Source organism: Bufo gargarizans, chromosome 11 (assembly GCF_014858855.1).
Source record: "Bufo gargarizans isolate SCDJY-AF-19 chromosome 11, ASM1485885v1, whole genome shotgun sequence".
Classification (NCBI taxonomy): Eukaryota; Metazoa; Chordata; class Amphibia; order Anura; family Bufonidae; genus Bufo; species Bufo gargarizans.
The window spans coordinates 17,459,181-17,531,269 of NC_058090.1; the positions used below are offsets into that span (position 1 = coordinate 17,459,181).

General features: G+C 47.2%; 2 protein-coding genes across 3 annotated transcripts in view; both read right to left on the minus strand.

Annotated features, from left to right (window-relative positions):
* Nucleotides 1–4,006: 4,006 nt before the first annotated feature.
* On the minus strand, nt 4,007–22,455 carry VSX2 (visual system homeobox 2). The gene is made up of 5 exons (XM_044271235.1): nt 22,164–22,455; nt 9,780–9,861; nt 9,531–9,654; nt 4,252–4,441; nt 4,007–4,068 (listed from the first exon to the last, which is right to left on the minus strand). The coding sequence occupies exons 1-5, from the start codon at nt 22,453–22,455 to the stop codon at nt 4,007–4,009; spliced, it is 750 nt and encodes a 249-aa protein (XP_044127170.1).
* Nucleotides 22,456–55,693: 33,238 nt separating this feature from the next.
* The window catches only part of LIN52 (lin-52 DREAM MuvB core complex component), a 67,966-nt gene continuing 51,570 nt past the window's right edge, over nt 55,694–72,089 (minus strand). For both annotated transcript variants that reach the window (XM_044271669.1, XM_044271670.1), the window contains exons 4-6: nt 67,182–67,248; nt 67,019–67,102; nt 55,694–56,826 (exon numbers count right to left, since the gene is read on the minus strand). In XM_044271669.1, the coding sequence (XP_044127604.1) occupies nt 56,771–56,826; nt 67,019–67,102; nt 67,182–67,248 (207 nt within the window). In that variant the 3' untranslated portion in view covers nt 55,694–56,770. The remainder of the gene's footprint in view (nt 56,827–67,018; nt 67,103–67,181; nt 67,249–72,089) is intronic.

A 72,089-nucleotide genomic window follows, 5' to 3' on the forward strand; every position in this document is an offset into this window, starting at 1 on the left:
ATCCGCAGTTCCAGATCCGGGCAGCACGAGCTGCCCCATAGAAATGAATGGGTCCGCAGAATGCAGAACGAAATTGCAGACGTGTGAATGGACCCTTAGAGGATGAAAGGCGGAATCTGGTTGCTATGGGCGACTAGGCCGCTTCTACTTTACACCCGTTTGCTAAACCTCACTACTCATTTTTAACATTTACTACATCTAATTCGATTGTGAGCAGGAGTCTAAAAGTGCTTAAAGTTTAAACAGTGATTTTAAAAAGTATTCACACCCCTTGAACTTTTCCACAGTTTTTCTTTTACACCCACCAAGAAACATATTTTATGTGATGAACCAGCACAAAGTCCACGTCTGTGTGAGGTCAAGATGGTCCGTGGTTAATAGCTGGTGGTCTTCTGGAGGGTGTCTCTACCAGATTTGCACATCTAGAGGATGACCTCTCTGCCTATTCATCTTTGCAGAAGAGCTTGCGCTCAGTCAGGTTGGATGGAGAGAGTCGGTGGGCAGCAACCCTAACCCCAGATTCTCCATGGCCCCTTCTAACATACAAATAATCGTTGTAGCTTTGGCTGGATGTTGATGGTTGTTGTCCTGCTGGACGGTGAACCTCCACCCCAGTCTTCTGCAGGCTCTCCCAGGTTTTCCTCCAGGATTGCCCTGTATATAGCTCCATCCATCTTATCATCAGCTCTGAGGAGCTTTCCTGTCCCTGCTGAAGAAGAGCCTCCCCCAGGCCCCAGCATGATGGTGTGGATGGTGCTCGGGTCCATAGCGCTTTCCACCTTCATCTCCTCTGACCCGAGCCCCTTCTTCCTACATGGCTTGTGGTAAACGGCAGACAGGACTTCTTATGGCTGCTTTCAGACATGGCTTTCTTCTTGCCTCTCTTCCATAAAGACCAGATTTGTGGACTCCTCGACTAATAGTTGTCCTGAGGACAGATTCTCCCACCTGAGCTGTGGATCTCTGCAGCTCCTCCATAGTGACCATGGACCTCTTGGCCACTTCTCTAATTGCTGCTCTCCTTGCCTGGGCTGTCAGTTTAGGCTACTTTCACACTGGCGTTTTGAATTCAGTTTGTGAGATCCGTTTCAGGGATCGGGAACGGTTAAAAACCGATACGTTCAGCCCCAATGCATTCTGAATGGATAAGGATCTGTTCAGAATGCATCAGTTTGCCTCCGTTTCGCCTTCATTACGCTCTGGATGCAGACACTAAAACGCAAGCAGCATTTTGGTGTCCGCCTGGCGATGCGGAGCCAAACTGATCCGTCCTGACTTATAATGTCAGTCAATGGGGAGGATCCGTTTTAACTGACACAATATGGTGCAGTTGAAAACGGATCCATCCCCTATTGACTTTCAATGTAAGTCAGGACGGATCCGTTTTGACTAAGACTTAAAAAAAATAATGCAAACGGATCCGTTCTGAACTGATACAAGCATTTGCATTATAGGTGCGGATCCGTCTGTGCAGATACCAGACGGATCCACACCTAACGCAGGTGTGAAAGTAGCCTTAGGTGGACGGCCATGTCTTTGGTAGTTTGCAGTTTCCATACTCCTTCCATTATCAGAGGAAGAACAGTGCTCCGTGAGCTGTCCACGTCTTGGGATATTTTTTTTAACCTAACACTGCTTTACACTTCTCCACAACTTTCTCCCTGACCTGTCTGGTGTGTTCCTTGTTCATGATGCTGTTTGTTCACTAATCTTCTCTAACAAAGGCAAAATTTAAAAAAGTGTCGCTTCTCCTCCCGCAAAAAATTAAAAAGTGATCACAAAGTTGTACATACCCCTGAATGTTATCAATGAAAAGTACAGATCGTCCTGCAGAAAATGAGCCCTGACACGGCTCCGCACACATCATTTCCAAAAAGTTAGAGGCGTCAGAAAATGATAGCAAAAAAAAATTACAATTTCAAGTTAATTTTGTTTTCCAGTATCAAAACGCAAGACAAACTATACATATGTGGTATTGACGGATCTGTACTGACCTGGAGAATGAAGATCACAAGTCAGTTTTACCTTAAAATGGTGGAAAATTGTGTGTTTTGGCTTTTTTCCCCCCAATTCCACCACCTTTGGAATTTTTTTCCCACTACCTTCTATGCATTATTAAATGGTGGCGTTGGAAAGTACAACTTATCCCGCAAAAAACAAGCCCTCACCTATATGTGAACAGAAAAATAAAAAAGTTATGGCTCTGGGAAGGCAGAGAAACGCAAATGCAAAAAACCCTCCAAGGTAGAAGGGTTTAAAAGTCGTGAAAACCACGGCTTGTCTTCTCTTCACCGCAGAGACGTGGACCTTGTGTCGGTCGATGACATAAAATACATTAAAGTTGGTGGGTCAATGGGAAAAAATTTGGAAAAGTTCAAGGGTTGTGAATACTTTTTCAAGAGGGAAAGCAAAGAACCTGAGAACGTAGACACTGCAGCGGGATGGAGGCCGGGGCCTGATATGGCGGAGGACCCTTTTACTTTAGGGCAGGGGTGCAATGGCTGGAAATAAAACTTAAAGGGGTAGCACCAACTAAAATACTGTATTGATGGCGTACTGGATATACCCCACATGTCTGATATCCAGGTGGACAAGGAGTGCGCCAAAGCATTGGGGGTCAGTGGCGTCTGTGCTGGGCGCACATTCCTTAATACATTCACGGCACCATCTCCGTTATCGCCTCCCCTGCTGGGGGGAAGCTGACGTTCTTAAAGCCGATGTGCACCGTTGGAGGTAATTTTTGTTTATGATTGCACATATTTTCATTTGGCCTTCATTAAAAATATTAAGCGGTTGTGTCACAAAGGGTTAACTATGTGCCCCGCTGTGTGACTGGCACTATCTCTTTGTGCCGCCATCTAATCTCTAAACTATAAGAAATAGAGTTGAGCGAAGGGAGGTTCAGATGCTTCATCCGAAGTCGCTTCGCTCAAAACTTAAAAATAATACCGTATGGCGATCCGTCTGCGTACAGTATTAGAATGTGTGGGCTGCGATGAGCCGAAGTTATTCACAAAGTCACATGAGACTTCTATAATAACTTCGGTAGTTCAAGGAATAATAGAGCACAGCATAGCTTCTCTCCAGAATGGGTATTGTCTAGGGGGGCGCACGCTCCTCTGTAAAGCGTGTTCTTGAAGGTTCAGCTCATTGCTTTGGGCCATGTTTTGCTATGGGGTGAGCGTCCTGTAAGTGTGGGCATGTGTAACCGTTCTTGGCGGTGTCTGGTGGTTGCATCTTATGCTTCGTCTGCCGCCCCCCCGCTCTATACGTCACGCTGCAGTCCTCAGGGCCACCTGACGGCCATTCACAAGCTTCCACACAATGATTACTTGTGATGACATGTTGGGGGCCGTGAGGACTGGAGCGGAGGAACACTGGCCCAGTAAGCTATTCTGTTGGGAGTTGTGCTCTTCTTACACTCAGGCTGGGGTCATACGGCAAAATCTGCAACTGAAAATGGATCACTCTCGCTTATAATTTGGTGGTAGTTTTAGTGGAGTTTTTCACCAAGGTTTTTCTGCTTCTCCATTGACATCGGTGGAAATCCACCATCGAATCTGCTTTGAAGTGTTTTTCAGATCCACTACTGAAGAAAACTCTACCATTTGTGCAAGGTGAGCACCTGGTGAAGGTTCTACACTGAAGTCAACGGGAAGCTGCTGCATGTGGACCAGGCATAAGGCGCTTTTTCACTTCTGAATCAGTGACAGATTTTTGCCCATGTGAACGTGCCCTCCGCTGCCACTTCTACCACTTAATCAGAACCTCTTGACTTGTGATCGTTTTCACTTCCAACTTCTGGAAAGTCTAGTTTTCTGGAGCCAACACATCATTCATCCTCATGGTGGAGAACCAAGTGAGACCAGCATCTCCTGTGCCACGTGGAGCACTTAGAGGCTCCTAGAGGCAGTGAAGTACCAGGGGCCACGTCTGTATGACCGCTGTGGGCACAGAACTGAGACAGGCCCAGTGGAGGAGAAAGATGGAAGGGCTCGGGTTTGGTTCAGAGGAGCCATGATGCTGATGGCTTTGGGGAGGTCAGTCTATGGTCCAGGCTCACAAAACCTATTAGGAAAACACAGATCCCACACAATCTGGGGGGGAGGACATGGGTCCCTTTTCTAGTCCATTGCTGTGGCCAGTGAGGAGCAGGACTAGGGACCAGAAGATTGGGTCCTTGGTGTTGGTCTGGTGCCAGCCCCAGCCAGAGACACCTGCACCTCCTAGCTACGGCCTGAGGCCCTCGACCTTCCTTACCTAGCAGCCAGGGGGCACAGGATTCCATTATGCCATCCTTGGCTGATTTCAGGATAGATTCTGGAAGGGGAATGGAATGTCGAACCATGGCGCCATACAGCCCGTACTCGGCCATCACGCTGCTCCTCCCCCAGCACTTCTCACGTTTTCTCCACTTTGCGCGTCTGTTCTGGAACCAGACCTGTCAGATGAATGGTAAGGGTTAGAGATCAGGACGCCCCTGGTCTGAACAGCAGCCGATCTCTGTGGCTCCCTGCTCTGAAGCCTCAGGATTTCTGTCCTTGCTGAGAAGTTATTGAAAAATCACTTAATTTTTAGTTGAATCAATGCCCTGGAATTATCCGGGGAAATTAAATCGGCTCGGCGGCCCGGCATTGACCCTTGCTAATTAATACCGCACTTATTCCTCAATCTCCAGCAATTCCCCAACAAAATACTTCCTCCCATTTAACTAATTACTCTGGGAGGGGGCGATGTCTCGGAGGACCCCGGATCATGATGAGGTCATTAGCACATTAACGAGATGCGCAGATATTTCATTCAGTGACAACAAGAGATTTCAATCAGCCCCTTGAAATGAAAGCAATTGCGGGAAGTGTGTGATGATGTGGAGTCCCAGGGCGGCCGCCTCAATCAATGCATTCAGCTCCTGGCTGCCCCCTGTTCCATACACCCATTCATCCCCCCACCATGATGCCTGGAGATAGTGACGGGCTCACCAGTCCCTACCATCAGCCATGCTGCATTATCTCAGGGGCGTGCACAGGTGTATATTCAGGTTATGTCTGCGCATGCATCGCCCACGTATGGCTGTGTCCTATCACACTATCAGACCCATCATCCACACAGGCCTGTTGAAATGAAAATACTTATTTTTTTATCCATTCATTTCACCTAATTCCCATGAATAGAGTCCTAAGCAGCTGCTTACTGCTCCTATCCTACACACCTCCCATACGCCCTGCTAATGTCAGCCATAACACTGAAACCTAATGTGGATGCCCTTATCGTGTTACTGAGACATGGACTCCACAAGACCTCTAAAGGTGGCCACTGCTTTCAAGGCCTTCATGGCATTAGGTGCGGCCTCCATGGTTTAGATGTTTATCAATGACCTCAGCAGCCATCACCAAGTCAGATTCCTTAGGGGACTCTGGTAGGCGCTGATTTCCTTCATACCAGGGACACCCCACAAGACCAGCCATATTGCAGACACTTGGGGTCATTTATCAAACTGGTGTAAAGTAGAACTGGCTTAGTCGCCCATAGCAACCAATCAGATTCCAACTTTCATTTTCCAAAGGAGCTGTCCAACATGAAAGGAGGAATCTGATTGGTTGCTATGGGCAAATAGGCCAGTTCAACTTTACATCAGTTTGATAAATGACCCCCACTGTGACCAGTCCTCTTGGTCAGTGATTTTAATGTTATGGCTGAATGGTCTGTGTATCTGAGGTAATGTTATGGCTGAACAGCGTGTGTTTCTGAGGTAATGTAACTGCTGAACTGCGTGTGTATCTGAGGTAATGTAACTGCTGAACTGCGAGGGTATCTGAGGTAATGTTATGGCTGAACAGCGTGTGTTTCTGAGGTAATGTTATGGCTGAACAGCGTGTGTTTCTGAGGTAATGTTACTGCTGAACTGTGAGGGTATCTGAGGTAATGTTATGGCTGAACAGCATGTGTTTCTGAGGTAATGTTACTGCTGAACTGCGAGGGTATCTGAGGTAATGTTATGGCTGAACAGCGTGTGTTTCTGAGGTAATGTTACTGCTGAACTGCGAGGGTATCTGAGGTAATGTTATGGCTGAACAGCATGTGTTTCTGAGGTAATGTTACTGCTGAACTGCGAGGGTATCTGAGGTAATGTTATGGCTGAACAGCGTGTGTTTCTGAGGTAATGTTACTGCTGAACTGCGAGGGTATCTGAGGTAATGTTACTGCTGAACTGCGAGGGTATCTGAGGTAATGTTACGGCTGAACGGTGTGTGTATCTGAGGTAATGTTACTGCTGAACTGCGAGGGTATCTGAGGTAATGTTACGGCTGAACGGTGTGTGTATCTGAGGTAATGTTACGGCTGAACAGCATGTGTTTCTGAGGTAATGTTACTGCTGAACTGCGAGGGTATCTGAGGTAATGTTACTGCTGAACTGCGAGGGTATCTGAGGTAATGTTACTGCTGAACTGCGAGGGTATCTGAGGTAATGTTACTGCTGAACTGCGAGGGTATCTGAGGTAATGTTACTGCTGAACTGCGAGGGTATCTGAGGTAATGTTATGGCTGAACAGCATGTGTTTCTGAGATAATGTTACTGCTGAACTGCGAGGGTATCTGAGGTAATGTTACGGCTGAACGGTGTGTGTATCTGAGGTAATGTTACTGCTGAACTGCGAGGGTATCTGAGGTAATGTTACTGCTGAACTGCGAGGGTATCTGAGGTAATGTTATGGCTGAACAGCATGTGTTTCTGAGGTAATGTAACTGCTGAACTGCGAGGGTATCTGAGGTAATGTTATGGCTGAACAGCATGTGTTTCTGAGGTAATGTTACTGCTGAACTGCGAGGGTATCTGAGGTAATGTTATGGCTGAACAGCGTGTGTTTCTGAGGTAATGTTACTGCTGAACTGCGAGGGTATCTGAGGTAATGTTACTGCTGAACTGCGAGGGTATCTGAGGTAATGTTACTGCTGAACTGCGAGGGTATCTGAGGTAATGTTACTGCTGAACTGCGAGGGTATCTGAGGTAATGTTATGGCTGAACAGCATGTGTTTCTGAGGTAATGTTACTGCTGAACTGCGAGGGTATCTGAGGTAATGTTACGGCTGAACGGTGTGTGTATCTGAGGTAATGTTACTGCTGAACTGCGAGGGTATCTGAGGTAATGTAACTGCTGAACTGCGAGGGTATCTGAGGTAATGTAACTGCTGAACTGCGAGGGTATCTGAGGTAATGTTATGGCTGAACAGCGTGTGTTTCTGAGGTAATGTTACTGCTGAACTGCGAGGGTATCTGAGGTAATGTTACTGCTGAACTGCGAGGGTATCTGAGGTAATGTTACTGCTGAACTGCGAGGGTATCTGAGGTAATGTAACTGCTGAACTGCGAGGGTATCTGAGGTAATGTTATGGCTGAACAGCGTGTGTTTCTGAGGTAATGTTACTGCTGAACTGCGAGGGTATCTGAGGTAATGTTACTGCTGAACTGCGAGGGTATCTGAGGTAATGTTACTGCTGAACTGCGAGGGTATCTGAGGTAATGTTACTGCTGAACTGCGAGGGTATCTGAGGTAATGTTATGGCTGAACAGCGTGTGTTTCTGAGGTAATGTTACTGCTGAACTGCGAGGGTATCTGAGGTAATGTTACTGCTGAACTGCGAGGGTATCTGAGGTAATGTTACTGCTGAACTGCGAGGGTATCTGAGGTAATGTTACGGCTGATCAGGCTGTGATTCATTTATCATATTGTGCAGGATGTTTTTTTTTAATCTGTTTCTGTGATTTTTGATTAGTCTGTAGCATTTTTGTGCACTGTTGCCCCTCCTATCAAACATGCGGCCTTGATTAGGTGGTACATATAGCTGTGCAGGCGCCCATGATTAGGTGGTACATATAGCTGTGCGGGCGCCCATGATTAGGTGGTACATATAGCTGTGTGGGCGCCCATGATTAGGTGATAAATATAGCTGTGCAGGCGCCCATGATTAGGTGGTACATATAGCTGTGCGGGCCCCCATGATTAGGTGGTACATATAGCTGTGCAGGCGCCCATGATTAGGTGGTACATATCGCTGTGCGGCGCCCATGATTAGGTTGTACATATAGCTGTGCGGGCGCCCATGATTGGGTGGTACATATAGCTGTGCGGGCGCCCATGATTAGGTGGTACATATAGCTGTGCAGGCGCCCATTATTAGGTGGTACATATAGCTGTGCAGGCGCCCATGATTAGGTGGTACATATAGCTGTGCGGGCCCCCATGATTAGGTGGTACATATAGCTGTGCGGGCCCCCATGATTAGGTGGTACATATAGCTGTGCGGGCCCCCATGATTAGGTGGTACATATAGCTGTGCAGGCGCCCATGATTAGGTGGTACATATCGCTGTGCGGCGCCCATGATTAGGTGGTACATATAGCTGTGCGGGCGCCCATGATTGGGTGGTACATATAGCTGTGCGGGCGCCCATGATTAGGTGGTACATATAGCTGTGCAGGCGCCCATGATTAGGTGGTACATATAGCTGTGCAGGCGCCCATGATTAGGTGGTACATATAGCTGTGCGGGCCCCCATGATTAGGTGGTACATATAGCTGTGCGGGCCCCCATGATTAGGTGGTACATATAGCTGTGCGGGCGCCCATGATTGGGTGGTACATATAGCTGTGCGGGCGCCCATGATTGGGTGGTACATATAGCTGTGTGGGCGCCCATGATTGGGTGGTACATATAGCTGTGTGGGCGCCCATGATTAGGTGGTACATATAGCTGTGCGGGCCCCCATGATTAGGTGGTACATATAGCTGTGCGGGCCCCCATGATTAGGTGGTACATATAGCTGTGCGGGCGCCCATGATTAGGTGGTACATATAGCTGTGCGGGCCCCCATGATTAGGTGGTACATATAGCTGTGCGGGCGCCCATGATTGGGTGGTACATATAGCTGTGCGGGCGCCCATGATTGGGTGGTACATATAGCTGTGCAGGGTCCCATGATTAGGTGGTACATATAGCTGTGCGGACCCCCATGATTAGGTGATAAATATAGCTGTGCGGGCACCCATGATTAGGTGGTACATATAGCTGTGCGGACCCCCATGATTAGGTGATAAATATAGCTGTGCGGGCGCCCATGATTAGGTGGTACATATAGCTGTGCGGCCCCCATGATTAGGTGGTACATATAGCTGTGCGGGCGCCCATGATTAGGTGGTACATATAGCTGTGCGGGCCCCCATGATTAGGTGGTACATATCGCTGTGCGGCTCCTCCTCTCATCTGTTGCTGGACGCACACAGAGGTAACTATATGTGCAGGGTCTGCTCTCCTCAATGTAGATAGGTAGATGTAGCGTAGGACCTACCTGACTGAGACCACCTTGGCGCGGGTAGGTGGGCACAGATGTGTTTTGATCAGAGAATATTGGCTGAGTCCATACACGATGTCTGCTTTGTTATTATCTGTGATTTTCGCTCATCCGAATATTCATGATCACATTGTGCAGGAGGTTTTGTGTGATTTCTGATCAGGGTGTGGACCCCTGTTACCTGGATCCTGTCTTCTGGCAGCTCTGTCTTCATGGCCAGCATCTCACGAGCATAGACATCAGGGTAATGTGCCTCATTGAAGGCTTTCTCCAGCTCCTCCAGCTGGTAAGAGGTGAAGATGGTCCTGGAAAAGAGGTGAGAATGTCGTCAGAACTGATATATTATCTACCGCACGGTATGTTGGCGACAGTCTGGACAGTCAGTACCCCAAATATACCCGCCCCCTCTGGCGGCCCCCGCACTCATTACCTGTGCCGCCTCTTTTTGCGTTTCTTGTTCTGACTCAGGGATTTGGAAAGTTTCCGATCAGTTGACGAAATTTCTTCTGAGTCTGTAAAAAATTCAGAAAAAATGAGTAAAATGTTAAAGAAGACGACAGGTACGGGTAAGTTCACACTACAGAATGCAACAAATACAAACCAGTTAGGTAACTAAGGCTAGTGGCGCCGGATCCGGCAAAACGTATGCCAACTGATGGCATTTGTAAGACTGATCAGTCAGAAAAATGCATTGAAATGCCGGATCCGTCTTTCCGGTGTCATCCTGAAAAACGGATCTGGCATTTTATTTTTTTCACCTTTTTTTCGGTTTGTGCATGCGCAGACCAGAAGGACGGATCCGGCATTCCGGTATTTTTAATGCCAGATCCGGCACTAATACATTCCTATGGAAAAAAAATGCCGGATCTGGCATTCAGGCAAGTCTTCATTTTTTTGGGGCGGAGATAAAACCGTAGCGCGCTGCGATATTATGTCCACCCTGAACAGTCAAAAAGACTGAACTGAAGACGTCCTGATGCATCCTGAGCGGATCGCTCTCCATTCAGAATGCACGGGGCTATGCCTGATCAGTTCTTCTCCGGTATTGAGCCCCTAGGACGGACCTCAGTGCCGGAAAAGAAAACCGCTAGTGTGAAAGTAGCCTAAGATAATATCTCTCTATAGATAAAAACAAGTTTCTGTCTGTTCTTTATGGACAGATCTTCACCAAATTTGGCACACGGGTAGATCAGGTGTCCGGGAAGGTTCAGCCCGGGTCTCAGCGCTCTAGGACTTACTGTTCCTGAGATATTCCCAAAATATGACCTGCATTAGCCAATACAAGCCCCCACCTGCCATGCACACGGTCACATGTCCCTTATCAGCCCATAGAAGCTCGCAGGCCCTTAGTCTCCACATACACACAGTTTTACTCCAGGTTTCCATAACAACCCAGCCATACATCTTCACTGCTGTAGGTCAGCTTTAGGCTAGGGCTTCAGGACGGCAATAAGTTGCACGACACATTGGGCACAACTACGCTGCGACATGGATCCATCTTGGATGGATTTTTTTAGACTGTTGTGTCGCAGTGGCAGCATGTCACATGTCACAGTGCGACTCCATAGCCTGTCATTATAAAAATTGTTGCGCGACATTAGTACGACAAAATGTCGCATGACACGTCGTCATGTAGCCCTAGCCTTAAACGGGAGGTCACTGTTAAGAGGGCAGGGGCTGCTGCTGTGGAGGTCACTGTTGAGGGGGCAGGGGCCACTGTTAAAGAGGCAGCTGCTGTGGAGGTCACTGTTAGGCCCCTTTCACACGGGTGAGTATTCCGCGCGGGTGCGATGCGTGAGTTGAACGCATTGCACCTGCATTGAATCCGGACCCATTCATTTCTATGGGGCTGTGCACGAGCTGTGAATTTCACGCATCACTTGTGCGTTGCGTGAAAATCGCAGCATGCTCTATATTCTGCGTTTTTCACGCAACACAGGCCCCATAGAAGTGAATGGGGCCGCGTGAAAATCACAAGCAAGTGCAGATGCGGTGCGATTTTCACGCACGGTTGCTAGGTGATGATCGGGCTGGGGACCCAATCTGTATTATTGTCCCTTCTAACATGGTTATAAGGGACAATGATAGCATTCTGAATACAGACTGCATAGTACAATAGTGATGGAGGGGTTAAATATATAAAAAAAAAATGTTACTTGCTGAGTCCACTTGATCGCGTAGTTGCGGATCTCTGTCTTCTTCTGTAATGTTGAGCTGCCGGCTAAGGACCTGTGGTGACGTCACATCACATGATCCAATCACATGGTCCCTCACCATGGTGATGAACCATGTGATTGGACCATGTGATGAGCACAGTGATGTCATCAAAGGTCCTATTCCTGTGCACAGCAAAGAAAATGACAGAAGAGATGCCGGCTGCGCGATCAAGTAGACTAAGGTGAGTTAAATTATTATTATTTTTTTAACCCCTCCAGCGCTATTGTACTATATAGTCTGTATTCAGAATGCTATTATTTTCCAGTGTAACCATGTTATAAGGGAAAATAATACAATCTACAGAACACCGATCCCAAGCCCGAACTTCTGTGAAGAAGTTCGGGTTTCGGTACAAAACGTGCCGATTTCTCTCACGCACATGCAAAACGCATTACAATGTTTTGCACTCGCACGGAAAAATCTCGCATTTTCCCGCAACGCACCTGCATCTTATCCGGGCAAAAAACATGACGCCCGTGTGAAAGAGGCCTTAAGGGGGCAGGGGCAGCTGCTGTGGCGGTCACTGTTAAAGGGGCGGGCACTGTGGATGTTATTGTTAAGGGGGCAGGGGCCACTGTTAAAGAGGCAGCTGCTGTGGAGGTCACCGTTAAAGGGGCGGGCACTGTGGATGTTGCTGCTAAGGGGGCAGGGGCCACTGTTAAAGAGGCAGCTGCTGTGGAGGTCACCGTTAAAGGGGCGGGCACTGTGGATGTTGCTGCTAAGGGGGCAAGGGCCACTGTTAAAGAGGCAGCTGCTGTGGAGGTCACCGTTAAAGGGGCGGGCACTGTGGATGTTGCTGCTAAGGGGGCAGGGGCCACTGTTAAAGAGGCAGCTGCTGTGGAGGTCACCGTTAAAGGGGCGGGCACTGTGGATGTTGCTGCTAAGGGGGCAAGGGCCACTGTTAAAGAGGCAGCTGCTGTGGAGGTCACCGTTAAAGGGGCGGGCACTGTGGATGTTGCTGCTAAGGGGGCAGGGGCCACTGTTAAAGAGGCAGCTGCTGTGGAGGTCACCGTTAAAGGGGCGGGCACTGTGGATGTTGCTGCTAAGGGGGCAGGGGCCACTGTTAAAGAGGCAGCTGCTGTGGAGGTCACCGTTAAAGGGGCGGGCACTGTGGATGTTGCTGCTAAGGGGGCAGGTCACTGTTAAAGAAGCAGCTGCTGTGGAGGTCACCGTTAAAGGGGCGGGCACTGTGGATGTTGCTGCTAAGGGGGCAGGTCACTGTTAAAGAAGCGGGCACTGTGGAGGTCACTGTTAAGGGGGCAGGGGCTGCTATTAAAGGGGGTTTAGTCACCATGGTACTGTGAGGTCACTGTTAAGGAGCAGAGAACTGGAGGGCACCGTTAAGGGAACTGGGTACTGTGACAGTCACTGTTAAAGGGACGGGTGCTGTAAAGGTCTCTTTAAGGGGGGCAGGGAATAGTGGAGGTCACAGATAAGGGGACGGTCACCCATGGAGGTCAGTGTTAAGGGGTGGGATGATGTATAGGGCACTGTTAAGGGGCCGGGCCCCTGAGGAGGTCACTGTCATTGGAGTGGGGGGCTGTGAAACTCACTGATAAATTAGCGGGCTGCTGTAAAGGTCAAATTTAAAGGTGATGTGCTGCTGTGGAGGTCATATTGTAAGGAGGGGGGGTCAGTGTTAAGGGGGCGGGCTTCTGTAGAGGTCACAGTTATGGGGGATACTGTGGATATCTTTTAACAACACACAGAAACATTCAATGAAATAGATGAAATATACCCGTGCGAAGCCGCGTCCTTCTGCTAGTACATAATATAACGACCACTGTCTGATATATAATATAACGACCACTGTCTGATATATAATATAACGACCACTGTCTGATATATAATATAATGACCACTGTCTGATATATAACGACCACTGTCTGATATATAATATAATGACCACTGTCTGATATATAATATAACGACCACTGTCTGATATATAATATAATGACCACTGTCTGATATATAATATAATGACCACTGTCTGATATATAATATAACGACCACTGTCTGATATATAATATAACGACCACTGTCTGATATATAATATAACGACCACTGTCTGATATATAACGACCACTGTCTGATATATAATATAACGACCACTGTCTGATATATAATATAACGACCACTGTCTGATATATAACGACCACTGTCTGATATATAATATAACGACCACTGTCTGATATATAATATAACGACCACTGTCTGATATATAATATAACGACCACTGTCTGATATATAATATAACGACCACTGTCTGATATATAACGACCACTGTCTGATATATAATATAACGACCACTGTCTGATATATAATATAACGACCACTGTCTGATATATAATATAACGACCACTGTCTGATATATAATATAACGACCACTGTCTGATATATAATATAACGACCACTGTCTGATATATAATATAACGACCACTGTCTGATATATAACGACCACTGTCTGATATATAATATAATGACCACTGTCTGATATATAACGACCACTGTCTGATATATAACGACCACTGTCTGATATATAATATAATGACCACTGTCTGATATATAACGACCACTGTCTGATATATATATAACGACCACTGTCTGATATATAATATAACGACCACTGTCTGATATATAATATAACGACCACTGTCTGATATATAACGACCACTGTCTGATATATAATATAATGACTACTGTCTGATATATAACGACCACTGTCTGATATATAATATAACGACCACTGTCTGATATATAATATAACGACCACTGTCTGATATATAATATAACGACCACTGTCTGATATATAACGACCACTGTCTGATATATAATATAACGACCACTGTCTGATATATAATATAACGACCACTGTCTGATATATAACGACCACTGTCTGATATATAATATAATGACTACTGTCTGATATATAACGACCACTGTCTGATATATAATATAACGACCACTGTCTGATATATAATATAACGACCACTGTCTGATATATAATATAACGACCACTGTCTGATATATAACGACCACTGTCTGATATATAATATAACGACCACTGTCTGATATATAATATAAAGACCACTGTCTGATATATAATATAAAGACCACTGTCTGATATATAATATAATGACCACTGTCTGATATATAACGACCACTGTCTGATATATAATATAAAGACCACTGTCTGATATATAATATAATGGCCGCTGTCTGATATATAATATAATGACCACTGTCTGATATATAACGACCACTGTCTGATATATAATATAAAGACCACTGTCTGATATATAATATAATGGCCGCTGTCTTATATATAATATAATGACCACTGTCTGATATATAATATAATGACCACTGTCTGATATATAACGACCACTGTCTGATATATAATATAAAGACCACTGTCTGATATATAATATAATGACCACTGTCTGATATATAATATAATGACCACTGTCTGATATATAACGACCACTGTCTGATATATAATATAATGGCCGCTGTCTGATATATAATATAATGACCACTGTCTGATATATAATATAATGACCACTGTCTGATATATAACGACCACTGTCTGATATATAATATAAAGACCACTGTCTGATATATAATATAATGACCACTGTCTGATATATAATATAATGACCACTGTCTGATATATAACGACCACTGTCTGATATATAATATAAAGACCACTGTCTGATATATAATATAATGGCCGCTGTCTTATATATAATATAATGGCCGCTGTCTGATATAGTATATAATTCAAATACTCATGATATATAATACTGATTATTCATATATAATACTGCTAATTCATATACACATCATATATAATGCTGATAATTCATATACACATCATATATAATGCTGATAATTCAAATACTCATGATATATAATACTGATTATTCATATACTCATATATAATACTGATAATTTATATACTCATCATTTATAATACTGATAATTCATATACTCCTTACATTTAATACTGATAATTCATATACACATCATATATAATACTGATAATTCATATACTCCTCACATAATACTGATAATTCATATACTCCTCACATATAATACTGATAATTTATATACTCATATATAATACTGATAATTTATATACTCATCATTTATAATACTGATAATTCATATACTCCTCACATAATACTGATAATTCATATACTCCTCACATATAATACTGATAATTTATATACTCATATATAATACTGATAATTTATATACTCATCATTTATAATACTGATAATTCATATACTCCTTACATTTAATACTGATAATTCATATACACATCATATATAATACTGAAAATTCATATATTCATCACATATAATACTGATAATTCATATACACATCATATATAATACTGATAATTCATATACTCCTCACATATAATACTGATAATTCATATACTCCTCACATATAATACTGATAATTTATATACTCCATATATAATACTGATAATTTATATATTCCTATATAATACTGATAATTCATATACTCATATATAATACTGATAATTCATATACTCATTTATAATACTGATAATTCATATACCCATGATATATAATACTGATAATTCATATACTCCTCACATATAATACTGATAATTCATATACACATCACATATAATACTGATAATTCATATACACATCACATATAATACTGATAATTCATATACACATCATATAAAATACTGATAATTCATATACTCATCATATATAATAGTTATAATTCATATACTCATCATATATAATAGTTATAATTCATATACACATCACATATAATACTGATAATTCATATACTCATCACATAATACTGATAATTCACATAGTCCTATATAATACTGATAATTCATATACCCCTCACATATAATACTGATAATTCATATATTCCTAAATAATACTGATAATTCATATACTCATCATATATAATACTGATAATTAATATACCCATGATATATAATACTGATAATTCATATATTCATCATATATAATACTGAAAATTCATATACTCATCGCATATAATACTGATAATTTATATATTCCTATATAATACTGATAATTCATATACTTATATATAATACTGATAATTCATATACCCATGATATATAATACTGATAATTCATATAGTCATCATATATAATACTGATTATTCATATACTCCTCACATATAATACTGATTATTCATATACTCCTCACATATAATACTGATTATTCATATACTCCTCACATATAATACTGTTTTTTCATATACACCTCACATATAATACTGATAATTCATATACACATCATATATAATACTGATAGTTCATATATTCCTATATAATACTGATAATTAATATACTCATCATATATAATACTAATTCATATACACATCACATATAATACTGATAATTCACATTACTATATAATACTGACAATTAATATACTCATCACATATAATACTGAAAATTCTTATACTCATCATATATAATACTGATAATTCAAAAAATCATATATAATACTGATAATTCATATACTCCTCACATATAATACTGATAATTCATATATTCCTATATAATACTGATAATTCTTATACTCACATATAATACTGATAATTTATATATTCCTATATAATACTGATAATTCCTATATAATACTGATAATTCCTATACTCATCATATATAATACTGATATTTCATATACACATCATATATAATACTGATAATTCATATACACATCATATATAATACTGATAATTCATATACTCCTCACATATAATACTGATAATTCATATATTCCTATATATAACTGATAATTCTTATACTCATATATAATACTGATAATTCATATACACATCATATATAATACTGATAATTCATATACTCCTCACATATAATACTGATAATTCATATATTCCTATATAATACTGATAATTCTTATACTCACATATAATACTGATAATTTATATATTCCTATATAATACTGATAATTCCTATATAATACTGATAATTCCTATACACATCATATATAATACTGATAATTCATATACACATCATATATAATACTGATAATTCATATACTCCTCACATATAATACTGATAATTCATATATTCCTATATAATACTGATAATTCTTATACTCACATATAATACTGATAATTTATATATTCCTATATAATACTGATAATTCTTATACTCGCATATAATACTGGTAATTCATACACTCCTCACATATAATACTGATAATTCATATATTCTTATATAATACTGATAATTCTTATACTCATATATAATACTGATAATTTATATATTCCTTTATAATACTGATAATTCCTATACTCATCATATATAATACTGATAATTCCTATACTCATCATATATAATACTGATAATTCATATACACATCATATATAATACTGATAATTCATATACTCCTCACATATAATACTGATAATTCATAAATTCTTATATAATACTAATAATTCTTATACTCATATATAATACTGATAATTTATATATTCCTATATAATACTGATAATTCCTATACTCATCACATATAATACTGATAATTCCTATACTCATCACATATAATACTGATAATTCATATACACATCATATATAATACTGATAATTCATATATTCCTATATAATACTGATAATTCATATACTCCTCACATATAATACTGATAATTCATATACTCCTCACATATAATACTGATAATTCATATATTCCTATATAATACTGATAATTCTTATACTCACATATAATACTGATAATTCATATATTCCTATATAATACTGATAATTAATATACTCCTCACATATAATACTGATAATTCATATACTCCTCACATATAATACTGATAATTCATATATTCTTATATAATACTGAAAATTAATATACTCATCATATATAATACTAATAATTCATATACTCTGGATCTTTCTTAGCAGGGACCTGTAAATACAGAGATGATATCACTATATAAAGATAATATCAACATGGGGGTGTAATACAGAGATGATTTCACCATCAGGGGTGTAGTATAGAGATAATATCATTATGAGGGGGGTGTATTATATATAGATGGATATTATACCTTTGCTATTAACCCCCCCCCCCCCCCAAGTATTATCTGTGCATTATATGTAGATGAATAATTATACATCTGCTATTATCCCAGTATTATCTGTGTATTATAGGTAGATGGATATTACATATCTGCTATTACCCCCCCCCCCCCAGTATTATCTGTGTATTATAGGTAGATGGATATTATACCTCTGCTATTACCCCCAGTATTATCTGTGTATTATAGGTAGATAGATAATTATACCTCTGCTATTACCCCCAGTATTATCTGTGTATTATAGATGGATTGATATTACATATCTGCTATTACCCCCCAGTATTATCTGGGTATTATAGGTAGATGGATATTATACCTCTGCTATTACCCCCAGTATTATCTGTGTATTATAGGTAGATGGATATTATACCTCTGCTATTACCCCCAGTATTATCTGTGTATTATAGGTAGATGGATATTACATATCTGCTATTACCCCCAGTATTATCTGTGTATTATAGGTAGATGGATAATTATACCTCTGCTATTACCCCCAGTATTATCTGTGTATTATAGGTAGATGGATAATTATACCTCTGCCATTACCCCCCAGTATTATATGTGTATTATATGTATATTACATATCTGCTATTACCCCCCCCCCCTTTTATCTGTGTATTATAGGTAGATGGATTATTATACCTCTGCTATTACCCCCCAGTATTATCTGTGTATTATAGGTAGATGGATATTACATATCTGCTATTACCCCCCATTATTATCTGTGTATTATAGGTAGATGGATATTATACCTCTGCTATTACCCCCCAGTATTATCTGTGTATTATAGGTAGATTGATATTATACCTCTGCTATTACCCCCAGTATTATCTGTGTATTATAGGTAGATGGATATTATACCTCTGCTATTACCCCCCCCCCTTTTATCTGTGTATTATAGGTAGATGGCTTATTATACCTCTGCTATTACCCCCCAGTATTATCTGTGTATTATAGGTAGATGGATATTACATATCTGCTATTACCCCCCAGTAGTATCTGTGTATTACAGGTAGATGGATTATTATACCTCTGCTATTACCCCCCAGTATTATCTGTGTATTATAGGTAGATGGATATTACATATCTGCTATTACACCCCAGTATTATCTGTGTATTATAGGTAGATGGATATTATACCTCTGCTATTACCCCCCAGTATTATCTGTGTATTATAGGTAGATGGATATTACATATCTGCTATTACCCCCCAGTATTATCTGTGTATTACAGGTAGATGGATATTATACCTCTGCTATTACCCCCCAGTATTATCTGTGTATTATAGGTAGATGGATATTATACCTCTGCTATTACCCCCCAGTATTATCTGTGTATTATAGGTAGATGGATATTATACCTCTGCTATTACCCCCCAGTATTATCTGTGTATTATAGGTAGATGGATATTATACCTCTGCTATTACCCCCCCCCCCCCCCCAGTATTATCTGTGTATTATAGGTAGATGGATATTACATATCTGCTATTACCCCCCAGTATTATCTGTGTATTATAGGTAGATGGATATTATACCTCTGCTATTACCCCCAGTATTATCTGTGTATTATAGGTAGATGGATATTATACCTCTGCTATTACCCCCCAGTATTATCTGTGTATTGTAGGTAGATGGATATTATACCTCTGCTATTACCCCCCCCCCAGTATTATCTGTGTATTATAGGTAGATGGATATTATACCTCTGCTATTACCCCCCCCCCCCCCAGTATTATCTGTGTATTATAGGTAGATGGATATTATACCTCTGCTATTACCCCCAGTATTATCTGTGTATTATAGGTAGATGGCTATTATACCTCTGCTATTACCCCCCCCCCCAGTATTATCTGTGTATTATAGGTAGATGGATATTACATATCTGCTATTACCCCCCCAGTATTATCTGTGTATTATAGGTAGATGGATATTACATATCTGCTATTACCCCCCCAGTATTATCTGTGTATTATAGGTAGATGGATATTATACCTCTGCTATTACCCCCAGTATTATCTGTGTATTGTAGGTAGATGGATATTACATATCTGCTATTACCCCCCCAGTATTATCTGTGTATTATAGGTAGATGGATATTACATATCTGCTATTACCCCCAGTATTATCTGTGTATTATAGGTAGATGGATATTATACCTCTGCTATTACCCCCAGTATTATCTGTGTATTATAGGTAGATGGATATTATACCTCTGCTATTACCCCCAGTATTATCTGTGTATTATAGGTAGATGGATATTATACCTCTGCTATTACCCCCAGTATTATCTGTGTATTGTAGGTAGATGGATATTACATATCTGCTATTACCCCCCCCCAGTATTATCTGTGTATTATAGGTAGATGGATATTACATATCTGCTATTACCCCCCCAGTATTATCTGTGTATTATAGGTAGATGGATATTATACCTCTGCTATTACCCCCAGTATTATCTGTGTATTATAGGTAGATGGATATTATACCTCTGCTATTACCCCCAGTATTATCTGTGTATTATAGGTAGATGGATATTATACCTCAGCTATTACCCCCCCCCCCAGTATTATCTGTGTATTATAGGTAGATGGATATTATACCTCTGCTATTACCCCCCAGTATTATCTGTGTATTATAGGTAGATGGATATTACATATCTGCTATTACCCCCAGTATTATCTGTGTATTGTAGGTAGATGGATATTACATATCTGCTATTACCCCCCCAGTATTATCTGTGTATTATAGGTAGATGGATATTACATATCTGCTATTACCCCCCCAGTATTATCTGTGTATTATAGGTAGATGGATATTATACCTCTGCTATTACCCCCAGTATTATCTGTGTATTATAGGTAGATGGATATTATACCTCTGCTATTACCCCCAGTATTATCTGTGTATTATAGGTAGATGGATATTATACCTCAGCTATTACCCCCCCCCCCCAGTATTATCTGTGTATTATAGGTAGATGGATATTATACCTCTGCTATTACCCCCCAGTATTATCTGTGTATTATAGGTAGATGGATATTATACCTCTGCTATTACCCCCAGTATTATCTGTGTATTATAGGTAGATGGATATTATACCTCAGCTATTACCCCCCCCCCCCCCCCCCCCCCAGTATTATCTGTGTATTATAGGTAGATGGATATTATACCTCGGCTATTACCCCCAGTATTATCTGTGTATTGTAGGTAGATGGATATTACATATCTGCTATTACCCCCCCCCCCCCCCCCCAGTATTATCTGTGTATTATAGGTAGATGGATATTACATATCTGCTATTACCCCCCCAGTATTATCTGTGTATTATAGGTAGATGGATATTATACCTCTGCTATTAATCCCTGGGTATTATACTAAATGTCGGATATTAACCCCTGAAGAGCCGATGTGTGTTGGGATTTGTTCCTGACCTGTTGCCCCGTCTCACCTGAGCTGCAGGTGCTTCTTCCCTCCTGGGGCCCCGGGCTCCTGCCCCCCAGATTCCTTCGGACCCCCTGGCGCTCCCCCAGTAAGAGTCCAGGCTGCGTGTAGAAAGCAGGAATGCCGCCGGCTCCCAGGAGCCCCAGGCTGGAGCGCGCAGCCAGAAGATGGGCCCCTGGAGGCAGCTGGCGGGTGTGGTCCCTTGGTGGAGTCGCCGGATCCTTGTTGAGACCCAAAATCTCCTGTATCCCAAAACCAGTGCTCCTGGGGGCGGCGGGGGGCCCCTCTCTCCCAGTCATCATTCCAGTCAGCTCCCGGAGCTCAGTCCTGTCCTTTATATTCACCCGGTGAGAAGCGGCGACCAATCAAGCGGCAGCTGCAGGAGGGTGACACCCGGGGGGGAGGGGGGGGGGCCGGGAGCTGCAGGAGGGTGACACCCGGGGGGGCTGGGAGCTGCAGGAGGGTGACACCCCGGGGGGGGGGGGGGGGGGGGGGGGGAGAGGGGCCAGGTAGAGGCGGTGGCGCAAGCTGCCCGTCTATCCATATCTATACATCATCTATCTATATATCATATCTATCTATAGATCTGTCTTCTATAATACATATCTATATATCATCTATTCATATATCATATCTATCTATACATCTATTTATCTTCTATCTATACATCTATCATATCTATATCATCTATTCATATATCATATCTATCTATAGATCTATCTATTTATCTTCTATCTATATAGCATCTACCTATAGGTCTATGTATACGTATCTATACATCTAGCTACAGATCTGTCTATATAGCATCTAGCTATAGGTCTGTCTATACATATATTATATCTATCTGTCTATCATATCTATCTATTTATCTATAGATCTATACATCTAGCTACAGATCTGTCTATATAGCATCTATCTATAGATCTATGTATACGTATCTATACCATCTATCATATCTATATATCTATCTTCTATCTATACATCTAGCTATAGATCTATGTATACGTATCTATACATCTAGCTACAGATCTGTCTGTCGATATAGCATCTATCATATCTATCTATATATCTATCTTCTATCTATAAATCTAGCTATAGGTGTCTCTTTACATATCTATATATCTTCTGTCTATATAGCATCTAGCTATAGATCTGTGTATACATATCTATATATCATCTGTCTATCATATCTATCTATCTTCTGTCTATACATATCTATCTATATATCATATCTATCTATTTATCGTTTGTCTATACATATCTATCTATACATCTAGCTATAGAGCTGTCTGTCTATATAGCATCTATCATATCTATCTATCTTCTATCTATACATCTAGCTATAGATCTGTCTGTCTATATAGCATCTATCATATCTATCTATCTTCTGTCTATACATATCTATCTATATATCATATCTATCTATTTATCGTTTGTCTATACATATCTATCTATACATCTAGCTATAGAGCTGTCTGTCTATATAGCATCTATCATATCTATCTATCTTCTATCTATACATCTAGCTATAGATCTGTCTGTCTATATAGCATCTATCATATCTATCTATCTTCTATCTATACATCTAGCTATAGATCTGTCTGTCTATATAGCATCTATCATATCTATCTATCTTCTATCTATACATCTAGCTATAGATCTGTCTGTCTATATAGCATCTATCATATCTATCTATCTTCTGTCTATACATATCTATCTATATATCATATCTATCTATTTATCGTTTGTCTATACATATCTATCTATACATCTAGCTATAGAGCTGTCTGTCTATATAGCATCTATCATATCTATCTATCTTCTATCTATACATCTAGCTATAGAGCTGTCCTATCTAGCATCTATATATCTATATCTCTATCCTATGTCTATCATCTATCTATACATCTATCTAGCATCTAGCTATAGCTCTGTCTATACATCTAGCTATCTATATATCATATCTATCCTATGTCTATCTATCATCTATCTATATCTCATATCTATCTATCTATATATCATCTATCTATAGATCTGTCTTTACATATATCTATCATCTATCTATATATCTATATATTATATCTATCCCATGTCTATCTATATCTATCTATCTATCTATTTATCTTCTATCTATCATATCTATCCCATGTCTATCTATATATTATCTATCTTATCTTCTATCTATCTATCCTATGTCTATCATCTATCTAGCTATAGCTCTGTCTATACATCTAGCTATCTATATATCTATCACATCTATCCTATGTCTATCTATCATCTATCTATATCTCATATCTATCTATCTATCTATAGATCTGTCTTTACATATATCTATCTTCTATATATCATATCTATCCCATGTCTTTCTATACATATCTATTGATATATCTATTTATCTTCTATCATATCTATCCCATGTCTATCTATATATTATCTATCTTATCTTCTATCTATCTAGCTATCTATTATATCTATCCTATGTCTATCTATCTATAGATCTATCTATCATATCTATCCCATGTCTATCTACAGTTGCAAGAAAAAGTATGTGAACCCTTTGGAATGATCTGGATTTCTGCACCAATTGGTCATAAAATGTGATCTGATCTTCATCTCAGTCACAACAATAGACAATCACAGTCGGCTTAACCTAATAGCACACAAAGAGTTAAATGTTACCATGTTGTTATTGAACGCACCATGTAAACATTCACAGTGCAGGTGGAAAAAGTATGTGAACCCCTAGACTAGGGATGGCCAACCTGTGGCTCTCCAGCTGTTGCAAAACTACAACTCCCAGCATGCCCAGACTGTCTACAACTATCAGCCTACAGCAGGGTATGGTGGGAATTGTAGTTTTACAACAGCTGGAGAGCCGCAGGTTGGCCAGCCCAGCCCTAGACTAATGACATCTCCAAGAGCTAATTGGAGTGAGGTGTCGGCCAACTGGAGTCCAATCAATGAGATGAGATTGGAGGTGTTGGTTACAGCTGCCCTGCCCTATAACACACACCAGTTCTGGGTTTGCTTTTCCCAAGAAGCATTGCCTGATGTGAATGATGCCTCGCACAAAAGAGCTCTCAGAAGACCTACGATTAAGAATTGTTGACTTGCATAAAGCTGGAAAGGGTTATAAAAGTATCTCCAAAAGCCTTGCCGTTCATCAGTCCAGGGTAAGACAAATTGTCTATAAATGGAGAAGGTTCAGCACTGCTGCTACTCTCCCTAGGAGCGGCCGTCCCGTAAAGATGACTGCAAGAGCACAGCGCAGACTGCTCAATGAGGTGAAGAAGAATCCTAGAGTGTCAGCTAAAGACTTACAGAAGTCTCTGGCATATGCTAACATCCCTGTTAGTGAATCTACGATACGTAAAACACTAAACAAGAATGGATTTCATGGGAGGACACCACAGAGGAAGCCACTGCTGTCCAAAAAACCATTGCTGCACGTTTACAGTTTGCACAAGAGCACCTGGATGTTCCACAGCAGAACTGGCAAAATATTCTGTGGACAGATGACACCAAAGTGGAGTTGTTTGGAAGAAACACACAACACTATGTGTGGAGAAAAAGAGGCACAGCACACCAACCTCATCCCAACTGTGAGGTATGGTGGTGGGGGCATCATGGTTTGGGGCCGCTTTGCTGCCTCAGGGCCTGGACGGATTGCCATCATCGAAGGAAAAATGAATTCCCAAGTTTATCAAGACATTTTGCAGGAGAAGTTAAGGCCATCTGTCCACCAGCTGAAGCTCAACAGAAGATGGTGCTGCAGCAGGACAACGACCCAAAGCATAGAAGTAAATCAACAACAGAATGGGTTAAACAGAAGAAAATACTCCTTCTGGAGCGGCCCAGTCAGAGTCCTGACCTCAACCCGATGGAGATGCTGCGGCAGGACCTCAAGAAAGCGACTCACACCAGACATCCCAAGAATATCGCTGAACTGAAACCGTTCTGTAAAGAGGAATGGTGAAGAATTACTCCTGACCGTTGTGCACGTCTGATCTGCAACTACAGGGAACGTTTGGGGGAAGTTATTGCTGCCAAAGGAGGTTCAACCAGTTATTACATCCCAGGGTTCACATACTTTCTCCACCTGCACTGTGAATGTTTACATGGTGTGTTCAATAACAACATGGTAACATTTAACTCTTTGTGTGTTATTAGGTTAAGCCGACTGTGATTGTCTATTGTTGTGACTGAGATGAAGATCAGATCACATTTTATGCAGAAATCCAGATCATTCCAAAGGGTTCACATACTTTTTCTTGCAATTGTATATACCATCTATCTATCTATCATATCTATCTATAGATCTATTTATCTTCTATCTATCATATCATATCTATCATCTATATATCTATCTATCATATATATCTCATGTCTATCTATCTATATATCTTCTATATCTATCTCATGTCCAGGAGTGTAGCTAATGGCTCATGGGCCCTGGTGCAAGAATTCAGCTTGGGGCCCCCCTTCCCTCAGTGCTTTGTGGCCAGGGGCAGGAAGCACATAGCCTTCGTGCTGCCCGAGGCAAAAATTGAAATGGCACCCCTCACCCACGCCAAATTCTTGATTAAACCCCCTTCCCTTGAGCCAGAGGTGTAACTTGACCAGCATGCACTTTCTATATTACTGGTGTCTTCTTATGCACCACAAGGGTCTTTGGGCCCCTCAAGCTCCTGGGCCCGGTAGCGACTGCTACCTCTGCACCCCCTATAGCTACGCCCCTGCTCCTGTCTATATATCTCATATCTATCCATCTATATATTATCTATCATCTATATATCTTCTATCTATCTATCTATCTATATATATATATATCATCTATCTCATGTCTATTTATCTATATATCTCATATATATCTATATATTATCTATCATCTATATATCTTCTATCTATCTATCTATCTATCATCTATATATCTTCTATCTATCTATCTATCTATATATATATATATCATCTATCTCATGTCTATTTATCTATATATCTCATATCTATCTATATATTATCTATCATCTATATATCTTCTATCTATCTATCTATCTATCTATCTATCTATCTATCTATCTATCATCTATATATCTTCTATCTATCTATCTATCTATCATCTATATATCTTCTATCTATCTATCTATATACATATATACATCATCTATCTCATGTCTATATATCTATATATCTCATATCTATCTATCTATATATTATCTATCATCTATATATCTTCTATCTATCTATATATCTCATGTCTATCTATCTATCTATCTATCTATCTATTATCTATCATCTATATATCTTCTATCTATCTATCTATCTATCTATATATCTCATATCTATCTATCTATATATTATCTATCATCTATATATCTTCTATCTATCTATATATCTCATGTCTATCTATCTATCTATCTATCTATTATCTATCATCTATATATCTTCTATCTATCTATCTATCTATCATCTATATATCTTCTATCTATCTATATATATATATATCATCTATCTCATGTCTATATATCTATATATCTCATATCTATCTATCTATCTATCTATATATTATCTATCATCTATATATCTTCTATCTATCTATATATCTATCATCTATATATCTTCTATCTATCTATCTATCTATATATTATCTATCATCTATATATCTTCTATCTATCTATCTATCTTCTATCTATCTATCATCTATATATCATCTATCTATCTATCTATCTTCTATCTATCATCTATATATCTTCTATCTATCTATCTATCTATATATATATATATATATATATATATATCATCTATCTCATGTCTATTTATCTATATAAATCATATCTATCTATCATCTATATATCTTCTATCTATCTATCTATATATATATCATCTATCTCATGTCTATTTATCTATATAAATCATATCTATCTATCTATCTATCTATCATCTATATATCTTCTATCTATCTATCTATATATATATCATCTATCTCATGTCTATTTATCTATATAAATCATATCTATCTATCTATCTATCTATATATTATCTATCATCTATATATCTTCTATCTATCTATATATCTCATGTCTATCTATCTATCTTCTATCCATCTATATATTATCTATCATCTATATATCTTCTATCTATCTATATATCTCATGTCTATCTATCTATATATTATCTATCTATATATATCTTCTATCTATCTATATATATCTTCTATCTCATGTCTATTTATCTATATAAATCAAATCAACTCAAATCAGCTTTATTGTCAGGACTAAATACATTTTAGCATTGCCAAAGCAAGTGGGAAATAATTGGGTGGGGTTGGGGGATGGGGACAGGTCCAGGGTGGGGGTATAGGAGTCCATGGTATATCAGGCTCCTCTCAGTCTATGGCAGGCAGTAATATATTGTGCTGCTGTGTTCTCCTCTTCCCCCAGCAGTATGGAGAGTCTCTCTTCCTCCTCCATGGAGGTGAAGTCTGGGCAGAGATCAGACAGTCTCCTAAAGTCAGTCTCCCTCACTGCTGAGTATTTGGGGCACCGCAGCAGGAAATGAGCCTCATCCTCCACGGCCTCCTGGTCGCACTGCTGGCACAGTCTGCTCTCCCTGGGCATGTCCCTCTGTCGGTGACGCCCGGATTCAATGAGCAGGCTGTGGGCGCTCAGATCTGTTGGTCTTTTGGATTGGGGAGTTTCTCCAGATATGGGGCCAGTATGTACGCCCTCTGCAGGCTCTAGGACGTTCTTATGTCGTTCCTCCAGACGCTGATATACTCCTCTTTGCACTCGTGTATCGTCCTCTGGATTTCACCCTTTGTCAGGCTATATTGGTTGGTGGCTTGGGGTGACTTGTTGCAGGGTGCTTTGTTTTTCTGGGGCTTCTAGGTGCAGCAAGGCTTTGTGATGGTGGGAGCTGCTATGAAGATGGGCTCTGAATGATAGCGCCCTCTTCTGGACAGCAAAGTAGAGTGGGAATCTGCCCAGTTCTGCTCGACAGGCGCTGTGGACCTGGAGAAAGTGTTTGCAGAGTTCTAGGTGGAAAAGTTCTGTTGGCCCAGAGTCCCACTTTAGCCGGTATGGGTATGTGTCTGGGCCCCCGACTTCACTGCCATACAGGAGGATCGGGGCGATGATGGTGTCAAGGATTTTAAGCCAGACGGTCACTGGTGCTTTAACCCCTTAAGGACTCAGCCCTATTTCACCTTAAGGACTTGGCCATTTTTTGCAAATCTGATCAGTGTCACTTTAAGTGCTCATAACTTATCCAGGCCATTCTGAGTCTGAAGTCACTTTGTGAGGCTTACATAATAGAAACCGCCCGAAAATGACCCCATTCTATAAACTACACCCCTCAAGGTATTCAAAACTGATTTTTACAAACTTTGTTAACCCTTTAGGTGTTGCACAAGAGTTATTGGCAAATGGGGATGACATTTGAGAATTTCATTTTTTTTTGCCTAATTTTCCATTTTAACCCATTTTTTCAACTAACAAAGCAAGGGTTAACAGCCAAACAAGACTGTATCTTTATTGCCCTGACTCTGCTGTTTACAGAAACACCCCATATGTGGTCGTAAACTACTGTACGGGCACACAGCGGGGCGTAGAGGGAAAGGTGCGCCGTATGGTTTTTGGAAGCCAGATTTTGCTGGACTGTTTTTTTGCGGGATGAGATGACGGTTTGATTGGTACTATTTTGGCGTACATGCGACTTTTTTAATCACTTTTATTACCTTTTTTGGGAAGTAAGGTGGGCAAAATTTCAATTTTCTCAGTTTTTATTTTTTTATTTTTATGGCGTTCACCGTGCGGGGAAAGTAACATGACCGTTTTATAGATCAGGTCATTACGGACGCGGTGATACCTAATATGTGTAGTGTATTTTATTTTTTTTATTTTTATTCAGTGATAAATGTTTTTTTTCTTAACTTTTTTCACTTTTTTTTGACCCAGACCCACTTGGTTCTTGAAGATCCAGAATGTCTGTATAATACAGTACAGAACAATATATAGGGTTCTGTACTGTATTTTACTTACACTAAAAGCATAGATCTGTTCAGCACCACGGACTGCAGGACGCCTGAGAAGGCGTCCTGTTGCCATGGGAACCTTCCCCGTCTGCCACAACTTCGCAGATGGGGAAGGGTGAGCACGGGGCTGTCGGGGGGGCTCTCTCCCTCTCCATCGGGGGGCTGCAAAGGCACAGCAGCCCCCCGATGGGAGAGGGAGGGAGCTCCCTGACCGATGACAGTTAACCTTTTCCATACCGCGGTCCGTACCGGGTGCTAATCAGCATTTTGGGCATTTTTAAAGTTTCTGACCCCCAGCGGTCAGGGACCGCGGGGATCAGAAACTGCAGAAATCGCAGCAAACCGCAGGTCTGAATTGACATGCGGTTTGCGGCGATCGCCGATATTGGGGGGTCACATGACCCCCCTGGCGTTGTGACAGGATGCCGGCTGAATGATTTCAGCCAGCATCCCGTTGTGATTAACCCCCGTGGCCCCGGAATACCTATTTAAAGTTAGGACGTACCGGTATGCCCCCGGGGTCCTTAAGGGGTTGAGGTGATACAGACGCCTTCTGATGGCAGAGAAGGTTTTGCTCGCCTTGTCTTTCAGTGTTTCCATGGCTTTCTTAAAACTCCCTGATTGGCTGATTTCTAGGCCCAGGTCGGTGTAGCTGTCGGTTTCTGAAAGTGGACAGTTGTTTAGCAGGAAGGGAGGATGCCCGCGGCTTTCCAGTTTCTTTTCTGGATTGATGGGCAGTGCCCACGTGTTACTGAACTTCTCCAGGGTTTTCAGGTTATCTTGGAGACCTTTCTCAGTTGGTGATAGTGTGCACCCTAAAGCACAAACAAAAGCCGTGTGTGTGTGTGTGTGTGTGTGTGTGTGTGTGTGTGTATGTGTATATATTATATACACAGACACACACACATATATATATATATATATATACATACATACATACATATACACAAATACACTTAGGCTGGGTTCAGACCTGAGCGTTTTACAGCGCGTTCCAACGCGCTGTAAAACGCTCAACAAGCAAGAACCAATGCTTCCCTATGGGAATGGTTCTCACCTGAGCGTTTTACAGTGCGTACGATTGCGCTGTAAAACGCCCGACGCCCCAAGAAGTACAGGAGCTTCTTTGGGGCGTCTTGTCGCGCGTTCCCGTACATAGACTTCAGCGGGAACGCGCGACAATGGGCGTTCGCTTGTCTCTGTATGCGCGATTGCAAACGCCCGTACAATTGCGCATACAGAGCGTACGTTCAGTACGCTCAGGTCTGAACCCAGCGTAAGGGGTATCAGGGTACATTATTATACAGGGGCAATATAACTTATATTATATTAGTTATATTACCCATTCATCATGCTGCCTGAGATAGCCCTCCTCAGTTATATTACCCCTGTAAAATAATATACCCTGATACCCCTTAGTTTTACCCCCCTGTATAATTTACCCTGATCCCTCAGATATATTACCCCCTGTATAATGTTCCCGATAGCCCTCCTCAGTTATATTACCCCCTGTATAATGTTCCCGATAGCCCTCCTCAGTTATATTACCCCCTGTAATTTACCCTGATACCCCTCAGTTATACAGTATCATATAACTGAGGGGTATCTGGTTACATTATACAGAGGTGTAAATGAGGATGGGTAGCAAGCAGCAGGGAACATACAGGGCAGAGTTCCAGTGGCGTAGCGTGGGTTGTCAGCACCAGGGGCAAGCCAAGTATTGCCCCCCCAACATGTGGACACGCCCCTTTTTATTTTTTTACAAATCATGCACGTCACCTACAGTCCTATGTAACGCCAGAGATAATACAGTGATAACTCTGAGTACAGATAATGTAGTAGATGTCACCTGCAGTCCTATGTAACACCACAGATAACACAGTGATATCTCTCTGAGTACAGATAATGTAGATGTCACCTGCAGTCCTATGTAATGCCACAGATAATACAGTGATAACTCTGAGTACATATAATGTAGTAGATGTCACCTGCAGTCCTATGTAACATCACAGATAACACAGTGATAACTGAGTACAGATAATGTAGTAGATGTCACCTGCAGTCCTATGTAACACCACATATAACACAGTGATAACTCTGAGTACAGATAATGTAGTAGATGTCACCTGCAGTCCTATGTAATGCCACAGATCACACAGTGATATCTCTCTGAGTACAGATAATGGGACCTGCAGCTATCAGATAATGGGGTCATATCCTAGCGATATGCCCCTATTGTCTCAGATGAGAATACCTCTTTAACCACCTAACTGTTCTGCTGAGCTCAGGCAGAAAGGGGGGGGGGGGGCTGATTTAGATGCTGATATCTCCTCAATGGTAGCGGCTAGAAGGCTGCAACTGGTCACATTCCAGACAGCGAAAACAACAAAGGAGAAATCACTGGTAGAAATAGAGTCGGGAATAATCACGGTAAAACCCGATTTTACTTTCACTTTTGCTGAATTTACTGCATCCTGATTTCTATCAGTGATATCTTCCCCTGTACTGACGATATTGCTGTCATTCTGGCATTGTATGAAAGCTTGGAATGTCAGCAAAGAATACAAAGGCTAAATCTCTAGCTGCTACCAAACCAGAGATATGAGCAGCTAAAGCAGCGCCCTGCCCTTCAGTCTGGAGAAGGAGGAGGGGGCAGAGCTGACAGGCTAAGGGAGAAAGGAGAAATAGTAAAAATATATAGAAGCATTAATTTTAATGTAAATTTGTTTTCCCTTAGTCCTAACAGCAGCACAAGTGGGGAGTTCTCCCCTGTGAAACTGGTAGGACAGGTGGAATTTTTATTGATTAAAATTCCTACCAAGACAATTAAACAATCAACCCACCCCCTATAAGGGGACGTCTGCCCTTAAACCAGTGCTTTATCAGCAAGTACACAAACAAAAATAGGGTGGGAAATTTGTGTGCTGCTGTTAGGACTAAGGGAAAACAAAATTACGTTAAAATGAATGCTTCCCTTACGTCCTAACCAGCAGCACAAGTGGGGACCTAGCAAGGAGCGACAGACAAATTGGGAGGGTTACCCCTTTTTTTTTTTCTTTTTTATGAGAGGGCATCTTGAGAATGGTACGTCCAAATGCCACTCCCTCAGAGCGCCTAGAATCTAGGTGGTAACGCTTCATAAAGGTGCTGTGGGAGCTCCAAGAGGTTGCAGCACAGATTTGTTCTAGCGGGACAAACTTTTCTCTGCGTACGAAGTAGATACTGCCCTTGTAGAGTGGGCAGTGACAAAGGATGGAGGAGCCAACCCCTGGGCTAGAAAAGCTTCATGGATTGCCTCTTTTACCCATCTACTTAAAGAGGGTTTAGAGGCCTTTGGACCAGGGATCTCAAACTGCGGCCCTCCAGCTGTTGCAAAACTACAACTCCCAGCATGCCCGGACAGTCTACAGGTATCAGCCTACAGCAGGGCATTGTGGGAGTTGTAGTTTTGCAACAGCTGGAGGGCCGCAGTTTGAGATGCCTGCTTTAGACCTTTGTTTTTCCCCGACAAGGACAGCAGGAGGTGTTCGGATCTTCTGAAGTCCGCAGTTCTGTTCAGGTAGATTCTGAGATTTATTGAAATGTCCAAGGAATGGAGGGCTTTTTCCTCTGGAGATGAGGGAGAGGGACATAAAACCGGTAAGATGATGGTCTGATAAGTATTTCTAAATGATGGTACCTTGGGGACAAAGGTCGGTAGGAACCTCAACAAAACTCTGTCCTGGAGGAAGAGGGTATAAGGCTCAACGTCCGCTAAGGCCTGCAGTTCTCCAATCCTCTTGGCCGAAGTTAGGGCCAGTAGAAATGGGATAGGTCTCAGGATTCTAGGTTTTAGTCTTTCGACTCCTTTGATGACCCTCCCGAGTAGGGGGTCTTGAGCTAAAGGTCTACCTAAACAGGCAGAAAGCGTACTGGTATGAACTCTGAGCGTTGATGGGCTTAGACCCTTGTCCAGGCCGTCCTGCAGAATCGCTGAAAGAGGAGGCTCTGAGGGTACAACCTCTTTATCAGCACACCACTAAAGGAAGATCTTGTATATCCTTGAGTAGGCTTTGTTTGTAGACTCCACCCTGGAGTGTGAAATGGTTCTCAAGACCTCCGCAGAACGCCCTCTAGCTTCTAGTAGGGACCTGTCAATCTCCAGGCTGTCAGATTGAGTTTCCTCAGATCTAGGCAGGGGCCTGTGTCCTGATACACAAGGTCCTGCATTAGGGGAAGTCTCCAATATGTGCCCTGACTCATCTTCATAAGCTGGGTGAACCAAGATCTCTTCGGCCAAAATGGTTTTATCGCAATGACAGGGGTCTGGTCTTGCTTGATTTTCCCTTGGTAGCCCAAGCGCTGGAGAGACTGAAGAGCCAGTTGAAGAGGAGATAAAAGAACGTCTAGAGTGGCGGCTTTTAGAAGTCAGTCGTCTAGGTATGGGACGATTTCTAGCCCTAGAAGCCCGAGTTGGGCAACAACTGGAGCCATAACTTTTGTGAAAGTGTGGGGAGCGGGAGAAATGCCAAAAGGCAGCACAGCAAACTGGTAATGTTTTACCACCCCTCTTATGGAAACCACAATTCTTAAAAATCTCCTGTGAGCTGGGTGAATGGGGATATGAAGGTAAGCATCCTTCAGATCTAAGGTGATCATTAGATCACTGGGGTTTAGGATGCTGATAAGTGATCGAATGGTCTCCATGCTGAAGCGCTTTGGTCTTATGAACCGATTTAGGTAACGCAGGTCTATGATCATGCGCCAATCGCCCAACACCAATCGCCCGACTAGATAAATGGGGGAGTATACTCCCAGCCCTTTTTCGCGAGGAGGAACTTCTTCTAGGGCCCTTTTTTGAACATAAAGGAGGACAGAATCCTCTAAGATAGACTGTTTGGTCTGTTTAGGGTTCTGGTTAAAACAAATTTCTCTTGGGGAAGGGACAGAAAATCTATTTTGTACCCCCACATAATTATTTCATCCAACTGAATTCTGAGAACGCTGGACCGAACAAACTCCACGACTTCTGAGGAAGCAACTGCAACTGAAGCAGAGGCTGTAGCTGCGGAATAGCTGCGCCTCAGAGGGCACTCGGCCCTCCGATCTAATGGATCCTGAAGGTTGCTTCTGTCATCAGAAGGAACTAAGGTCCTCTTAGACAACTTGGAGATCGCCATATCGACCTTCGGAGGCGGTACCCATAGTTCTGATTCCGACTCCTGGAGAGGAAACATTAGTTTAAATCTCTGTGTGAGAACCGGACCTTTTTAGGGATGCTTCCATTTAGTTAACATAAGCTTTTTTTAAATCTTTATCCACTTTAGGCTACTTTCACACTAGCGTTCGGGCGGATCCGTTCTGAACGGATCCGCGCATAATAATGCAGACGGAGGCTCCGTTCAGAACGGATCCGTCTGCATTAAAATGGCAAAAAAAAAGCCAAGTGTGAAAATAGCCTCGGACGGATCCGTCCAGACTTTCAATGTAAAGTCAATGGGGGACGGATCCGCTTGAAGATTGAGCCACATTGTGGCATCTTCAAACGGATCCGTCCCCATTGACTTACATTGTAAGTCTGGACGGATCCGCACGGATCCGCACGCTTCCGCACGGCCAGGCGGACACCCGAACGCTGCAAGCAGCGTTCAGCTGTCCGCCTGTCCGTGCGGAGGCGAGCGGAGCGGAGGCTGAACGCCGCCAGACTGATGCAGTCTGAGCGGATCCGCTCCATTCAGACTGCATCAGGGCTGGACGGCTGCGTTCGGGTCCGCTCGTGAGCCCCTTCAAACGGAGCTCACGAGCGGACCGACGAACGCTAGTGGGAAAGTAGCCTTAAAGGCCCTTGGCCCCCTAGAGGTGGACGGTGGAGCTTCCCCTTGCTCAACATCATGATCCCTTGATCGGATGGAGCGTAGTCTTTGCGTCTTCTCCACAGGAAAAAGATAAGTGGCATCATCTTCATCAGAAGAGGAGGAGGAGGAACAGTCTTCAACCGAAATTATGTCTTCAGCCATAGGTACAGGACTTGCTGATGAAGCTCTGTGCCTCTTAGAAGAAAGGGCGCTCTTGATCTCCATAATGGAATAACCCATGAATTCCTTCATCCAGCCGACCCACTGTCACTACATTATTACTGATAAAGCTAAACCAGAAGGGCCCCCCCCTTCGATTATATATGTAATCTGAGGCAAAAATACTAATTTAGGCAGAGCAGAGCCGAAGTGCGGCTAAAACAGCCGTCGAATATGTGCACGCCGCCGACCTGGAAGCTGAGCGCGGCAGCCGGGACCGTGGCCGAGTACAGGCCGAGCCCAGGGGGATATCGCCGGGATATAGAGGTGCCAACAAACCCCTACCATGTAATTGCGGCAGAGACTGCAATCCAGCAGATCCTAGGAAAAAAACGTCCACAGCAGCAAACGAATCAAAAAGGTAACAGGCAGCGCCTGAACCTGTCCTCAGACAGATAAAAGAGCACTGGTTTAAGGGCGGGCGTCCCTTAATAGGGGGTGGGTTAATTGTTTAATTGTCGTGGTAGCAATTTTAATCAATAAAAATTCCACCTGTCCTACCAGTTTCACAGGTGAGAACTCCCCACTTGTGCTGCTGGGAAACGCAGGATTATCATCAGCGTACGGACCACATAATAAAATGATGTCATATTTACCTCACAGTGACCGCCACATATAAATTCCACAAAATAATTAAAAAAAATGCTTTTTTATCTTTACCCTAAAAATAAAATAATAAAAGTTATTTAATACACAATATATACCCCAAAATGGTTCCTAAAAAACCTGCAACTAATCCCGCAGTGTAATTACAGGGGACTGTTCTATTCACTAGTAATCACACTGCGCCACCGCTGCGCAGTATAGTTTTGAAGAGGAAGGTGGACCTCCACCAATCAGATACTGAGGACAGGTCGTCAGTATATACTGGCTGCACAAAGTCACAAAGGAACTCGCTCTGCACCAGCGTCACAGTGTATCCACAATCTCCTCTTAAATACAGGGAATCCACTAATTCCACTCTCATCGGGAATCCTTACAGATAAAGACACATTTCCATCACAAAGGGGTATTTTTGAAACCTCAATACTCATATTTTTACATTTTGCCATTGAACATGTAATATAAAATCTTTGGAAGCAGTCAGCACTGCACTGCTACTATAATCGTAGATTAGTAGAATTAGGATAGCACTGTTTTTTTTAATAATTGTATGTTTATTATGGTATATAAAACAAAAGAACGTGAATACACTTTTACAATAGCATAGTGCACAGAAGTCCCAGGAAGGGGCAATACACAAAACACATCACATCCATATTGGAAGAGCATATGTAACACTTGACAGTATTCAGTGATGAAGCATTGAATTGATCCAACTGAGACTACATTCATCTGTAACCAGACATGACATGCCAACAGAGGAGGGGGGGGGGGGGGGGGGGGGGGTGAAAGGAAACAATCCTTTCCCCACGATTCTTCAAGGTTGCCTATTGGCCCAATAAGTGTCCCATATGGCGTTGAAGAGTGCCATTTTGTCCTGATACATAGCAGTGGAATATTCCATTGTTCGGACCTCCATTACCCTGGCATACATCAGAGACTTGTGGTGGGTCGGGGGTTTTCCACGATCGGGAGACTAGACAACGAGCTGCTGTTAGTATCAGTAGCAGCAGCTTGAGTGCAGGCTTTTTGACTTGTTTGGGGACCACATTAAGCAGTAAGGACAGAGGTTCCGGTTGGATTTTGGTTCCAAAAACGTCGGTCAGGAGAGCACCTACTTCAGTCCAGTAAGGGCCTATCTTGGGACAATCCCAGAAAATGTGAGGCAATGTACCCCTATGTAAGCCACATCTCCAACAATCACCCGGAACTACTGGATTCATTCTATGGAGGAGGTCAGGAGTGTGATACCAGTACATTAAGATTTTATATTGGTTCTCCTTATGAAGTACTGACATAGAGGATTTCGCTGCCCTCCTCCATATAAGGTGCCAGAGTGAGTCCGGCAAGGCCCTCCCCAAAAACTTCTCCCACCTCACCATGTAGGAATGCCATTGGGCCCGATCAGGGAAGGGAGTCAGCAATATAGAGTAAATCTCAGAAATTAAACCTTTCGCATGTACCCCTTCCCTGCATATGTGCTCAAAGGAAGTCGGAAGGGAAACCGTAACCCCCGAAAAGATGGACTGGGCAAAGTGCCTAATCTGGATATAGAAAAAGTTGGAAGAAGGTGGGAGATCATATTTGGCCTGCAGGGTAGTGGACAGTAGGAGGACCCTAGTGAAGGGGTCCACAATATCAGCGAAGGATAGCACTGTTAATTAACCTATCGGTGGAGAAAACGCCAGTATCACGCAAATTGGTGGTTAACAATCCGCTTCTCAATTATTATTTTTTTAAATCAGATCATTTTTAATGGTGTTTTATACAAATAGGTAAAGTACTATAAATAGACCATACAATTATTGCTTATACAGAAGCCAAATTACACAAAATAGAGGTATTATTTACAAGCGATCACAAGTTATTTTCCAAACAATAGAACACAAAAAGTACCTCCCTATCCCCAAAACCTCTACCCTCCCACCTCCCTTCCCTTTTTCCATGTGACCATATCCATTATCCTGAAGCCGCGTTCATTGAAATCATATACGTTCTTTATCTCTAACCACCAAATGCCCTAATGCCATTCCATATATACATCAATCTTTGGGACAGCAATCCAGTGCCAGTCAACCACACCCGCCATTGTTAGTACCCCTTTTAATATGAATACCGCTTTCCATAGAGATCATGTGATTCACCATGCCTATCCATCCCTGCTCCGCTGGAGGAATTGGTTGTGTCCAGAGTTTAGCTATAGCTGTATAATAACTTAGCAATAGCTCATTTATGATCCACAGAAACTAACAGGTCTTCTACATGTCCAAGGTATCCCACAAGTGGGGTCCTCGGTGTCATAACTTCATAGCTTGCGTCTATTTGTTTATACACCGCACTCCAAAATTGCTCCAGTTTCGGGCAGGCCAACATTTCTCAAATTTAGTCCTAAAGGCCTCTGGCAGTACATTGCAAATCTCAATACTTGCTTTATGCAAGTCTCACAATTCTATCTCTACCACCACGTTGTAAACTGAAGGTATACTTTTTTTTTTTTTTTTTTTCCAGATGAAATGCTGTATGTGTCACAATTGTCCTGTGGCTGCATAACTCTCTCCTTCACCATGCTTTACATTGCAGGTATGATGCTCATCATGCCACATTGGTCTATATTTGATTTGATTGTCTAGAGCACATTATTCCAGGTTTTCAGCAGTAATCTTTAGTCTTCCCTTGTTGTTCCTCCTGGGCAGTAGAGGTCTCCTCCTTGCACCCTCCCCCTCTCTCTAATGGTCACACCCTGAACTATGGCCACAGCAGTAGTGAGAGCTTCCTGTAGTTTCTGGAATTAAGTTGTGGCTTCACAGAAATGTTTCTCAGCATCTTGTGTTCTGCAGATGATCTTTATAAACAGTGGTTGAAACGGATCTCCTGGCACCCCAACCGGGTACCTCCGTCGATGGATGCTCCTAGCGCTTCCCGAGGACTCCAAGCACTCCACTCGACACCGTAAGCAATGCAGACCCCACGAACCGCCAAAGCTTGGTTGAGGTCTCGCCGTCTCCTACCCACCCTGGACCTACGACAAGGCTCCAGTGGGTGAACCTCTCTTCCTTCAGAGAGCGATGCAGAAACAAGTAACTGGAACAAGCTCTTACAAGAGCTAGTAGTTATAACCAGGGGAGTATAGCAAATCTTCAGCGTATAGCAATCCCCAGTGTCGATCAGTTACCCAAACACCAGCCTCAACATGATGAAGGGTAAAACAGGAACTCTTTATTGAACACACAGCATTGACTTATATACACATGACATACTGAGGACATGACATAGCAACATAGCAGCCAAACCTGTACAGTCTAAACACAAAACTAACCTTATTCAACAAACACACTGGCATTGTCTTTGACACAATCAACATGCAAACAGATATCTTCACCTTCTCCATAATGAATGAATGGGAAGAGGAGACACATGTGATGGGATTATCTCCTGAGTGTCATAGAAGTTGCCTGCTATTATAATCAACTATCTTAATCCCATCACCAACACAATCAGTGGGAGTCTCAGTGCAGAGTTAACCATTTTTGTGTTGCTGAATCCACACCATGCCTTTTTAATGGGCAATAGGAAATATGTGGCATATAAACTCCACACACAAATCAGGGTTCATAGTTCCTTGTAACCCCAAAAGATCTTAGGGGGTCTCCATAGTTCTGGATCCATAGTCTGTAGGAAGGAGGCTGGCCCTCAGGCTTCTCCAGCAACCCCAGTGACGGTTCAGTCAGTCACAGTGGTGGTCTCCTCTAGGCTACTCCTTTCTCGTGGTGAGAGCTTCCTGTAGATCCTGGGATGAAATTCTGGTTTCCTAGAAATATCTTCCAGCATCTTGTGTTCTCTGGATGATCTTCATGGACACTAGTGGTCTCCTCTAGGGTGCTACATATATAGATGTCGCTAATTGTAGTCTCCTTGTGAGAGTTTAGTTCCAAAAGATGAAGTTCTGGCTTCCTCCAGATGTCTTCCAGCATTTTGTGTTCTCTGGATAGTCTTCAAAGACAGTATAAATTCACAGTTGAAGCAGCGCAGGACATGATAAACGCTACACAAGTTAAAATGGGTTCACACCTCCAGGGAGACAGAATCCACATCCTCACCAGTCCACAACAGGCATGAAAAAGGCAGCACTCCAGAAAAAAAACAACAGGTTTTTATTCACCCAGTGTCAGCAACGTTTCAGCTGCTCAATGCAGCCATTTTCAAGCTTCCTAGACAGCCATGGTCTCCTCTAGGCACATCCATGTAGATGTCAACAGTCTCCTTGGGGAGAGAGTTTCCTTTAGTTCCAGCTTCCTATAGATGTCTTCTAGCATCTTGTATTCTTTAGATGATCTTCATGGTGGTCTCCTCTAGGAACCTCCATGTAGATGTTACTTATGGTAGTCTCCTTGTGGACAGAGTTTCCTGTAGTTCCTGGGATGAAGTTCTGGCTTCTTACATCCTATATCTGTCTGGAAGGTTATCCAGTCTCATTGGCATCTACAATGTTCTATGTAAAGCATCAAAGGTCAGGAGATACCCCTGTATCACTGACAAAGAACATACCTAAAATAAGATGCTTAGTCCAACCTACACGGCACCTGCATCCGATGCTAGGGGTCACTGCAGAGGTTTTTAAATTTCAGTTTGATTTATATTCTGTGACTGAAGAGTGGAACTAGATCAGAAGTCTTCACTGTGAGGGGTTGGCTCAGCTGTGATGCACCCGTTCCTGTATTTGTAGACTGGTGGCAGCACAGGGACCCTCTGCCCATGTCCAACCATGGGCTCTTCTACCCAATACTGAAGATAATTCTCTTTTCTCTCTCTCATCTAGCAGCTAAAAAACCCACAAAATGGACTTCCTCAAAGTGAGAACCTTATCTCAGCATTTCCAATGAAGGTTCATCCTCTGATTTTTGTCATTTACCCATTGTCACTCTCTCGACATGTTACGAGAGATGACCGCTGCTCTTTAACCACTTCAGCCCCGCTAGGTGAAACCCCCTTCATGACCAGAGCACTTTTTACACTTCGGCACTACACTACTTTCACCGTTTATTGCTCGGTCATGCAACTTACCACCCAAATGAATTTTACCTCCTTTTCTTCTCACTAATGGAGCTTTCATTTGGTGGTATTTCATTGCTGCTGACATTTTTACTTTTTTTGTTATTTATCAAAATGTAAAGATTTTTTGCAAAAAAATGACATTTTTCACTTTCAGCTGTAAAATTTTGCAAAAAAAAACGACATCCATATATAAATTTTTCACCAAATTTATTGTTCTACATGTCTTTGATGAAAAAAAAATGTTTAGCCAAAAAAAAAAAATGGTTTGGGTAAAAGTTATAGCGTTTACAAACTATGGTACAAAAATTTGAATTTCCGCTTTTTGCAGCAGCTCTGACTTTCTGAGCACCTGTCATGTTTCCTGAGGTTCTACAATGCCCAGACAGTAGAAAACCCCCACAAATGACCCCATTTCGGAAAGTAGACCCCCTAAGGTATTCACTGATGGGCATAGTGAGTTCATAGAACTTTTTATTTTTTGTCACAAGTTAGCGGAAAATGATGATGATTTTATTTTTTTCATTTTTTCTTACAAAGTCTCATATTCCACTAACTTGCGACAAAAAATAAAAAATTCTAGGAACTCACCATGCCCCTCACGGAATACCTTGGGGTGTCTTCTTTCCAAAATGGGGTCACTTGTGGGGTAGTTATACTGCCCTGGCATTTTAGGGGCCCAAATGTGTGAGAAGAACTTTGCAATCAAAATGTGTAAAAAATTACCAGTGAAATCCAAAAGGTGCACTTTGGAATATGCGCCCCTTTGCCCACCTTGGCAGCAAAAAAGTGTGACACATCTGGTATCGCCGTACTCAGGAGAAGTTGGGCAATGTGTTTTGGGGTGTCATTTTACATATACCCATGCTGGGTGAGAAAAATATCTTGGTCAAATGCCAACTTTGTATAAAAAAATGGGAAAAGTTGTCTTTTGCCAAGATATTTTTCTCACCCAGCATGGGTATATGTAAAATGACACCCCAAAACACATTCCCCAACTTCTCCTGAGTACGGCGATACCAGATGTGTCACACTTTTTTGCAGCCAAGGTGGGCAAAGGGGCACATATTCCAAAGTGCACCTTTCGGATTTTGCAGGCCATTTTTTACACATTTTGATTGCAAGGTACTTCTCACACATTTGGGCCCCTAAATTGCCAGGGCAGTATAACTACGCCACAAGTGACCCCATTTTAGAAAGAAGACACCCCAAGGTATTCCGTGAGGGGCACGGCGAGTTCCTAGAATTTTTTATTTTTTGTCACAAGTTAGCGGAAAATGATGATTTTTTTTGTTTTCTCTTTTTTCCTTACAAAGTCTCATATTCCACTAACTTGCGACAAAAAATAAAAAATTCTAGGAACTCGCCATGCCCCTCACGGAATACCTTGGGGTGTCTTCTTTCCAAAATGGGGTCACTTGTGGGGTAGTTATACTGCCCTGGCATTTTAGGGGCCCAAATGTGTGAGAAGAACTTTGCAATCAAAATGTGTAAAAAATTACCAGTGAAATCCAAAAGGTGCACTTTGGAATATGCGCCCCTTTGCCCACCTTGGCAGCAAAAAAGTGTGACACATCTGGTATCGCCGTACTCAGGAGAAGTTGGGCAATGTGTTTTGGGGTGTCATTTTACATATACCCATGCTGGGTGAGAGAAATATCCTGGCAAAAGACAACTTTTCCCATTTTTTTTATACAAAGTTGGCATTTGACCAAGATATTTCTCTCACCCAGCATGGGTATATGTAAAATGACCCCCCAAAACACATTCCCCAACTTCTCCTGAGTACGGCGATACCACATGTGTGACACTTTTTTGCAGCCTAGATGCGCAAAGCGGCCCAAATTCCTTTTAGGAGGGCATTTTTAGACATTTGGATCCCAGACTTCTTCTCACACTTTCGGGCCCCTAAAAAGCCAGGGCAGTATAAATACCCCACATGTGACCCCACTTTGGAAAGAAGACACCCCAAGGTATTCAATGAGGGGCCTGGCGAGTTCCTAGAATTTTTATTTTTTTTGCATAAGTTAGCGGATATTGATTTTTATTTTTTCTCACAAAGTCTCACTTTCCGCTAACTTAGGACAAAAATTTCAATCTTTCATGGACTCAATATGCCCCTCACGGAATACCTTGGGGTGTCTTCTTTCCGAAATGGGGTCACATGTGGGGTATTTATACTGCCCTGGCTTTTTAGGGGCCCTAAAGCGTGAGAAGAAGTCTGGAATATAAATGTCTAAATGTTTACGCATTTGGATTCCGTGAGGGGTACGGTGCGTCCATGGGAGATTTTATTTTTTGACACAAGTTAGTGGAATATGAGACTTTGTAAGAAAAAACAAAAACAAAAACAAACAAAAAATTTCCGCTAACTTGTGCCAAAAAAAATGTCTGAATGGAGCCTTACCAGGGGGGGGGGGGTGATCAATGACAGAGGGGTGATCACCCATATAGACTCCCTGATCACCCCCCTGTCATTGATCACCCCCCTGTAAGGCTCCATTCAGATATCCGCATGATTTTTTACGGATCCATGGATACATGGATCGGATCCACAGAACGCATGCGGACGTCTGAATGGAGCCTTACAGGGGGGTGATCGATGACAGGGGGTGATCAGGGTAATCAGGGTGATCACCCCCCTGTCACTGATCACCCCCCCTGTAAGGCTCCATTCAGACATCCGCATGATTTTTTACGGATCCATGGATCGGATCCACAGAACGCATGCGGACGTCTGAATGGAGCCTTACAGGGGGGTTATCAATGACAGGGGGTGATCAGGGTAATCAGGGTGATCACCCCCCCTGTCACTGATCACCCCCCCCTGTAAGGCTCCATTCAGACATCCGCATGATTTTTTACGGATCCATGGATACATGGATCGGATCCACAGAACGCATGCGGACGTCTGAATGGAGCCTTACAGGGGGGTTATCAATGACAGGGGGTGATCAGGGTAATCACCCCCCTGTCACTGATCACCCCCCCTGTAAGGCTCCATTCAGACGTCCGCATGATTTTTACGGATCCATGGATCCATGGATCGGATCCGTAAAAATCATGCGGACGTCTGAATGGAGCCTTACAGGGGGGTGATCAATGACAGGGGGTGATCAGGGAGTGTATATGGGTGATCACCCGCCTGTCATTGATCACCCCCCTGTAAGGCTCCATTCAGACGTCCGTATGCTTTTTGCGGATCCGATCCATGTATCCGTAAAAATCATACGGACTTCTGAACGGAGCCTGACAGGGGGGTGATCAATGACAGGGCGGTGATCAATGACAGGGGGGTGATCAGGGAGTTTATATGGGGTGATCATGGGTGATCATGGGTTTATAAGGGGTTAATAAGTGACGGGGGGGGGGGGTGTAGTGTAGTGTGGTGTTTGGTGCGACTGTACTGACCTACCTGTGTCCTCTGGTGGTCGATCCTAACAAAAGGGACACCAGAGGACCAGGTAGGAGGTATATTAGACGCTGTTATGAAAACAGCGTCTAATATACCTGTTAGGGGTTAAAAAATTCGGATCTCCAGCCTGCCAGCGAACGATCGCCGCTGGCAGGCTGGAGATCCACTCGCTTACCTTCTGTTCCTGTAAGCGCGCGTTCACAGGAAATCTCGCGTCTCGCGAGAAGACGCGTATATGCGTCCAGGAGGAGTAAAGCAACCACCTCCTGGACGCATATACGCGTACAGCGGTCGGGAGGTGGTTAAGAAGGTCTTAAATAGCAGTGGTCACCTCTCCTAACATGTCGATTTTATTAACTATTTACATGGAGAATGGAAGTAGAAGGGACAGGTCCTCTTTACAGGGAATTTTCAGGCTCATGATATTCATAACCCATCCATAGGATAGGTCAGCCACTGATGAGCTGTTGTCAGAAAGCTCTGTGCTGTGTAGTGGTTGTCAGGGTACTGCAGCTGCCATTCACCTTGGCCTTTCACCCCTTTTTAAATATTGACGTCACATACCCTTAGTATCAGTCCTGTGAAACAGACACTGTCATTATAGAATCTACAAAAATTAGATATAACATCACTTCCTGCTCAGCACCATCACAGAATGACGCTACATAACGTCACTTCCTGCTCAGCACTATCACAGGATGAGCGTCACTTCCTGCTCAGCACCATCACAGGATGACGCTACATAACATCACTTCCTGCTCAGCACCATCACAGGATGACGCTACATAACGTCACTTCCTGCTCAGCACCATCAGAGGATGACGCTACATAACATCACTTCCTGCTCAGCACAATCACAGGATGACGCTACACAACATCACTTCCTGCTCAGCACCATCACAGGATGACACTAATGACGCTACATAACATCACTTCCTGCTCAGCACCATCAGAGGATGACGCTACATAACATCACTTCCTGCTCAGCACAATCACAGGATGACGCTACACAACGTCACTTCCTGCTCAGCACCATCACAGGATGACGCTACATAACGTCACTTCCTGCTCAGCACCATCAGAGGATGACGCTACATAACATCACTTCCTGCTCAGCACAATCACAGGATGACGCTACACAACATCACTTCCTGCTCAGCACCATCACAGGATGACACTAATGACGCTACATAACATCACTTCCTGCTCAGCACCATCAGAGGATGACGCTACATAACATCACTTCCTGCTCAGCACAATCACAGGATGACGCTACACAACATCACTTCCTGCTCAGCATCATCAGAGGATGACGCTACATAACGTCACTTCCTGCTCAGCACAATCACAGGATAACATTACATAACGTCACTTCCTGCTCAGCACCATCACAGGATGACGCTACACAACGTCACTTTCTGCTCAGCACCATCACAGGATGACGCTACACAACATCACTTCCTGCTCAGCATCATCAGAGGATGACGCTACATAACGTCACTTCCTGCTCAGCACAATCACAGGATAACATTACATAACGTCACTTCCTGCTCAGCACCATCACAGGATGACGCTACACAACGTCACTTTCTGCTCAGCACCATCACAGGATGACGCTACACAACATCACTTCCTGCTCAGCATCGTCACAGGATGACACTACACAACATCACTTCCTGCTCAGTATCATCACAGGATGATGCTAATGACGCTACATAACGTCACTTCCTGCTCAGCACCATCACAGGATAACATTACATAACGTCACTTCCTGCTCAGCACCACAGGATGACGCTACACAACGTCACTTCCTGCTCAGCACCATCACAGAATGACGCTACACAACGTCACTTCCTGCTCAGCACCATCACAGGATGATGCTACATAACATCACTTCCTGCTCAGCACCATCACAGGAGGACGCTACATAATGTCACTTCCTGCTCAGCACTATCACAGGATGAAGCTACATAACGTCACTTCCTGCTCCGCACTATCACAGGATGATGCTACATAATGTCACTTCCTGCTCAGCACCATCACAGGATGATGCTACATAACATCACCATCACAGGATGACGCTACACAACATCATTTCCTGCTCAGCACCATCACAGGATGACACTACACAACGTCACTTTCTGCTCAGCACCATCACAGGATGACGCTACACAACATCACTTCCTGCTCAGCACCATCACAGGATGACGCTACATAACATCACTTCCTGCTCAGCACCATCACAGGATGATGCTACAAAACGTCATTTCCTGTTCAGCACCATCACAGGATGACACTACATAACATCACTTCCTGCTCAGCACCATCACAGGATGACGTTAATGACGCTACATAATGTCACTTCCTGCTCAGCACCATCACAGGATGACGCTACATAATGTCGCTTCCTGCTCAGCACCATCACAGGATGACGCTACATAACGTCACTTCCTGCTCAGCACCATCACAGGATGACGCTACATATCATCACTTCCTGCTCAGCACCATCACAGGATGACACTACATAACATCACTTCCTGCTCAGCACCATCACAGGATGACACTACATAACATCACTTCCTGCTCAGCACCATCACAGGATGACGCTACAAAATGTCACTTCCTGCTCAGCACCATCACAGGATGACGCTACACAACATCACTTCCTGCTCAGCACCATCACAGGATGACGCTACACAACGTCACTTCCTGCTCAGCACCATCACAGGATGACACTACATAACATCACTTCCTGCTCAGCACCATCACAGGATGACACTACATTACATCACTTCCTGCTCAGCACCATCAGAGGATGACGCTACATAACATCACTTCCTGCTCAGCACCATCACAGGATGATGCTACAAAATGTCACTTCCTGCTCAGCACCATCACAGGATGACGCTACATAATGTCACTTCCTGCTCAGCACCATAACAGGATGATGCTACACAACGTCACAATCACAGGATGACACTACACAACATCACTTCCTGCTCAGCACCATAACAGGATGATGCTACATAACATTACTTCCTGCTCAGCATCATCACAGGATGACGCTAATGACGCTACACAACATCACTTCCTGCTCAGCACCATCACAGGATGACGCTACATAACGTTGCTTCCTGCTCAGCACCATCACAGGATGACGCTACATAACATCACTTCCTGCTCAGCACCATCACAGGATGACGTTAATGACGCTACATAATGTCACTTCCTGCTCAGCACCATCACAGGATGACGCTACATAACGTCGCTTCCTGCTCAGCACCATCACAGGATGACGCTACATAACGTCACTTCCTGCTCAGCACCATCACAGGATGACACTACATAACATCACTTCCTGCTCAGCACCATCACAGGATGACGCTACATAATGTCACTTCCTGCTCAGCACCATAACAGGATGATGCTACACAACGTCACAATCACAGGATGACACTACACAACATCACTTCCTGCTCAGCACCATAACAGGATGATGCTACATAACATTACTTCCTGCTCAGCATCATCACAGGATGACGCTAATGACGCTACACAACATCACTTCCTGCTCAGCATCATCACAGGATGACGCTAATGACGCTACATAACGTCACTTCCTGCTCAGCACCATCACAGGATGACGCTACATAACGTCGCTTCCTGCTCAGCACCATCACAGGATGACGCTACATAACATCACTTCCTGCTCAGCACCATCACAGGATGACGTTAATGATGCTACATAATGTCACTTCCTGCTCAGCACCATCACAGGATGACGCTACATAATGTCGCTTCCTGCTCAGCACCATCACAGGATGACGCTACATAACGTCACTTCCTGCTCAGCACCATCACAGGATGACACTACATAACATCACTTCCTGCTCAGCACCATCACAGGATGACACTACATTACATCACTTCCTGCTCAGCACCATCAGAGGATGACGCTACATAACATCACTTCCTGCTCAGCACCATCACAGGATGACGCTACAAAATGTCACTTCGTGCTCAGCACCATCACAGGATGACGCTACACAACATCACTTCCTGCTCAGCACCATCACAGGATGACACTACATAACATCACTTCCTGCTCAGCACCATCACAGGATGACACTACATTACATCACTTCCTGCTCAGCACCATCACAGGATGACACTACATAACATCACTTCCTGCTCAGCATCATCACAGGATGACACTGCAAAATGTCACTTCCTGCTCAGCACCATCACAGGATGACGCTACACAACATCACTTCCTGCTCAGCACCATCACAGGATGACGCTACACAACATCACTTCCTGCTCAGCACCATCACAGGATGACACTACATTACATCACTTCCTGCTCAGCACCATCACAGGATGACACTACATTACATCACTTCCTGCTCAGCACCATCACAGGATGACGCTACAAAATGTCACTTCCTGCTCAGCACCATCACAGGATGACACTACATTACATCACTTCCTGCTCAGCACCATCACAGGATGACGCTACATAACGTCACTTCCTGCTCAGCACCATCACAGGACGACGCTAGGGTGCATTGGCTCCACTGGGGGCACTAAGAGGAAGTATTGTTTTTACTGCCACACAGCAGGGCATGTTTTGTACTGGCGCACATTATGGGGGCATTTTTCTATGGTCAAACATTATAAAGAGAATTATTGCTTCTGGAGGCATTATGATGAGCTTTATTACTACTGGGGGATTATGGAGAACATGTATACTACTCTGGGAGCATTATTACTTCTGGGGCACAGTGGGGACATTATTACTACTAAGTGCACTTTGGCAGAGAATTATTACTATTGGTGGGACTTTGGGAGCACTATTACAGTGGGGGCACTCTGGCCCAGTATCAGCTTAAGAGCAATTATTTTTTACACTATTAGTGTCAGGGACACTATTTGCTGGGCGCAGTTATTTTTTAGGGCACTGTTCCAATAATTATTGAAGGGGCACTATCTGTGTGTAACTAGTATTTTCAAGGGTGTATCTCTTTCTGCAGCATAGTATTGGGGGCACAGTATTGAGGGTGCATGATGGGATGTTGAGAAGATGGGAGGATGATGGAAATGTAGGAAACTAAAATGTCTGTTTGTCAAACTCTACACAGATAAGAGACGGCTGAAGGAAATCATCATGGTGATCTGGGGTGAATGGAGAAGATGAGGACAGAGAATATCTACCTCAGAGGAGACGTCACTGCATGTAAGAGGTGTGGAGCGCTTTATTAGGCTACCCTCACATCTGCGTTACTGATTCACTGGATCCGGCACTGCTGGATGGAGATGGAATGCCTGGGTCCGGCCACAATCTGGCATCTGCCGGATCATAGTGCCGAAGGTGTAAAAGTGCCTTACCCTGTATGTTTTGCTAGGAGGCAATAGGTTAGGTTGAGAATTTGAAATAGGGGGGGGGGGGGGGGGGGGGTCCAGGCACCCTCTGCTGTCTGTGTCCACCCCTGATGCCACTTCCTCCTGCTCATTGCCGTCACAGGATGACGCCTCCTGCTCAGCACCGTCACAGGATGACGCCACCTGCTCAGCACCGTCACGGGATGACGCCTCCTGCTCAGCACCGTCACAGGATGACGCCACCTGCTCAGCACCGTCACAGGATGACGCCACCTGCTCAGCACCGTCACAGGATGCCGCCTCCTGCTCAGCACCGTCACAGGATGACGCCACCTGCTCAGCACCGTCACAGGATGACGCCACCTGCTCAGCACCGTCACAGGATGCCGCCACCTGCTCAGCACCGTCACAGGATGCCGCCTCCTGCTCAGCACCGTCACAGGATGCCGCCTCCTGCTCAGCACCGTCACAGGATGACGCCTCCTGCTCAGCACCGTCACAGGATGACGCCACCTGCTCAGCACCGTCACGGGATGACGCCTCCTGCTCAGCACCGTCACAGGATGCCGCCACCTGCTCAGCACCGTCACAGGATGCCGCCTCCTGCTCAGCACCGTCACAGGATGCCGCCACCTGCTCAGCACCGTCACAGGATGACGCCTCCTGCTCAGCACCGTCACAGGATGACGCCACCTGCTCAGCACCGTCACGGGATGACCCTTCCTCCTCAGCACCGTCACAGGATGACACTTGATGATTGACTTGTTATATGGTCAATTAGTCCTCATTATGGTCCCACACCGGACTGTGTAAAAGGACCTGTTACTGAGCACCGCTGACTTGTTATATAGTCGATTGGCCCTCATGGTCCCACACCAGACTGTGTAAAACAAACTCTTCGTCTCATCAGTGCACTGGTTTCTTAGGACTGGAACAACTGGAGAATTGGCAGGCCTTCAGCCTCTACCATGCAGTTAGTCACTCGTTCACCCAGGACTGTACATAGCAGAAGGCCTTTGCTAGATCTGTCTCCAGCCAAAATCAGATTTCTTGAACCCCTCACATGGTCTTTCTGCAAAGACCTCATCTCGTGTCAAACACTTCCCCGGCTTCAGAAGCACAAGGCACCGGATTCCATTATTCCTGCTGCCCTAGTACTGCCACAGGGCATAATGGGGCACAGCTCCATATAACACCCCGGTGCCAGTCCTTCTCACAGGGCCCCATGCAGTGTTCAGCTGCAGGACTTAAATGGACAAAGAAGGGGAACATGGTACAGACTGGGCACGCCTGGTAAACTTCTTCTGGGAGACCGGACGTTTATCAAGGTGTCCCATTTTGCCCAGTTCTGGTGTGATCACCTTTACTTCAGCACTGGTATGCCATTATCCAGACTCCTCTGAACAGGGAAACGTTGGGCTCCTGCCTCTAGGAGCTGGGGAACCACAGGTCCCAGCAGTCCTTCCCCTTCTGTGCTACCAGCATTTAACTCCAGTGAAGTGACTTGTTCTAAAACAGGTGAAATTAGGGAGACTTTTTGTTTTTAATATTTGCACACAGAGTTATATACTGAATCTGATAAAGGGTGACTCCGACCTATATCACCACCTGCTCCTGTAGTGGATACACCCACAGCTATTGTCCACACGACTTACTGATGAGAATGACCAGCTTATGTGTATGCAATCCCCCCCCCCCCCCCACCAGATGAGGTTGGGGGAAGAACTCGATCAGACCCAATCCTATAAACTGAGTTTCTTCCAGCAGCTTCTCTCCCGACTGAAATCACATGATGGGAAAGGCTACTGAATGACTCTGCAACAGCTGTAGGCGGGGGCAGCACAGGGCCACGTGTCGCTCAGATATCGCCCTAGGTGGGGGCAGCACATGCCTACATGGCGTCATATCACTCGTCTAGGCGGATTCAGCACAGGCCCACGTGGCGCTCTAGGCGGGGGCAGCACAGGCCCACGTGGCGCTCAGATATCGCTTTAGGCAAGGGGGTAGCTCAGGCCCACATGGCACTTGAACATGGCTCTAGGCAGGGGCAGCAGAGGAACACATATCGCTCTAGGTGGGGGCAGCTCAGGCCCACGTGGTGCTCAGATGTCGCTCTAGGCGGGGACAGTTCAGGGCCACATAGTGCTCATATCGCTCTAGGCAGGGTCAGCTCAGGCCCACATAGTGCTCAGATGTCGCTCTAGGCGGGGACAGTTCAGGCCCACATAGTGCTCATATCGCTCTAGGCAGGGGCAGCTCAGGCCCACAGTGCTCAGATGTCGCTCTAGGCAGGGGCAGCTCAGGCCCGCATAGTGCTCATATCGCTCTAGGCAGGGTCAGCTCAGGCCCACATAGTGCTCAGATGTCGCTCTAGGCGGGGACAGTTCAGGCCCACATAGTGCTCATATCGCTCTAGGCAGGGGCAGCTCAGGCCCACAGTGCTCAGATGTCGCTCTAGGCAGGGGCAGCTCAGGCCCGCATAGTGCTCATATCGCTCTAGGCAGGGTCAGCTCAGGCCCACATAGTGCTCAGATGTCGCTCTAGGCAGGGGCAGCTCAGGCCCACATAGTGCTCAGATGTCGCTCTAGGCAGGGGCAGCTCAGGCCCACATAGTGCTCAGATATCGCTCTAGGCGGGGACAGTTCAGGCCCACATAGTGCTCATACCGCTCTAGGCAGGGACAGTTCAGGGCCACAGTGCTCAGATGTCGCTCTAGGCAGGGGCAGCTCAGGCCCACATAGTGCTCATATCGCTCTAGGCAGGGGCAGCTCAGGCCCACATAGTGCTCATATAGCTCTAGGCAGGGGCAGCTCAGGCCCACATAGTGCTCAGATGTCGCTCTAGGCAGGGGCAGCTCAGGCCCACATAGTGCTCAGATGTCGCTCTAGGCAGGGGCAGCTCAGGCCCACATAGTGCTCATATCGCTCTAGGCAGGGGCAGCTCAGGCCCACAGTGCTCAGATGTCGCTCTAGGCAGGGGCAGCTCAGGCCCACATAGTGCTCATATCGCTCTAGGCAGGGGCAGCTCAGGCCCACATAGTGCTCATATAGCTCTAGGCAGGGGCAGCTCAGGCCCACATAGTGCTCAGATGTCGCTCTAGGCAGGGGCAGCTCAGGCCCACATAGTGCTCATATCGCTCTAGGCAGGGGCAGCTCAGGCCCACATAGTGCTCAGATGTCGCTCTAGGCAGGGGCAGCTCAGGCCCACATAGTGCTCATATCGCTCTAGGCAGGGGCAGCTCAGGCCCACATAGTGCTCAGATGTCGCTCTAGGCGGGGACAGTTCAGGCCCACATAGTGCTCAGATGTCGCTCTAGGCAGGGGCAGCTCAGGCCCACATAGTGCTCAGATGTCGCTCTAGGCAGGGGCAGCTCAGGCCCACATAGAGCTCATATCGCTCTAGGCGGGGACAGTTCAGGGCCACATAGTGCTCATATCGCTCTAGGCAGGGGCAGCTCAGGCCCACATAGTGCTCAGATGTCGCTCTAGGCGGGGACAGTTCAGGGCCACATAGTGCTCATATCGCTCTAGGCAGGGGCAGCTCAGGCCCACATAGTATTGCTCTAGGCGGGGACAGTTCAGCGCCACATAGAGCTCAGATGTCGCTCTAGGCGGGGGCAGCTCAGGCCCACATAGTGCTCAGATGTCGCTCTAGGCGGGGACAGTTCAGGCCCACATAGTGCTCATATCGCTCTAGGCGGGGACAGTTCAGGGCCACATAGTGCTCAGATGTCGCTCTAGGCAGGGGCAGCTCAGGCCCACATAGTGCTCATATCGCTCTAGGCGGGGACAGTTCAGGGCCACATAGTGCTCAGATGTCGCTCTAGGCGGGGGCAGCTCAGGCCCACATAGTGCTCATATCGCTCTAGGCAGGGACAGCTCAGGCCCACATAGTGCTCAGATGTCGCTCTAGGCGGGGGCAGCTCAGGCCCACATAGTGCTCAGATGTCGCTCTAGGCGGGGACAGTTCAGGGCCACATAGTGCTCAGATGTCGCTCTAGGCGGGGACAGCTCAGGCCCACATAGTGCTCATATCGCTCTAGGCGGGGGCAGCTCAGGCCCACATAGTGCTCATATCGCTCTAGGCAGGGACAGTTCAGGGCCACATAGTGCTCATATCTCTCTAGGCAGGGGCAGCTCAGGCCCACATAGTATTGCTCTAGGCGGGGACAGTTCAGGGCCACACAGTGCTCAGATGTCGCTCTAGGCAGGGGCAGCTCAGGCCCACATAGTGCTCATATCGCTCTAGGCAGGGGCAGCTCAGGCCCACATAGTGCTCAGATGTCGCTCTAGGCAGGGGCAGCTCAGGCCCACATAGTGCTCATATCGCTCTAGGCAGGGGCAGCTCAGGCCCACATAGTTCTCATATCGCTCTAGGCAGGGGCAGCTCAGGCCCACATAGTGCTCATATCGCTCTAGGCAGGGACAGTTCAGGCCCACATAGTGCTCATATCGCTCTAGGCGGGGGCAGCTCAGGCCCACATAGTGCTCATATCGCTCTAGGCGGGGACAGTTCAGGCCCACATAGTGCTCATATCGCTCTAGGCGGGGACAGTTCAGGGTCACATAGTGCTCAGATGTCGCTCTAGGCAGGGACAGCTCAGGCCCACATAGTGCTCAGATGTCGCTCTAGGCGGGGGCAGCTCAGGCCCACATAGTGCTCATATCGCTCTAGGCGGGGGCAGCTCAGGCCCACATAGTGCTCATATCGCTCTAGGCAGGGGCAGCTCAGGCCCACAGTGCTCATGTCGCTCTAGGCGGGGGCAGCTCAGGCCCACATAGTGCTCATATCGCTCTAGGCAGGGGCAGCTCAGGCCCACATAGTGCTCATATCGCTCTAGGCAGGGGCAGCTCAGGCCCACATAGTGCTCATATCGCTCTAGGCGGGGACAATTCAGGGCCACGTGGCGCTTGGACAATCAGAGAGGCCAAAGGAGTGCGCCAAGGATTAAAGTCATCAAATGATGGCGTCCATGAGATCATCCCTTGTAATCAGCCATTAGAAAAAATGATTCAATTTTTTATTTGTTTTCATATCACCATCTGGTCATTTAATTGAGATCTTTTTTATGTAAATTAGGGAGATGGGGGAGGGGTTTGTGAAGTAGGTCACCAGGCTGGTGCCCACCCCATCTGCTTCAAGCCCCCGACAGAATCAGCCATAACATTAAAACAGGCGATGGTAAGAACATAGACTATGGACTGGGTATGTCTGGCACCAAGTGAAGCAGGAAAAGTGGGCTGGGTCAGAGCACCTCCAAAATGGCCACCTTCTTGTTATGCAGTGGCTTGTACCTACCAGAAATGGTCCAAGAAAGGCCAAGCAGTGAAACAGAAATGGGGTCCTGGGCACCCATGTTTCATGGATGGGTGGTGGGTGAAGGCCAGATCATCTGGTCCTATTAGAAGGCAAATTGCTGACAACATTACTGCTAGTGGCGAGAGAAAGGTGTCAGAAGTTATGGCAGATTGCTGTACATGCGGTAACCTCTGCTGACAGCCCCTACCCACTGCGGGCAGAGCACTGGAAGAAGGAGTGACCACCTACCTAAACATTGCCCACCGCGTCCATGCCTCGACCAGGCAGAAGGGTTGTAATGTTATGGCTGATTGGTGCCAGTCTCTACCTGTCACCCACACGCATTAACTCGAGACACCCCCTGCTGAAATAACAGAGGCCGCCATGTTTCGGGATGGTGAAGAGCGGGTCAGGAGATGCCAAGCTCGGATCCGTCATTATCTAGATGCAGATTTAGGACTGGCTGCAGCGGGCGCAGATTAGAAGATTGATGGAGATTAAAGGCAACAGATGCTGGGGGAGGGGTGGTGAGAAGCCCCCAGAGTTTACACCGAGCAGCTCAGATCTGAGAGGTGATTAACATAGAATTCAATTAAGAGAAGAAGCCTGAGCTGCCCACGGCCCGCGCCCCCTACGCTCCAGGTCAACCCTACCAAGCAGAATAAAAACACAAGGGCAAAGAAGGTTCACATTCAGTCTTCTAACAGAAGCTCCAGAGAACATGGAGGAACCGTCCATCAGGAAGAAGCACCAGCGCTGGACCTCAGGAGCAGCATGGAGGCATCCTACTTCTTGGGTCTTTCCAGGATGTTGAGGAACTTTCCACGGGTCATTTCTCTTGCTGCAAGAGAAGAGAAGATGGATGACTGGTGGAGTAGATGCCAGTGGAGGACGCCATCATCGTCTGAAGGAACAGCGCACGTGGCTCAGCACCTTCTCATCTGTCAGCTATGGCTCCCAGCAGAGTCTGCTCCATACATGGCCGGTGCCGACTATCTCTAATCCCACTCATTTCACAGATTAGGTAGGGGGCTTCTTTTGTCCCCTGATTGGTTACTGTGGAGCAGGCGATCTAGTGATGGCTCCCAGACAAAGTAAGCCAGGAACGGTCAACCTGCGTCCCTCCAGCTGTTGTGTTGCAAAACTACAACTCCCAGCATGCCTTAATAGCTGTAGGCTGTCCAAGCATACTGGGAGTTGTAGTTCTGCAACAGCTGGAGGGCCACAGGTTGAGCATCCCTGCAGTAAGTAATCATGGGGGTGGCCAGTCTAATTTGTCCATGTGCTCCATCCGAGCATTTATAACTGTATACCGTCACTCTCCGTGTCCATGACCTGCGAGATGGTGGAGACCACTAGGTCGCTGAATGACCCTGTGCAGAATAGAAGGTAGAGGGAGACAGGGACTCCGGCATCCTGCAGGCCAAGGAGGGTGACGGGGGCACCGGGTGGCGGTATACACTTCTGTATGCTTCTAAGGAGCATACGTGACCATAAAAGCCATTTGGACAAATTACAGTCAAAACTGCCCCCAAGAGGCTTCACGGTCCAGAAAACACCTTTTACATCACAGCACAAATATGGCATTTAACATAAAATAAGCGCGCCGGGGATCGACGCTGGGGGCCCTGGGAGGCCAAGGTCATTCTCTACGAGTACTCTGCTATTTCCGGATGGAGTGGCAGGGCACATGCTTGGGCCCCCAGTGCCCAGCCCCCCCCCCCCCCCCCCACACACACACACAGTCACCCTGATCCTGTGGGAAAGGTGGCACAAAAACAGTGCTATAAACGTGGAATCACTAGAATGGGGCAGTGAGTTAAGAATACAACCTGTCCCCCAAAATCTGTGAGACACTAGATCCATCAGGTGAGTGGCGGTATGCAGCCCCAGGAGGAGATGCAGCGAGGACTCGCCCCTTCCTCACGGCAGGATGCTTAGTGATGCTGAGCGCGCTTTTAATTTGCAAGACGTCAAAGAGGAAGGTAATTTATAGCAACATCTGTTCATTCACAGCGGCTGCTCCCGAAATCCCAGCAGACAGCGGGGGCGGCAACGTGCCCCCTCCCGACTGGCAGTGGGGAGACCCATCACCCCCAGCCCACTGGTAATACACACCAGGACAGAGGGCCGGGTAACACACGCGCCGGACAGACAGAGGGCCGGGTAACACACGCGCCGGACAGACAGAGGGCCGGGTAACACACGCGCCGGACAGACAGAGGGCCGGGTAACACACGCGCCGGACAGACAGAGGGCCGACACGCGCCGGACAGACAGAGGGCCGGGTAACACACGCGCCGGACAGACAGAGAGCCGGGTAACACACGCGCCGGACAGACAGAGGGCCGGGTAACACACGCGCCGGACAGACAGAGGGCCAGGTAACACACGCGCCGGACAGACAGAGGGCCGGGTAACACACGCGCCGGACAGACAGAGGGCCGGGTAACACACGCGCCGGACAGACAGAGAGCCGGGTAACACACGCGCCGGACAGACAGAGGGCCGGGTAACACACGCGCCCTGGCTGCAGCCGCCCACCAGAGATGCCCTGGTAATCCGTACACATGCACAGGTAACACATATACCGGACACGTGCAGTGTGGGAGTGACGGACAGATGCTGCTTGTAGTCCAGGGATGATGGGAATAGTAATGAGGATGCTGGTGGCTTCACCTTCAGACATGACGCTAATTGCATTTAGATGGATTCATTTCCCACAGTCCTGATCATGGCCCAAGGAGGCCGGCACTGACCGCTCCCGTCGGCGGGGGATGGGGGCCCGGCCTTGACCCTGCAGAGGAGCTGATGAGACCCATTAGCTGGTTAAGTGCCTGTTCTATGGTCGCTCCCCCCTGAATCTTTACTGCATGGATTTGGCATCCATCTTCCGTGAAGCCCCCCCCTCACGTCATCCACCCGGCATCATGTTTGTGCTCAAAATTCAATTACCTCCTTATTGATAGTTGAGCGAGATGTTAAAGCTGCAGACAGGAGGATGTGATTTCCCTGGGGGGCGAGCCCCTCTCTATTTCACTGCTCCGCGTCCCCCCGGGTGAATTCCTGAGGCGTCCATATTAATAGGTAATCAGTCACAAGTCATTTATTAGACAGCCGCCCGCCGCCCAGTAACGCTTCATTTACTTATGGAAATGTTTGTGGAACGAGGCCACGGCCCCAATAAAGGACAGGATCCCCCGCTAACAGCCTCCACAATGTCTCATCCAGGGGGCGCCACTTGTTGTCACAGTACATCACAAGGCGTCCCTGGGGGGCAACACAGCTGAGGCCGCCACGTGCCAGAAGCCCCCCCAGCCCAGACCCCTGGCCCTCATTTCCTATTCACCATGCACAAGACAGCTGGACGGCCCCCCAGAGACCCCATGTAATCACCGCAGGCAGCAGGTGAGGCCACAAGACCCCCGAGCACCAGCAGCCCCCTCATCAGCAAGTCAATGACCCCCAGCCATTGCCGCTGAATAATCCCCGCACACGATCCTGACACCCAGCCGCTGCATAATCGCTGTACACGATCCTGACACCCAGCCGCTGCATAATCGCTGTGCACATCATAGTCCTGACACCCAGCCGCTGCATAATCCCCGCACACGATCCTGACACCCAGCCGCTGCATAATCGCTGTGCACATCATAGTCCTGACACCCAGCCGCTGCCTGCATACGATCCTGACACCCAGCCACTGCATAATCCCCGCACACGGCCCCGACAACCAGCCGCTGCCTGCACACGGTCCCGACACCCAGCCGCTGCCTGCACACGATCCTGACACCCAGCCGCTGCATAATCCCCGCACACGATCCTGACACCCAGCCGCTGCATAACCGCTGTGCACATCATAGTCCTGACACCCAGCCGCTGCCTGCACACAATCCTGACACCCAGCCGCTGCATAATCGCTGTGCACATCATAGTCCTGACACCCAGCCACTGCATAATCCCCGCACACGGCCCCGACAACCAGCCGCTGCCTGCACACGGTCCCGACACCCAGCCGCTGCCTGCACACGGTCCCGACACCCAGCCGCTGCCTGCACACGGTCCCGACACCCAGCCGCTGCCTGCACACGGTCCCGACACCCAGCCGCTGCCTGCACACGGTCCCGACACCCAGCCGCTGCCTGCACACGGTCCCGACACCCAGCCTCTGCCGCACACGATCCTGACACCCAGCCGCTGCATAATCGCTGTGCACATCATAGTCCTGACACCCAGCCGCTGCATAATCCCCGCACACGGCCCCGACAACCAGCCGCTGCCTGCACACGGTCCCGACACCCAGCCGCTGCCTGCACACGATCCTGACACCCAGCTGCTGCATAACCGCTGTGCACATCATAGTCCTGACACCCAGCCGCTGCCTGCACACAATCCTGACACCCAGCCGCTGCATAATCGCTGTGCACATCATAGTCCTGACACCCAGCCGCTGCCTGCACACAATCCTGACACCCAGCCGCTGCATAATCGCTGTGCACATCATAGTCCTGACACCCAGCCGCTGCCTGCACACAATCCTGACACCCAGCCGCTGCATAATCGCTGTGCACATCATAGTCCTGACACCCAGCCGCTGCCTGCACACAATCCTGACACCCAGCCGCTGCATAATCGCTGTGCACATCATAGTCCTGACACCCAGCCACTGCATAATCCCCGCACACGGCCCCGACAACCAGCCGCTGCCTGCACACGGTCCCGACACCCAGCCGCTGCCTGCACACGGTCCCGACACCCAGCCGCTGCCTGCACACGGTCCCGACACCCAGCCGCTGCCTGCACACGGTCCCGACACCCAGCCGCTGCCTGCACACGGTCCCGACACCCAGCCGCTGCCTGCACACGGTCCCGACACCCAGCCTCTGCCTGCACACGGTCCCGACACCCAGCCTCTGCCTGCACACGGTCCCGACACCCAGCCTCTGCCGCACACGATCCTGACACCCAGCCGCTGCATAATCGCTGTGCACATCATAGTCCTGACACCCAGCCGCTGCATAATCCCCGCACACGGCCCCGACAACCAGCCGCTGCCTGCACACGGTCCCGACACCCAGCCGCTGCCTGCACACGATCCTGACACCCAGCCGCTGCATAACCGCTGTGCACATCATAGTCCTGACACCCAGCCGCTGCCTGCACACAATCCTGACACCCAGCCGCTGCATAATCGCTGTGCACATCATAGTCCTGACACCCAGCCACTGCATAATCCCCGCACACGGCCCCGACAACCAGCCGCTGCCTGCACACGGTCCCGACACCCAGCCGCTGCCTGCACACGGTCCCGACACCCAGCCGCTGCCTGCACACGGTCCCGACACCCAGCCGCTGCCTGCACACGGTCCCGACACCCAGCCGCTGCCTGCACACGGTCCCGACACCCAGCCGCTGCCTGCACACGGTCCCGACACCCAGCCGCTGCCTGCACACGGTCCCGACACCCAGCCGCTGCCTGCACACGGTCCCGACACCCAGCCGCTGCCTGCACACGGTCCCGACACCCATGGTTACCGGAGCGGCTCTATAATCCCTCTGCAGGTAGACTGAGGAGCTGACCGCTGATCAGTTTTGGGGTTCTGCGTTGTCGGGAGCCCGCTGACAGGAGCACAATTGCCTCCGCACTCACATTTTATAGGCAGCAGTTTCATCTCTGCTGTAAATCCAGGTTCTCGAGGCAAAACTCCACAGCGCAGAATGAAACGGCAGATGATGAAAAAAGTTCCGGAAATTTACAACGTGTCAGAAACCTCAGAGAGCTGGGTGAGATTAAAGAAGTGCTGGGGTGTAAATCACAGTGGACTATAAGAGGTGCGGGGGAGGAGGAAATGCAGACAACACAGAAGCCTCAGGGTGCAAGGCATCCACTAGGGGTAGTAGTCCTACAAGGTACTCCGACTACAAAGATAAATCCGGGATTTCCTCAGCAGCATTGTCCCCCCCCCCCCCCAGAATGAGCGCACTATAAATAAAGGCAATAGTGACAACATTAAATACCGCCACTGCGAAAAACGTATACAGCAGAGTCGCTACTAAAAAGTGACCATGGTGAGCAGCATGAGGACTAAGTGCACGTCACAAAAAGAGGTTCACGGCCCAATGGTGAAGGGGCGCACCGCACAATACCATCCTCCGCTCAGTGGTGAGGGGACGCACCGCACAATACCATCCTCCGCGCTCAGTGGTGAGGGGGCGCACCGCACAATACCATCCTCCGCTAAGTGGTAAGGGGGCGCACCGCACAATACCATCCTCCGCTCAGTGGTGAGGGGGCGCACCGCACAATACCATCCTCCGCTCAGTGGTGAGGGGACGCACCGCACAATACCATCCTCCGCTCAGTGGTGAGGGGGTGCACCGCACAATACCATCCTCCGCTCAGTGGTGAGGGGGCGCACCACACAACACCATCCTCCGCTCAGTGGTGAGGGGGCGCACCGCACAATACCATCCTCCGCTCACTGGTGAGGGGACGCACCGCACAATACCATCCTCCGCTCAGTGGTGAGGGGGCGCACCGCACAATACCATCCTCCGCTCACTGGTGAGGGGACGCACCGCACAATACCATCCTCCGCTCAGTGGTGAGGGGGCGCACCGCACAATACCATCCTCTACGCTCAGTGAGGGGGCGCACCGCACAATACCATCCTCCGCTCAGTGGTGAGGGGGCGCACCGCACAATACCATCCTCCGCTCAGTGGTGAGGGGACGCACCGCACAATACCATCCTCCGCGCTCAGTGGTGAGGGGACGCACCGCACAACACCATCCTCCGCTCAGTGGTGAGGGGTCGCACCGCACAATACCATCCTCCGCTCAGTGGTGAGGGGACGCACCGCACAATACCATCCTCCGCGCTCAGTGGTGAGGGGGCGCACCGCACAATACCATCCTCCGCTCAGTGGTGAGGGGGCGCACCGCACAATACCATCCTCCGCTCAGTGGTGAGGGGGCGCACCGCACAATACCATCCTCTACGCTCAGTGAGGGGGCGCACCGCACAATACCATCCTCCGCGCTCAGTGGTGAGGGGGCGCACCGCACAATACCATCCTCCGCACTCACTGGTGAGGGGGTGCACGGCACAATACCATCCTCCACGCTCAGTGGTGAGGGGGCGCACCGCACAACACCATCCTCCGCGCTCAGTGGTGAGGGGGCGCACCGCACAATACCATCCTCCGCTCAGTGGTGAGGGGGTGCACCGCACAATACCATCCTCCGCTCAGTGGTGAAGGGGCGCACCGCGCAATACCATCCTCCACACTCAGTGGTGAGGGGGCGCCCAGCACAATACCATCCTCCGCTCAGTGGTAAGGGGGCGCACCGCACAATACCATCCTCCGCGCTCAGTGGTGAGGGGGCGCCCAGCACAATACCATCCTCCGCTCAGTGGTAAGGGGGCGCACCGCACAATACAATCCTCCACACTCAGTGGTGAGGGGGCGCACCGCACAATACCATCCTCCGGTCAGTGGTGAGGGGGCGCACCGCACAATACCATCCTCCGCTAAGTGGTAAGGGGGCGCACCGCACAATACCATCCTCCGCTCAGTGGTGAGGGGGCGCACCGCACAATACCATCCTCCACACTCAGTGGTGAGGGGGCGCACCGCACAATACCATCCTCCGCACTCAGTGGTGAGGGGGCGCACCGCAAAATACCATCCTCCGCACTCACTGGTGAGGGGGCGCACCGCACAATACCATCCTCCGCTCAGTGGTGAGGGGGCGCACTGCACAATACCATCCTCCGCGCTCAGTGGTAAGGGGGCGCACCGCACAATACCATCCTCTGCGCTCAGTGGTAAGGGGGCGCACCGCACAATACCATCCTCTGCACTCACTGGTGAGGGGGTGCACGGCACAATACCATCCTCCGCGCTCAGTGGTGAGAAGGTGCACCGCACAATACCATCCTCCGCGCTCAGTGGTAAGGGGGCGCACCGCACAACACCATCCTCCGCGCTCAGTGGTGAGGGGGCGCACCGCACAATACCATCCTCTGCGCTCAGTGGTAAGGGGACGCACCGCACAACACCATCCTCCGCACTCAGTGGTGAGGGGACGCACCGCACAACACCATCCTCCGCACTCAGTGGTGAGGGGGCGCACTGCACAATACCATCCTCCGCACTCAGTGGTGAGGGGGCGCACCGCACAACACCATCCTCCGCACTCAGTGGTGAGGGGACGCACCGCACAACACCATCCTCCACGCTCAGTGGTGAGGGGGCGCACCGCACAACACCATCCTCCGCGCTCAGTGGTAAGGGGACGCACCGCACAATACCATCCTCCGCGCTCAGTGGTGAGGGGGCGCACCGCACAACACCATCCTCCGCGCTCAGTGGTGAGGGGGCGCACTGCACAATACCATCCTCTGCGCTCACTGGTGAGGGGGCGCACTGCACAATACCATCCTCCGCGCTCAGTAGTAAGGGGACGCACCGCACAACACCATCCTCCGCACTCAGTGGTGAGGGGGCGCACCGCACAATACCATCCTCCGCGCTCAGTGGTGAGGGGGCGCACGGCACAACACCATCCTCCGCACTCAGTGGTGAGGGGGCGCACCGCACAACACCATCCTCCGCACTCACTGGTGAGGGGACGCACCGCACAATACCATCCTCCGTGCTCAGTGGTGAGGGGGCGCACTGCACAATACCATCCTCCATGCTCAGTGGTGAGGGGGCGCACCGCACAACACCATCCTCCGCGCTCAGTGGTGAGGGGGCGCACCGCACAACACCATCCTCCGCGCTCAGTGGTGAGGGGGCGCACTGCACAATACCATCCTCCGCGCTCAGTAGTAAGGGGACGCACCGCACAACACCATCCTCCGCACTCAGTGGTGAGGGGGCGCACCGCACAATACCATCCTCCGCGCTCAGTGGTGAGGGGGCGCACCGCACAACACCATCCTCCGCACTCAGTGGTGAGGGGGCGCACCGCACAACACCATCCTCCGCACTCAGTGGTGAGGGGGCGCACCGCACAACACCATCCTCCGCGCTCAGTAGTAAGGGGACGCACCGCACAACACCATCCTCCGCACTCAGTGGTGAGGGGGCGCACCGCACAATACCATCCTCCGCGCTCAGTGGTGAGGGGGCGCACCGCACAACACCATCCTCCGCACTCAGTGGTGAGGGGGCGCACCGCACAATACCATCCTCCGCGCTCAGTGGTGAGGGGGCGCACCGCACAACACCATCCTCCGCACTCAGTGGTGAGGGGGCGCACCGCACAATACCATCCTCCGCACTCAGTGGTGAGGGGGCGCACCGCACAACACCATCCTCCGCACTCAGTAGTAAGGGGACGCACCGCACAACACCATCCTCCGCACTCACTGGTGAGGGGACGCACCGCACAATACCATCCTCCGTGCTCAGTGGTGAGGGGGCGCACCGCACAACACCATCCTCTGCGCTCACTGGTGAGGGGGCGCACTGCACAATACCATCCTCCGCGCTCAGTAGTAAGGGGACGCACCGCACAACACCATCCTCCGCACTCAGTGGTGAGGGGGCGCACCGCACAATACCATCCTCCGCGCTCAGTGGTGAGGGGGCGCACCGCACAACACCATCCTCCGCGCTCAGTGGTGAGGGGGCGCACCGCACAATACCATCCTCCGCACTCAGTGGTGAGGGGGCGCACCGCACAACACCATCCTCCGCGCTCAGTAGTAAGGGGACGCACCGCACAACACCATCCTCCGCACTCAGTGGTGAGGGGGCGCACCGCACAATACCATCCTCCGCGCTCAGTGGTGAGGGGGCGCACCGCACAATACCATCCTCCGCACTCAGTGGTGAGGGGGCGCACCGCACAACACCATCCTCCGCACTCAGTGGTGAGGGGGCGCACCGCACAATACCATCCTCCGCACTCAGTGGTGAGGGGGCGCACCGCACAATACCATCCTCCGCACGCAGTGGTGAGGGGGCGCACCGCACAACACCATCCTCCGCTCTCAGTAGTAAGGGGACGCACCGCACAACACCATCCTCCGCACTCAGTGGTGAGGGGGCGCACCGCACAACACCATCCTCCGCACTCACTGGTGAGGGGGCGCACCGCACAACACCATCCTCCGCACTCAGTGGTGAGGGGACGCACCGCACAATACCATCCTCCGCACTCAGTGGTGAGGGGACGCACCGCACAACACCATCCTCCGCACTCAGTGGTGAGGGGGCGCACCGCCCAACACCATCCTCCGCACTCAGTGGTGAGGGGGCGCACCGCACAACACCATCCTCCGCACTCAGTGGTGAGGGGGCACACCGCACAACACCATCCTCCTCACTCAGTGGTGAGGGGGCGCACTGCACAATACCATCCTCCATGCTCAGTGGTGAGGGGGCGCACCGCACAACACCATCCTCCACGCTCAGTGGTGAGGGGGAGCACCGCACAACACCATCCTCCACGCTCAGTGGTGAGGGGGTGCACTGCACAATACCATCCTCCGCACTCAGTGGTGAGGGGGCGCACCGCACAACACCATCCTCCGCACTCAGCACTCAGTGGTGAGGGGGCGCACCGCACAACACCATCCTCCGCACTCAGCGGTGAGGGGGCGCACCGCACAACACCATCCTCCGCACTCAGTGGTGAGGGGGCGCACCGCACAACACCATCCTCCGCACTCAGCGGTGAGGGGGCGCACCGCACAACACCATCCTCCGCACTCAGCGGTGAGGGGGCGCACCGCACAACACCATACGCATTCTCACACACAGTAAACGTTCTGCTGTATTAACAGCCGACACATCAGACTGCCCCCATGTGGTCACAGACAAAACTGCATCATATCCTCAATTATTAATATGGGTTCACAAAATAAAATTGCATCTCATGTAAAAATAATGGTCGGCATCTTTGAGAACACAGGAGAAGGGATGGAATCCAAGGAGGCAGTGCTAAAGAGCCGGGACACTGCACTCCTCCAGTCACAGCCAGAGAGGTAGCAGCAGGTTCATCCAGCGACTTACATTCCTCCAGGCCCAGCTGATAGGCCAGGTTCTGCAGCCCCCGCACCTTCTCCATCAGGTTGGCAATGGTGAGACTCCCCAACTCTGCAAACAAAGAGGCTGATCAGTCAGGAGTGAAGCCCCAGGACCCCAGAGGTGACATGGCGACAGCGGGATGCCCTACCTTTCAGCATGTCCATGTCGTCGTGCTCCAGCTCCGCCATCCACTTGGGAGGAGAAGCAGCAATTGGCTGTAAAGACAAAAGCGACACCAAAGTAAGCTGAAGGAAGATGGGGCGCAGGAGGCCCCTCCCAGCAGTTTTGGGGTGCGTGGCAGGGAACGGTCCGTGGTGAACTACTGCCAGCCGTTCGCTGGTCTCCACGCAGCCGCTTCTGTCCTTTCACAGTTTCATCGAGAATGGTGTCAAAAGAAAATCTCCAAATCACTTCATTTAAAAAATCTGCTTGTGAGAAAAACGCACCTACTGGGGCGGAGCTTGGCTGCGCGACTATATGGCCGCTTTAACTGCCAGCTCTGCGGCCAGCGTCGCTAAAACGGGTTAAAGCGGCGATCATCACACAGTAAAACACCTCTCAAACCAACAGGGATTGTACCAACGACACCCCGATGACTCACAGGGGCAGAGCACCCCCCCCCATATGGCGTTACCGAATCCGTCACACCAGTGACCGCACCGGCTAGTCCACAAGATGGCGCCGGTCCCTCCTCCTCAGAGCTCTACATAACAGCAGTGGCACCTAATGTGGACGAGATGCCAAACCCCAGATACAGAAAGCCACCGTTATCCCAAAAGACAAACGTCTCCTCCTACAAAAAGTCTAGCAACTAAAATATAACAATCTACGGATGCGCTCTCCTTACAGACCACCCACGGATGCGCTCTCCTTACAGGCCACCCACGGATGCGCTCTAGTCACATACCACCCACGGATGCGCTCTAGTCACATGCCACCCACGGATGCGCTCTCCTTACAGGCCACCCACGGATGCGCTCTAGTCACATGCCACCCACGTCTAGTCACATGCCACCCACGGATGCGCTCTAGTCACATGCCACCCACGGATGCGCTCTAGTCACATGCCACCCACGGATGCGCTCTCCTTACAGACCACCCACGGATGCGCTCTCCTTACAGGCCACCCACGGATGCGCTCTCCTTACAGGCCACCCACGGATGCGCTCTAGTCACATACCATCCACGGATGCGCTCTCCTCACAGGCCACCCACGGATGCGCTCTAGTCACATACCACCCACGGATGCGCTCTCCTCACAGGCCACCCACGGATGCGCTCTCCTTACAGGCCACCCACGGATGCGCTCTCCTTACAGGCCACCCACGGATGCGCTCTAGTCACATACCACCCACAGATGCGCTCTAGTCACATACCACCCACGGATGCGCTCTCCTCACAGGCCACCCACGGATGCGCTCTCCTTACAGGCCACCCACGGATGCGCTCTCCTTACAGGCCACCCACGGATGCGCTCTAGTCACATACCACCCACGGATGCGCTCTAGTCACATGCCACCCACGGATGCGCTCTCCTTACAGACCACCCACGGATGCGCTCTCCTTACAGGCCACCCACGGATGCGCTCTCCTTACAGGCCACCCACGGATGCGCTCTAGTCACATACCATCCACGGATGCGCTCTCCTCACAGGCCACCCACGGATGCGCTCTAGTCACATGCCACCCACGGATGCGCTCTCCTCACAGGCCACCCACGGATGCGCTCTCCTTACAGGCCACCCACGGATGCGCTCTCCTTACAGGCCACCCACGGATGCGCTCTAGTCACATACCACCCACAGATGCGCTCTCCTTACAGGCCACCCACGGATGCGCTCTCCTTACAGGCCACCCACGGATGCGCTCTCCTAACAGGCCACCCACGGATGCGCTCTAGTCACATGCCACCCATGGATGTGCTCTAGTCACAGGCCATCCACGGATGTGCTCTAGTCACATGCCACCCACGGATGCGCTCTAGTCACATGCCACCCACGGATGCGCTCTAGTCACATGCCACCCACGGATGTGCTCTAGTCACATGCCATCCACGGATGCGCTCTAGTCACATGCCACCCATGGATGTGCTCTAGTCACAGGCCATCCACGGATGCGCTCTAGCCAGTCTGTGAATCCTATACGCCCCCTACAGGACATACATGCCATGACCGTACAGCACTACTCCCATCATTTCATATTATGGGATGTAAGTGGAATGAAACTACTCCTAATGCAAAACTACATTTCTGGCTCAATTTTCAAAAGCAATAAAATGGCAGGAGGCCCAATATTCTGTTCCCGATTCTACGGCCTCATCCAGACACAACTCTAATAAAGGCGGCCATCTAGATGGATGGCGATGCCGCCACAGCGCTGACAGACTACTGCACCCACTCTGCACCTTTCAGTCCTCACTCCAGAAAAGACATTCCCCAGAATACACCAGATTATAACCCCCCCACTGACGAAATAAGGAACGATCTGCGGAACATTCGTACAAACGCCAGACCATAAACAGAAATCACCCGAATCAGAAGAAAATCCCCAAAATTTTAGGATTGAAAATAGTTCTGCCCTGGTATAGTTCCACTGTCTGGACTTGTAAGGTATGGAGCTTTGCTGTCTCTCGGTTCAATAGTGAGCGTCGACCCAGAACTGCTACGTTGCTGTAATTATAATTAGAGATACTTATAACGCGCTGCATATCAGATGTCCCATTCATTAATGATATATGTTTGCATGTTAGCCGATGCACGGGTGTATTCCAGACGCCTTCACAGATACCGCTGTTCTATAGCTGGCTTTCTGCTTGCCTGACGTCCTACGTGTCCTGTGTATTCAGGAGCGTGCACGGGCAGGTACAGTCCATCTCAGGCTGGGGTATGCGGCTGCGTTATTGATTATAACATGGTATCATGGTAGGGCAGAACTATTTTCAATCCTACAAAATGAGTGTATATGCATAAACAACTGTTGTGGATGGATCCTATGACTTACCCGTCAGGGGCGTAGCTATAGGGGGTGCAGAGGTAGCAGTCGCTACCGGGCCCAGGAGCCTGAGGGGCCCAAAGACCCTTGTGGTGCATAAGAAGACACCAGTAATATAGAAAGTGCATGCTGGTCAAGTTACACCTCTGGCTCAAGGGAAGGGGGTTGAATCAAGAATTTGGCATGGGTGAGGGGTGCCATTTCAATTTTTGCCTCGGGCAGCACGAAGGCTATGTGCTTCCTGCCCCTGGCCACAAAGCACTGAGGGAAGGGGGGCCCCAAGCTGAATTCTTGCACCAGGGCCCATGAGCCATTAGCTACACTCCTGTTACCCGTCATCAATACCTATGTGCGCTTTACTCCCCTACATCATATAACGTTTGGTGGTATCTTATGCTTTTACAAGTTATTTTATCTTGATTGTTTGGGTGGGGGGAAGGGCCTCCTTAATTTGTGTGATATTAAACTAGAACTACACCCAACTCTCTCTGTGAGATCCCACATACAGTGTGCCATACTAGCCATCACAAATACTTTTCACTCACAGAGTCACCTAATACGTGAGCCACTAGAACTTATTTTTCAGAATTCCAAATCGAATTGACTGACAACATCGAAAACCTCAGAGGAACTCCAGCAACCCGACCCTACATCTGCTGGAGCCACATCTGATAGGGTACACTGGGGGTTAAGTCAGCAATTCTGGCTCCATATTCCAAACCCACGGGAAGGGTCTACAGGCTCTGGCCAAACCCTTCAATGTTAGTAACGGCACAGGACAGGGTTGCCTCCTAATTTTTGCTCTCCTGACGGAACCCCTAGCAGAAGCTACCCGCACTAACCCACACATTTCCGGCATAAAGGTTGGACCAATAGAACAAGATGCCTCATCGTCGACCAATCCCTAAACGCTCCACAACTCTGGAAGTTCAGGGATAAGTCCTACTACAAGATAAATCTCAAGTGCTGAACGTTCCACAATCCACTCAGACCAACGAGCTGAAGTCTCCTTTCCAGGAGTCCTAGTCTATACCAAGAACTACGAGCCCTTACTGAACTCTCCACCGCAAAACTAAGGCCAAACTCAGAAGTCTAGTGTTCGTGGGCCGAGTAACAGCCCGAACCACCATCCTATATGGGCTGGGAGAAGAGCCCTAACCACCCGCCTATATGGGCTGGGAGAAGAGCCCTAACCACCCTCCTATATGGGCCAAGGAACAGCCTGAACCACCCTCCTATATGGGCTGGGAGAACAGCTCTAACCACCCTCCTATATGGGCCGGGGGACCAGCCCTAACCACCCTCCTATATGGGCCGGGAGAACAGCCCTAACCACCATCCTATATGGGCTGGGAGAACAGCTCTAACCACCATCCTATATGGGCTGGGAGAACAGCCCTAACCACCATCCTATATGGGCTGGGAGAACAGCCCTAACCACCATCCTATATGGGCTGGGAGAACAGCCCTAACCACCATCCTTTATGGGCTGGGAGAACAGCCCTAACCACCATCCTATGTGGGCTGGGAGAAGAGCCCTAACCACCATCCTATATGGGCCAAGGAACAGCCTGAACCACCATCCTATATGGGCTGGGAGAACAGCCCTAACCACCCTCCTATATGGGCTGGGAGAACAGCTCTAACCACCCTCCTATATGGGCTGGGAGAACAGCTCTAACCACCATCCTATATGGGCCGGGAGAACAGCCCTAACCACCATCCTATATGGGCTGGGAGAACAGCCCTAACCACCATCCTATATGGGCTGGGAGAACAGCCCTAACCACCATCCTTTATGGGCTGGGAGAACAGCCCTAACCACCATCCTATGTGGGCTGGGAGAAGAGCCCTAACCACCATCCTATATGGGCCAAGGAACAGCCTGAACCACCATCCTATATGGGCTGGGAGAACAGCCCTAACCACCCTCCTATATGGGCTGGGAGAACAGCTCTAACCACCCTCCTATATGGGCCGGGGGACCAGCCCTAACCACCATCCTATATGGGCCGGGGGACCAGCCCTAACCACCATCCTATATGGGCCGGGAGAACAGCCCTAA

Coding starts and splice junctions, on each gene's coding strand:
- VSX2 (XM_044271235.1), bottom strand. CDS start 22,455: ATGACTGGGAGAGAGGGGCCCCCCGCCGCCCCCAGGAGCACTGGTTTT. Junction 9,862..22,163: donor AAGAAGCACCTGCAGCTCAG/GTGAGACGGGGC, acceptor AATTTTTTACAG/ACTCAGAAGAAATTTCGTCA. Junction 4,442..9,530: donor TGCCAGAAGACAGGATCCAG/GTAACAGGGGTC, acceptor TTCATCTGACAG/GTCTGGTTCCAGAACAGACG.